Source organism: Gouania willdenowi, chromosome 17 (assembly GCF_900634775.1).
Source record: "Gouania willdenowi chromosome 17, fGouWil2.1, whole genome shotgun sequence".
Lineage (NCBI taxonomy): Eukaryota > Metazoa > Chordata > Actinopteri > Blenniiformes > Gobiesocidae > Gouania > Gouania willdenowi.
In genome coordinates, this window is record NC_041060.1 from 2,299,186 (window position 1) to 2,371,274 (window position 72,089).

At 34.8% G+C, this 72,089-nt stretch overlaps 3 protein-coding genes and 1 long non-coding RNA gene across 5 annotated transcripts in view; 2 read left to right on the plus strand and 2 right to left on the minus strand.

The window, feature by feature from the left end:
- Positions 1 to 3,828, plus strand: part of cmpk (cytidylate kinase) — a 10,958-nt gene extending 7,130 nt beyond the window's left edge. The window contains exons 5-6 of the mRNA XM_028473760.1: positions 936 to 1,032; positions 3,155 to 3,828. Coding sequence (XP_028329561.1) covers positions 936 to 1,032; positions 3,155 to 3,196 — 139 coding nt within the window. The 3' untranslated portion in view covers positions 3,197 to 3,828. The remainder of the gene's footprint in view (positions 1 to 935; positions 1,033 to 3,154) is intronic.
- Positions 3,829 to 6,301: 2,473 nt separating this feature from the next.
- On the minus strand, positions 6,302 to 18,631 carry bcl6ab (BCL6A transcription repressor b). The gene is made up of 9 exons (XM_028472766.1): positions 18,572 to 18,631; positions 15,829 to 16,000; positions 12,613 to 12,834; positions 11,087 to 11,785; positions 10,908 to 11,011; positions 9,209 to 9,376; positions 8,545 to 8,675; positions 8,321 to 8,458; positions 6,302 to 7,466 (listed from the first exon to the last, which is right to left on the minus strand). Exons 1-9 carry the CDS (start codon positions 18,600 to 18,602, stop codon positions 7,317 to 7,319), a joined length of 1,815 nt encoding a protein of 604 aa, XP_028328567.1. The 5' UTR covers positions 18,603 to 18,631; the 3' UTR covers positions 6,302 to 7,316.
- A 7,780-nt stretch (positions 18,632 to 26,411) lies between these two features.
- LOC114479397 (uncharacterized) lies at positions 26,412 to 34,934 on the plus strand. Of its 2 annotated transcripts, none has more exons than XR_003675989.1 (3): positions 26,412 to 26,846; positions 30,361 to 30,500; positions 33,154 to 34,934. It is a non-coding gene; the product is annotated as an uncharacterized LOC114479397 (long non-coding RNA). The 2 variants fall into 2 exon arrangements; XR_003675990.1 differs by lacking the exon at positions 26,412 to 26,846 and adding an exon at positions 29,446 to 29,657.
- A 29,631-nt stretch (positions 34,935 to 64,565) lies between these two features.
- Positions 64,566 to 70,155, minus strand: cldn1 (claudin 1). The gene is made up of 4 exons (XM_028473080.1): positions 69,828 to 70,155; positions 67,775 to 67,939; positions 65,724 to 65,808; positions 64,566 to 64,941 (listed from the first exon to the last, which is right to left on the minus strand). Exons 1-4 carry the CDS (start codon positions 70,048 to 70,050, stop codon positions 64,776 to 64,778), a joined length of 639 nt encoding a protein of 212 aa, XP_028328881.1. The 5' UTR covers positions 70,051 to 70,155; the 3' UTR covers positions 64,566 to 64,775.
- Positions 70,156 to 72,089: the final 1,934 nt, after the last annotated feature.

Consider the following 72,089-nt stretch of genomic DNA (forward strand, 5'->3'; position numbering starts at 1 on the left):
GTTCAATTACAACTCACTTATGATTACAGTGACCAGCATTTTTTACAATTACAATTATTATTTTCCCCTGATTGCGAGTGATTTACAATTACACTCGCAAATACTAAACTTCAATTACAATTACATTTTTAATTACTACAGTTCAAATACAACTAATCACATTTACTGAGCGTCAGTCAGAAAAAAAACAACATAAAATGTGACATTCTTCTTGTAAAATACAGTAAAAATATTATTGATCATCTAATTTGTTTCTCATCTATTGATTCTTTTGTTATGGTTATTTATTCATGACAATATTGGTATTAATATATTTTGTGTCAGTAAAGCCCTCGATTTATTCTAATATAATTTTTTTCATGGTAAAATGATCCTTAAGAGAATTGACAGATGGTGGGAAAACTTATGTTATTGATTATATAACTATGTATGTGTGTAAGCAATAGAACTGTAGCATGGTTCCACAGGTTTACATTTAATTAAATTGACAGTTTTTATAGAATTTCCATTCCAATTACAATTAAAAACTCAATTATCTGAACTCATGTAGTCAATTACACGATTACACGTATAATTGATCCCAACCCTCCTTTTAACATTTGAATCCAGTCATAATATTATGAACCAACACATTAAAAACACAGGATAACATGATCACTACCCGATCCGTTACACGCAGCGACAGATATTAAACAGGATTATCGGTGGAATTGAACATATTTGTTGTTTTTCACACTTTCTGCACATTTAAAATAGCGTGTAAATGTCCTAAAACATGCGTGTGAAGCGTTTTTGTGTCATTTTGGAGCCAGAATTTAAATAAAAAATAAGAAAACCTGTCGTTCGCTGGTGATTCCTGAGTCGTCGTTTCAGTCCCTTTTGTTATTTTCACCTCGATTTAATTCAGAGACGTTTTTCCTTTTTTGTTATTGCAGAATCCAAACGTACCAGCAGTCCACACGACCAATCATCGACCTGTACGAGAAACAAGGAAAGGTTCGCACGGTGGACGCTTCCCGCAGTGTAGAGGAGGTGAGTGGAGATAAGTTTAATTAGTCAGTTAATTAAGTTTTATTACCTACTGTTTGTTATCCTGACACAAGCTAATTTACAGATTTAACCAATCGTTTAAATATTTATTTATGATTTTTTAATAAAATCAGGCATGGGTGCAAGGCAAGGTGCATCCTGCAGAGGGAGCTCTACTCAGATATTACAACATCACTTCTACTGTTCCATTTATGTATAACAAATATACACAATAACTACAGACACTAAATGAGGGAAAAACACACAGGATGATTAGAAATAAAAAATGAGGGAAATATGTTTCCAAAACACAAGATTACTACAAAAATGACAGAAACATGTGCAGAATGACTACAACACACACACAAAATAAGAGAACAATACACATGATGTCTCCAAAAACACACTACTACAAATACAGGGCAAACAAAAAAAATCAGAATATTTCCCCAAAAACACACAAGATGACACATATACACAAAAATAAAATAAACAAAAGTCTCCAAAACACACAAAATAACAGAAAAATATACACAGTGACTACAAACACACAACAAATGAGAGAAAAACGTAATAGACAACTACAAATATACACAAACTAATAGAAAACCAATTAAAATGATTAAAAAATATACAACATGTCTCCAAAACGCACAAGATGACCACAAAAATTACAGACATATACTGTATAACAAAATAACAAACATATACACACAGTGACTGCAAACACACACTAAATGAGAGAAAAACATAAAAGACAACTACAAATATACACAAAATAATAGATAAATTAAAATGAGGGAAAAATACACAAAAGATGACTACAAAAATTATAGAAAATTAATGCAGAATTACAACAAACACACATTAAATGACAAAAAAATACACAAAATGTCTCCAAAACACACTAGTGGACATTAAGATGCACCGATCGATCCATCGCTGCCGATTTCCCTGATTTTGGTGGATCAGCGATCGGCCGATCTTTTCTACCTACGCATAAGTCTGACTGACAGGCCCCGCCCACCAGGTCATGTGTGCATGTGCGTGCTGCATGCCTCTGCTACTCAGAATAACAACAACAAGGAGACATGGTTAGCTTAGCATGTCTGCAGTATTACACTAAAAAAGATCGTAATTTGTAATTCCTGTAACGCGGAAATAAGTCTTGATGGAGCAGCAAATAAAACGCTACGTCGTTCACTATAAGACACCACCACACCGCTGAGTGTGGAGCATGTGAAGCTAGAAATCAAGCTAATGCTAAAGCTAACAGAGCAAACAGCCAGTGGAGTGCTGTGTCATGTTAAATCTGTCATTACACGTTAACTTATTACAATGTTACACATGATGCACTTTATTAATTAGAATGTTTGACTTTTCATAGCTTTTATCTTGTAAACTGTTGTAGATTATTTTTAGAACAATATTTTTACATTGAAATATCCACAAATATGCTGCATATTGACTTTTTTTTCAAATTGATTTTTCCACTACAATGAAACTCTGGACACTTTATTTTAGTTTAATATGTTCTGTTATTTTGTCCTGTAGATTATTTTTATTAATCCTGTGATTTTCTTTATTTGTTAAACCAAAATAATGCTGACTGTGCACTTTAGACAGGTCTACAGTGTAACCTGATGGAAACGTTTAGTTTGTTTTTAAAATGTGAAAAATTAAAGCGTAAAAAAAGTGATATAATTTAGTATTTTGAACAGTAACTTTTCATTTATATTTAACTAACTAACTATAACTACTGTACCTCATGTGCAGTTAAAACAACAAGCTTGTATTGTTCAGTGTTTTACAATAAAAGATTGGAATATTTAAGGTGTATGATCTATAAAATAAAAAAAAAAATTGGAATTGGCAGGTCAGGTTTTTAAAAAAATTGGTGATCGGCCAGAAAATTGCGGTACTCAAAAATAATACAAAAATATCCAAAATCATGACAAAAAATACAGAATTTTTCTCCAAAACAAACAAGACCACAACGAGAATTACAAATATAGACAATGAATACAAACAGACACTAAAAAAAACATAAAAAGATTATAGTTAAAATGTAGACAAAAATAATAGAAAACAAATAAATGTGTGTGTGTGTGTGTGTGTGTTCCAGGTGTTTGCAGATGTCAAATCCATCCTGGACAAAGAAGGCTGATTTTTTTTTTTTTTTTTTCACTGCCAACATTTCTTTCTTTTTTTTTCTTAAATCCCCAGCAGTTCCTCTAGAACAATGTTATTGATTATTCTGATGAATTTCTACATTTGGAGACTTTTTGACTTGTTCATTGTTTTGTAAAATGCTCCTGTCTGTCTGTCTGTGTGTGTGTGTGTCTGTCTGTCTGTGTCTGTCTGTGTCTGTGTGTGTCTGTGTGTGTCTGTCTGTGTGTCTGTGTGTTGAGCATTAGCGTTAGCAGGACGGTAGCGACGCTGAGCAACACTCACTGAACTAAACCAAGCTTTTCATTCTGCGTGTCATCACTTTAGCCTTTAGCCGCTGCAGAACCAAATGAACCTGATGACATCATCACAACGTAAGGAAAAGGGATTTGTGCTGAGTCATGGCTTTGTAAACATGAATGGAAAGAATGAAAGTTGAATAAATAAGTACTGTATATGTAGGAAGGTCTTCTTTTTTTAACTGTAAGCACTTGGTCTCATATTATTATTATTATTATTATTATTATTATTATGATGCATTAAAGCATCTGTAATATTTATCAGTTTTCACGTGGAGTCACTGACACGTTTGTTTCTACTTTAAAATGCAAATAAATTCATCCAAATCTCCCTGATTCATCTTTGAAACTCCAATAAATAAATGTTTGATCTTTAATTCACACATTAGTAAAATAAACACCAAAGCTTTGTTTTCTTATTGATTCTCTTTTGTAAAAACGATACTTATGCTTATAAAATAAAATAAAGTTCTTGTTCATTAATGGTGGGATTGCAAATATTTAACAAGAATATGTCGTTTGTGTATTTTTGTTGTTTTATGTATTTTTTAGAGTCGTTTTGTGTTTTTGGAGGGTTTGTAGGTTTATTTTTTTGTTATTTTGTTTGTTTCAGGAGTTATTTTGAATATTTTTGTCATTTCGTACATTTTTACCTCGTTTTGTGTTTTTGAATGTTATGTAGTGTTTTCTCTTTCATTCAGTCGTTTTTTTGTCATTTTGTATTTTCTTTGCTCATTTTGTGTAGTTTATTTTGGGTGTCTGTGTATATTTCTTGTCAATGTGTGTGTGTGTGTTTTTGTCATTTAGTGTGTATTTATACAAAAGTTTGTACATTGTTTTTGCTCATTCTGTGTAACGTTTGTTTTGGGAGTCTTTGTGTATTTCTTTGTCATTTTGTGTATTTATTGTGTGTGTATTTGGCATCATTTTATATATTTTTTTTTGTATATTTTAGTTTTTGGACTAATTTTGTGTTTTTATTGTCAATTTGTATATTTTGTTTGTGTTTGTAATCATTTTTGTGTGTTGTATATATTTTTTGTGTTGTGTGTTCTTGGAGGGTTTGTTGCTGTTTTTTTTAATTCATGTTTGTTTTGTGTATTTTTGTTGTCATTTCGTAAATTTTTTGCTCATTTTGTGTTTGAGTTTTATTTTGTGTGTTTTTTTTACGCTCATCTGTATTTCTGTATTTCGGAAGTAAATTTTGTCATTTTGTTGATTTTTTTTTTTTTTTTTCCATTTTGTGTAGTTTTAGAATCATTTTGTGTATTTGTTTTGGGAGTCTTTTTGCATGTATTTGGCGTCATATTGTATATTTTTAGTTATTTTATTTTGGTTTTTGGAGTTATTTTGTATATTTTTGTGTATTTGTTCGGCATTTTGTGTCTGTGGAGTTTTGTGTGTGTTCTATATACGTTTTTAGGTGTATTTTGTGTTTCTTTCTCCTTTTTCTGTGTACACTGGTATTCATGTTATATATATATATTTTAGCTCATTTTGTGTGGTTTTAGAATCATTTTGTACATTGTTTTTGCTCATTCTGTGTAATGTGTGTTTTTGTGTATATCTTTGTCATTTTGTAATTCTGCCATATTGTTTATTGTCGTGTGTATATTTGGCATCATTTTGTATATTTTAGTTTTTGGAGAAATTTGTGTTTGTATTGTCAACTTGTGTATTTTGTTGCCATTTTGTGTGTTAGTAATAATTCTTTGTGTTGCATATATTTTGGGAGTTATTTTGAGTTTTTGGTTTTTTTTTCTAATTGTGAACACATGCATTTGTGTATTTTTGGAGTCATTTTGTGTGCATTTGATGTCCTTTTGAGTGTTTATTTCTTATTTTTGTGTACACTTGTGGTCGTGTTGTGTTTTTGTTTGTTTAATTTGCGTTGCACAGACGACAGTAGCACAGACACAGACGCTGCATAAACAAGCTTTTTATTGTTGTTTGCGTACATGTAACTGACGTTCCTGAGTGTTTTTTTTTTTTTTTTTTTTTAGCTTAAGCCTGATGCGTCCGCAGCTCCCCACAGCAGAACCACAGCTTGTAAACCAATTGTACCTTAACATGCATATAAATAACAGCAGGGAGGAGAGTTACATGGAAATGGCAGATTGAGTATGTAGCCCACTGAACGGTGAATGTAAGGCACTGAAACACATGAGGATGCTTAACGCAGGGGTTCTCAACCTTTTTCAGCCCGCGACCCCAAAAAATAAAGGTACCAGAGGTTGAACACAGACATGAACAGTCATGTGGAGACAGGACCATCTATAAGGGGGAATAAAGGGGAGAGATTTTTGGGGTCCATCCATAAAGTCAGCAAAATGATGGTCCATTGTTCTATGAATCTGTGATAACCACATTTATTTATTCATCTGAATAATATCCACTGTTATCCAGGAACATTTATTATTGTTATAGTCATCTTAAAGATGGAAATCCTTGTTAAAATCACAAATAAAATGAGTTCAAATTGACTGAAAATGTGGTGAAATGGGATTTTAAACAGACAGAAAAAGTGATAAAAAGATTTCAGTGTCAATGTCTTAAAAGTGGGAAAACTGGTGTAATGTAATTTAAAAAGTAGGAACAATTAAAACTGGAAAATAAAGGGCATGAGAAATTATGAATGTGGTTAAATTGGCAAAAATAAGCATGTATTATGATGAAAAGAGGTTAAAAGTGACAATAATGGGTCAACATACGTGACTTTAGGTGGAAAAGTGGTGGAAAGGGTTTATAAGTGCTGAAGATGGTTTGAAAGTGGTAAAAATGTGGAGAAAAGGTGTTGAAATGTGATGTAGAAGTGTCAGAATTGGGAGTAATGTTGCAAAAAATGCATTTAATGGAGCAAGAAAAAGTGACTAAAATGGGTCAAAATATGGCAAGTTTGGTGTAGTTGCAGAAAAATGGTAAAAATAACTCGTAGTTTCTTGATGTTGAGTAAAATAAGTGGTGTTGCAAAAATGCATTAAAAGGAGCAAAAATATGGCAAGAAAAGGTGATAAAATTGGTGTAGTCGCTAAGTGTAAAAATGCGCTTAAAATTATTAAAAAAGAATATGTTCCTAGTTTCTTGAAGGCATCCCCCAAAATGGGGGTCCTGAGCCCAAGGTTGAGAACCATTAAAGGTAAACATCCCACATGTGGTCAAACAGATCAAACACTGCAGCATCGAACGGAAGCAAAGTATTTAAAACAAAAAAAAAAACCATAAATAAAACAATGACAAGTGCTGCAAACTGAAACTTTAGCGATTGGTTTTTTACACGCCGACGACAGTCCAAGTAAAAATATTTTGTAAGACACAGATATGAAAATATATGGATATGAATATGTGCAAAAATATCAAACAAACAAAAAAAAAAGAAAATATGTACCATTTTTTTTTTAAATGTTATTCCGTGAAGTGACAAAATTTTTTTTACACAATCTTTACAAATTCAAAGCTCTAGTCAGCGAGGCTTCACTGCGTGTTAAACGTGTGCGTCGTCCGCCCGCAGATGGCATCCAGAAAATATATATATTTATATATTATCTTATATACAAAATAGAGGCTGATTTAAAAGCACGTAAGACTGAACGAGAGGCTGAAGTCTGAAGCAAAGTGAGTAATACCTTTGTTTTTCTCTTTTTGTTTTTTTTTTTAAATTCACATTCACGATGAAAGCAGAAACTTCCACAAGTCAAAAAAAAAAACAAAAGAAGAGCTCACGTACGTACGTACAGTCTCATGTGCATCGTCTGCAAAATCCATCCACGGCTAATCAGCGTTACTAGATTTGTTCATGTAGATTAATAATAATAAAGCAGCTCAGCAGGGGTGCAGTGAGCCTGTGATGGGGGTGGGGGTGGAGGGGGGGCGGCGGTACGTAGCCTTGGTGTTGGTGATGGCTCCGTGCTTCTGTCTCAGGTGGAGCCTCAGCTGGCTCTTATGTCTGAAGTGGAGGTCACATTTTTCACACTGAGGAGAGAAAACAGCAGAATTCTCACAACGCTGTCAACAACGCTTTGATCTGTGAGATCAAATTAAAACGATCAATATTTATCAGAGTGTAGGCCTTGGATCAATACATCAACCATCCTTTTAAAAGGTTGAAACTCCACTCTAAACACTCTCTTATTGACATTATTGGAAAAGTCTGGTGCATTGCATTATGGGATGTGGAGTCCTGTAGACCAGATGCCTTCAAGCAACTAAAATTATATTTTTTTAAACAATTTGAGCCAAATTTTGCTTATTTTTATCCTTTTTCTGCAACTACACCAAACTTGTTATATTTTTACATATTTTCATCACTTTTCCATGTCATATTTTTGCTCCTTTAAATGTATTTTTGTTTCATTACTTTTAAGACATGTTCAGCACTTATAAACCCTTTCCACCACTTTTCCACCTAATGTCATATATATTGACCCATTCTCACTTTTAACCTTTTTTCACCAGATTTAATGCTTATTTTTTGCCAATTTCAAGAAACTAAAAATATTTTTGCTTATTTTTACCTTTTTTCTGCAACTACACCAAACTTTCCATATTTTAACTTATTTTCATCACTTTTCTTGCCATATTTTTGCTACATTACTCCCATTTCTGACACCTCTCCATCAAATTTCAATGTCTTTTCTGCACATTTTTTCAATTTTTAAGACAACAATGCAATGCACTAAACTTTGTCATTAATCTATGAGACCTACACTGTCTTCATTTGATTAAAAAAATGATTGTCTCCAGCAGCTTCTAAAGAATTTAAAGATAAAAATGTTTTTATGTTATTTTATTTTATATAAACTAAATATATTGAGTCTCATTCTTACGTGATAAGGTTTTTCTCCCGTGTGGATTCTCATGTGGCTCTTGAGCGTCTGAAGGTGGCGGAAGTGTGTCCCACAGATCTCACAGGGGTACGGTTTCTCTCCTGTGTGGATCAACACGTGCGCTCTCAGATGGGCCACCTGGAGGGAAACAAGACGACACGTCAGCACTTAAGTTTCAGAAACAATACGCTGCAGTAGCAGCCAGGTGGTCTCATAACGCATACCTGAACGAAGCGGGAGTCGCACGTCTCACACTTGTACGGCTTTTCTCCAGAATGGATGCGTGTGTGTGTCTTTAAGTTAGCGGGTCGGTTGAACTGGGCTCCGCAGATGTCGCAGTGGTACGGTTTGGCACCTGGAAGCAGGAGTGGACAATCACTGGTTAGTGACACAGTTCACTGGTGGATTTTGGTTTTTGGAGTCATTTGGTGTATTTTTGCTCATTTTGTGTTTATTTTTGGGTCTTTGTGTATTTATTTTGTCTTTTTGTGTTTGTTTTTTTTAATTTGTGTTTATTTTGGGGTCTTTGTGTATTTATTTTGTCTTTTTGTGTTTGTTTTTTTTAATTTGTGTTTATTGTCATCGTGTATTTTTTTAGTCTTATTATTTTGTCATTGTGTGTTTTTGAAGTCTGTGTTTTTTTTTAAATCTTTTTGTTTTTGTTCTTTTTAATTTTGTGTTTTTTAAGTCTTTTTGTGTATTTTTTATTTTGGGAATTTTTGTGAGTCTTTTTATGTATTTTTTGTCATTTTGTGTGTTTTTATGTATGTTTTTGTCAATTTGTGTGTTTTTTGAGTCTTTTTATTTTTTTTTTTTTTTTTTTTTGCTCATTTAGTGAACAAACAAATCCCACAGAGCAGATCTATAGAGCTGTGTGTGTAGTCTCACCTGTGTGAACGGTTTTATGGCTGGCCAGGTTTCCTTTGTAGCGGAACGCTGCCTGGCAACAGTCACACTTGTACGGTTTGTCGCTGTGAACCTGCACCATGTGCTCCTTCAGAGAGTCTTCATCAGAGAACTTTGACTCACAACCGTTACAGAAATAAGAACTTTTATCTGCAGAGGAAGAAAACAACAGGGATTATTAGAGATGTCCATGTACGGATATATATAATATATATTTATCATTGGATTTGTTAAGGCCATTTTCAGGTTTTTGTAATTTTTTTATTCATTTAATTAAATTGTAATATATTAAATTGTTTAAGGTTAAAATGTTGGTTAATAATAAAACTAATAACCTACTGTTGCTGACCATTGTTCTCAAAATCTTTTTTTAATTATGTTTTTTAATGAATAAACATTTAATCGCGCTAACTAGGGATGTAACGATTAATCGTAAGGTAGTTAAAAATCGATTCATAGGTATCACGATTCATATCGATACTCTGAAAATTGAAGTACTTTTTTTAAACAGCAGAGGGCGCAATATATATTTATTCTCTTGTCCAGAAGTGTCCAGGCGGAATCTGCTACTACTTTCTTTTTGGCCGCCTTCTACTCTTAAACATGTTCATAAATGATTCCTTACCCCTTTAGCACCGAAAGAATATCTGTAATAGTACGTGAATATCTGTAAAAGTCACGTTTTTCTATTAGCTCTGTCTGCTAGCATAGCATCTCTTCTTCACTGCAAGAATATCTGCATAGCAACCGACCACTGGGTTACCAGCGCCCTCTGCTGCCTATCTGACGTAAATACAGTGCAATGACTGGTTTTTTGTTAAGGGACAAACTACATTTTCAGTTGCACTTCTAAAAAGAAAAAGAACTATTATGCAGTTTTGCATTGTTTACTATAGAACCAGAATTTAAATTAATAGGCTTCTTCTTCATTTGTATTATTCCACTATTTATTTCATTCAAGATTTGTTTTTTGTTAAATTGCATTGTTTTGAATAGTTTATCAAGGGATTCTTTTGACAATGAAAAATAAAAGGAAAATAGTACAGCAATTTCTATTTCTTTCCCCCAAAAAATAAAGGAATATTTTTCAGTCATCATATGTCTACAGTCACACTTTGTAAAATTAATTGTGAGAGAATCGTATCGTGAACCCAGTATCGTGAATCGAATCGTATCGGGAGTTGAGTGAATCGTTACATCACGTAAACGTCCGATCACTAGGTGTCCATGAACGCACCATCAGACCTTGTTAAACTACCTCACACCTCAATGACTTTTAGATTTATTTTCATTAAACATACTGGACACTTTTATAGAAAAAATTATAATTTAAAAACTTAACAGAATGAAAATCTGTTGTAGAAGCAAAAGTTAAACTTATTTAAAACAATGTAATTTGACAGTTTGATAAACATTCCACTTGTTTTTGATATCGGTGCTTGAGTTAACGTTTAATTGTTCTCGCAAGTTTAAAAAAAATGAAATAAATTGTATTTCATACCAATGTACTTGTAAAGGTGAAATTTTTATCGTATATTGTATTGTTTATTATCGTGATATATCGTATCGTGACATGAAAATTGTGAATCGTATCGTATCGTCAGATTCATGGAAATACACAGCCCTACAGTTTTGACTTGAATTTTGGAGGTGTGTGTGTGTGTGTGTGTGAGAGACGTACCACAGGGGGAGGAGCAGTAATCCTGGTGCATCTTGGTGGTTTCAGACGAGGTCATGTGATGCACGTCCACACACTGAGGACTGTCACAGCCACAGGACGAACATCTGTGCGAGGACAAAACGGTCACATGTGAATAAAAGAAGGAAGTGACGAGGTCATGTGATTGATCCTCGTTCTACCTGATGCTGCTGCACATCTGCTCCTCGTTCGCCCCTCCCGTTCTCTCCTCTCGCTGCTCATTGGTTCCCTCGTCGCTCTGGACGTCCAACTGTCCCGACGTGGCTCCGCCCCCAAAGGAGCTCAGTGATGAGGGGGGGCTGTTCTCCTCGGGGCTGCGGTTCATCTCAATGAACTTGTATTTCTTCCAGTTGCGAGCCTTGGAGTCCTGGTGGCGGTCCGAGGGCAGCTTGGAGCCCATGTTGGCGTTCCTGCTGCAGCTGGACTCAGTGGGGGAGTTGGGCTGACAGTCGGACCTCAGGGGGCTCTGGGGGCTGCAGATGACCCCTCTGGTGAAGGCTGGGGGGGGCTGCGGGTGCTGGATGGAGTCTTCCTCCATGGTGGGACCTTGGTGCGTTTCGTGGTTGATGTTGGAGATGACGGTGGAGGTCTGGTGGTGGACCGTGTTGGTGCTGGTTGTGTTCAGTGGCTCCGCCCCCCCAGGGAAGATGGGCATGTCCCCGTAGACGTGATACGATCCCGACGTGTTGATGCCCCTGAACACGTTAGGGATGAACCCTTTACACTCATGTAGCGGTAAGGATGATGATGATGATGTGACGCCGTTTCCAAAGCTCAGATCTCTGGAAGCTGATTGGTTCTCAGCCTGGTCCAATGAGCTCTTCTTCACCTCCTCACTTTGGATTTTCAGAGACAGATTCCTGTGTAAACGACAAAGAGGATCAGATCCAGCAGTGGTTTTCAACCTAAGGTTCATCTTTTCATTGAAATAAATCCCCAGACACACAACCAACGAAAAATATTACAAAATGAAACTTTTATGTTAAGATTAAGATATTAAAGTGGATCAGGGCCACGTTTTATGGAGAAAATCATTTTCTGTATATTAAGGATAAAGTCGAAATGTCAAGATTTTTCAGGGTCTTTTATTTAAAAAAAATAATTTTATTCAATTGTAGTATATTAATATATATTTATTGTATTTATTGACATTTAAACTAGTGGTTATTTTACACTTAAAAAATTAAAAAACATTTTTTTAATTATTTGATTTGATTTTTTTCCCAGGGTTTTGTAATTAATTAATTTTGTTCAATTGTATAATATATGCTTATGTTTAAGTTAATATCACAGCAGCACAATGGCATATTTGCAGACAATAATTAATTTGTTTTCAAAAATGTTTCTTAAACCAATTACGTGAAGTTGAATAATTTCCATGGTTTACATTTTGGGAAGGCCTCAGGCTTCAAAATAAAAGTCATAATAACAGGCCGTAAAACACAACATGACGTTGTAGTTTGAAGAAACTGGAAATACACACGACACATTTTATGGCGTGAGGTCGTTGAGTCGAATGACTTTTATTTTGAAGCCTGAGGCCGTTTCATCTGACGAAGGATTTGCTGAGTCATGAGTCTGGTCTGATAAATGACAGCGGTTTTCCTGATACCTCACTCTGAGACATGAGGATGTCCTAAAACGTACACAAGTGTGGTGGTTTACAACCCCTGGTCTGGTCCCTTACCGGGAGCAGATGAACCTGCTGCAGGTGTCGGCCACGTGCTCCATCTGCAGGTAGATGGCGGCGTTCATGGTGGCCAGGGCCAGGCTGTCGTTGAGGTTCAGACACGACGTGTACATGAAGTCCAGCAGGAGGGAGAAACCCTTGGGGTCCACTTTAGGGTCCAGGTTTATGGCACTGAGGTTTGTGTTCTTAGGGTCCATGAACACCGAGTAGAAGAAGCCACTGCACGAGCAACAAGAGAGGTCGTTATCAAACCAAGAAGTGGGCGGGGCCAAATCAGTTGCACTTGTTTTTGTTTGAAATAATATGTTAAGGTTTCATTTATTCAGACGACTTTTTCAGGAAATCGACTTTGATCTCCTGACGTGTTTCAACTGCCAAATGTCAGTCTTCCTCAGAGGTGTCTGCTGATCGCTTTGATGGGATGAGGGAACATTTTTTACTCTCCCACACCTGGGAGTCTCTTCAGGTGACAGGGGGGCGTGGCCAGCCCTGACAGAACTGTCAAGTTGGCCACGCCCCCAGAAAGAACTCATAAGGACACATCAAAGCGATACGCAGACGCCTCTGAGAAAGACTGACAGTTGGCAGTCAAAACATGTCAGGAAATCAAAGGAAATTTAAAATTAAATTTGAAAGAAAGTTTAAAATTAAATTTCAAAGAAAATTTCAATTTCAAGGTAAGTGTCAAATTAAATTTCAAAGTAAGTTTCAAAGTGAATTTCAAATTACATTTTTAAGTACATTTCCATCTAAATTTCAAAGTAAATTTCAAATTAAAATTAAAAAATAATTTGAAATAAAATGTCAAAATTAATTTCAAAGTAAATTTAAATTTTTATTTCAAATTAAATTTCAAAGTAAATTTCCTGAAAAAAGTTGACTAAATAAATGAAACTTTAACATAATACAGCAGCTGTTAGCGTTTAAAAGCAAATTTCAAATTATTAGGACAAAAATACACATACTGCATCTAGACAGTAGCATGGAGATGTTAGTCATTTGTGTTTGAGCTGAAACTTAGAAATATATCAGAACTCCACTTCCCAGAATGCACCTGCTCGTCACCTGATCAGTGTTGATCACTGAGTTTGATCACCTGAGAGGGACTGAGAGACGCTGAGTCATTCAAACAAACAGACGCTCTAAGTTAATCAATGGATTGAGTCCAAAGACGCCAACGGTCAGTGAAATGTTTATTTATTTTCATGGTTTTACAATGAAAACATTTAACTAAACAGCACATTAGAAAAGAAATATTGCAGCATTTATTTCATTGATTTGTGTTACATAAGCTTGCACTAAACCAACATTTAATTTAGAGTTTAGAAAATTAAAAGTATAAAATACACTATGATAATCCAAAGTTCAAAATAACAATTTTGTGAAAAACTAATGTTTAAAAATGACATATTTCCATTGACTCCAATTGTTTGCATGAGAGCAAAATTCAAAATACTGTAAAAAATTAGTTTTTGAGATGAAAATTATAATATTTTCCAAACATCATCTACAGTGAATCCAAAATGTTGTTGTTTTCAAAGTATATAATTGAAAATGTATTAAACAGGCTCTATAAAGGAAAAACTGATGTTTAAAATTGTTCAAGTGAGAGCGGAACTCAAAATGTTGCATTTAAAAAAAAAAAAATGCAACATTTTTTTAAACATCATCTACAATTACTACAAATACTTGTCATTTATTTTCATGAACATTGAAAATGCATTGAGCAAGAATTAGCAGGTATATGTTTACATTACTGCAGTGGTTCCCGCTTTTTTCGGGTCGTGACCCCATTTTTATATGACAAGTGCACCGCCATTTTTATACTGCATTTTATTTGAACCAGATTTGTTGAAGTTGAAGTATAGAATACAGTTATTTGATATTTATTGTGCGTAATGTGCATTTGAAAAAACATTTTGATGCACTTTAGGCTCAATTTAAAAAAAAAAATCAAATGTGTGTGGATGGTTTTTGTGGGACAGTCTGAAGCTGTAACAAGAGTGATGGACTTGATCATTTACAAAAGGTGAAGTTGTACCAACGTTTCTGCAGTGTCGGGGCCACATTTTGATGTACGTTGTAAATCTGTAGCACATGTGGTTGATTTGTTGTGAATTTTCAAAATGTTGAAGAGCAATGGTTCCCAAACTGTTCCCTGTCCCGTACCCCTTCAGACTTTTACCCTGAAGCCATGTACCCCCTAATCCTGCACACTTAAAAACATGATAATGTAATGTGATACACAATGTAGCTCTACAGGGAAAATAGTCCCTGGATTTTACCTATCCTGTTGAGGAATAATATATATTTCATATTTGCATTAGCCTAGTGTTAGCATTAGCCTATCATTAACATTAGCTAGCATTAATCAACAATAGCATTTGCTAGCAATAGCATAACATTAACCTAGTATAACCATTAACATAACATTAGCAATAGCTTAACATTAACCTAGCATCTGCATTTGTCTAATGTTAGCATTAGCCAGAATTAACTAGCATTAGCTTCCCATCAACATAACATTAGCATTAGCTAGCATTAACTTAACATTACCATTAGCCTAACATTAATATAGCATTTGCATTTGTCTAATGTTAGCAGTAGCTAGTATTAACATAACAATAGCATAACATTAACATAACATTAGCATTAGCTACCATTAGCTTAACATTAACCTAGCATTAACATGAACATACCATTTGCGTTCGTTTAATATTAACATTAGCTAGCATTAGCAATAACATAAACCTAGCATTAGCAAAACATTAGCTTAGCATTAACATGACATTAGCATTAGCTCACATTAATATTAGCCTAGCATTAATATTAACATAACATTTGCATTTGTCTAATGTTAGCATTAGCTAGCATTAACATTAATATAGCATTTGCATTTGTCTAATGTGAGCATTAGCTAGCATTAACTAGCATGAGCCAAGCATTAGTACTAGTACCCCCCATGACAATTAGCGTACCCTTGGGGGTACCCGTACCCCACTTTGGGAACCTAGGCTTTAGCGGTGTACTGTAGCGCCCCCTTTAGGACGATTGGTCTGTTTTTGTAGCTGAGATAATCTGGGATGGAACTGGAGCTTTGTGCACAATTTGGTGATTTTTCATGCACAGGAAGTATGATTATTTACCACAGAAGAAGAAGTAGAACATGCAGGGTAACCATAGTTACACAGTGGATGTGAGGCCAGGACCCACCTGCAGGCCACCAGGATGGCCTTGTGTGCGTGGAACAGTTGCTCGTCCACTCGTATGGTGACGTCCGTCAGGATGTTTCTGCTGCGGAGGCAGTTGAAGTTGAGCAACACGTCACCGGCGTGGCGCGTGAACTGAATGCAGCCATCAGCAGCCGTGGCCATGCTGTCACAATCTGAGAGGGAAATATTACCATTTATAACATTTTTACAACATATTTAATCGTGCTGGACAAAAAATTGTTGCTTCCAAAGACATCCCTTTGCATCAAAACAATATTAGATTAAATATGATGTGTAGTGAAAAACAAGTGTGCATAAAAAACCCTTTATTATTATTACTATTACTTGCAGAAATCCAACTTGATTTTCCCCTTATTGTTAAATAAAAATATATTTACAGTCAAGTTCCACAAATATTCAGGTTTTTTTCTTAAATTTATATAAAAACAAAGTAGTTTCTTTTTTTTTTTGTTTCAATCCAACTAAACTTTCCCCTAGAATTACGCAAGAATATTTTATATTATAAATTATATCATGATTATATTATCCTAATAGAATGACACAATATCCGCTAAAAAATAAATATTTTAAAATTGAACGTGGTTCAAAATGACCAAATAAACCCTTTTATTTATTTTTTTTCTTGATTTTCCACCTATTGTTAATTAAAAATATACATATTCTCAAGTACCACAAATATTCAGGCTATATCCTTATGATTATCTAAAAACAAACTTTTAATATTACACAAGTTTTTTTCTTCAGAAATCCAACTTAATTTTCCCCTTAAATTACACAAGAATATTTACTTATAAATGATAATATCCTTATAGTATAACACAAGATTATTTTAAAATTAAACATTGTTCACAATGACCAAAAAATAAATAAAAAAATTATCTTCACAATGAATCACATTTGTTCTTTGTTTTTAATCTTCTCATATCTGACATTTATAATTTTCAATTATCGTTAATAACTTCAAAAATAATTTTAGATAACAGATGAGTCATGCAGAAGTGATTTATAATATATAATGTGTTGCAGTGCAAAACAAGTGTGACATTATGACTAACTAGCTTAATAGAATAACAATATCTGCTAACCCCCCCCCCCCCCCCCCCCCCCAAAAAAAACCACCAACAACAACTTGATTATTATTTCTGATTTAATAATAATCAGTGGCTAACAATTATTTTTTATATTAAACAAGAGGATATTTTTGCGCTTTCGAAAATGTTTATTTTGGAATTTATTTAGTTCATTTTTCAGGGTCTTGCAATTTTTTTTGTATAATATTCTTATGTTTAAGTTAAACTAGTGGTTATTTTGCAAATAAAAATACAGTGTTATGTTTTTTTTTTCTGCTTTCAGTGTGTGTTGTTTTTTTGTCATTTTGTGTATTTTTTTGTTGTACTTTTGTGTGTATTTCGCATAATTTTGTATAATTTGGTTTTTGGAGTCTTTTTTGGTCATTTAGTGTGTATTTGACATCATTTTGTATGTTTTTTATTTTATTTTTTATTGTCACAAAAAATGACTTATTTTTCTTTCGTGATTAAATGGCTGTATCTCAGGGATTTAATAAACTGATTAATAACTTTTTTTTTAGTAGAAAAACAACCTTGAAGTCCAGTGTTGTGACAGTGTTTGATCGATAGGGGGCAGCATTGTGACGACAACAAAAGAGAACTCAACCAGGCTAATAATAAATCTAACCTCGTTTTATTTCCTACGGAAACATCAGAAGGTATTTACATAAATTACAATAACTTCAAAGAGTTGCAACAAAACAGTAACGTTGGTTTAACAAATTTAAATAAAAAAAAAAAACACAATTTGAAGGTGATACATTAAAAGTGAAAGGAACAGAGTTAGAAAAGCTACATGCAGGCGATTATGAGTAAATCATAAATGTGCTGTTGTTGTTTTAGGGGTTTTTTATGTTTGGGGAAAAAAAGCAGCCAGTATTTGGCCTGCAGCTGCGCATGCGCAGTAAGCACACAGAATACAGTGTGCTTGGCAGCCGCTGAGCAGCACATTCCGTCCTGGCAGCTCAGATTAAGGTTGCCAGTTTAGCACCGCGATGTTTCCTCTTCCTCTAATAATTAAAAAAAAAAAAAAAAAAAAAAAACGTCAAACATTTGCGTGTCTTTCCCGCCACACACGATTCATCTGAGCGTCTTCTTTTTAAAACAATAAAATAAAATAAATAAATAAATAATTCCCAGACAAGGATTTAATAAACCTGAATTATTTCTAGGGTAGTGACACTTATTTTTAAGGAGTGGTTTTGGATCAAATTTTGCTGCATTACTTTAATCCAACAACACACGTCGTGTTAAGTTTATACACAGAGGAGATCCTATTAAAATTAATGGTATTTTAAAACCTAATTAACTACTTTTAATGAATGAGGGGACATGTAAAGCAAACAACACAGTAACAGGCGGTGTACTACATTATTCCAACTCTTCTAAAACTACTATAGCATGACAGAATAACAGTTAGCAGCCTGGCTAATGAAGCTCAAGCTCAAGTTGCCACCATTAGCTTTTAAAAACAGTCCAAAAAGGCAACACCAGTGCAGCTGCTCGGACCAACTTTACACAGTTAAAAAAGACACATAAAATAAAAGCTGATAGAGCTTCACGCTTCCAGCCACATGAGCTTCTACCACTGAGTATTACTGCTGCTACTACTGACACAATGCTGAGGAAAAAGAAGTAGGAGAAAAAAGTCACCTTGTACAAGTTTCCTCGAAACTCTGCGCATCACCACTTCTGAGAATCCAGTTCTAAGAAACCAACAGGCTCAATTCTCGGAATTTCAACAGCGGGCTGTACCATCTCAGCCAGCGCGGGGGTGGTCACCTCACAACGGCGGGTTTCAACTCCTCCTCGGTGTACATTAATTACACATTACATCTAAATATGTCACTACAGAAGTGAGTTAAACATAAATAACTGATTAACAGTGGGAATCAAGCGTTGAAAGTGTGTGTTTTGTCATTTGAGTCGCGGCGTAACTACACTGTTTAGTGGACGCGTCCAAGTGCAAGGTCAGCTGACAGATTTATAAATACCGAGCAGAACATGAACGCAACACGAAAAACACTCACAGTCCGAGGAAAACAGCACAAAAAACACCACAATTTATCCCATATTTCTGTTAACTTTTCATCCATATTTACTTATGTCACTTTTAATGCTCCAAACATGACTTAGTGACGTATGTATTTAAGTCACTGTTACAAGAAAATGTGTTATTACAAATAAGGTTGGAGAAGTTGATTTCAAAATACTTCATAGATGCTAAAATATAAGTTAAATATTGACAAACTTTGCTCTTTTTGTGGTATTATAGATAAAACAATATCTCAACTATTTTGGGAATGTACTTACACACATACAGAAGCATAGAGCTTCCACAGGAGAAATATAAATTGGATCACTATATTGTATTAACAGCATAATTATATTTTACAAATATATTATATGATACAAACAATGTAATTATGTTGTACCAACAATATGATTATAATGTACAAATGTGATATTATATTGTTTGTGCAATATAGAATCATGTTTGATTTTAAAATATTTATAATCAACCTTCTCCTACTTATAGCCAGGTTTCATATTCCTTATTTGTATTTCTATTGTTTTGTTTTCAGTCATTTTTGAGTATTTTTATAGTTTTGTAAATTATTTTCATTTTTGTGTATTTTTGTGGAAGCTTTGTGTATTTGTTTGTCATTTATGTGTATTTTTGGTGCCATTTTGTGAATATCTGTTTTTTTTTGTGGATGTTTTGTATTATTTTCTGGTATATATGTGTATATTTGCAGTCATTTTGTATATTTTTCCTCCATTTATGTATTTTTGCAGTTATTTGTGTATTTCTGTTGTCGTTTTGTATCTTTTTAGTTTGGTTTGGTGTGTTTTTGAAGTCCTTCTGTGTATTTTTTCTTAAATATGCTGTGTGTGTTGTGAGTCATTTTTGTGTTTTGTAAATTCTTCATTGTTGTGGTCAGTTTTTAGATTTTTCTACTACTGATGTGTATTTTTGTGTAATTTTTTTTCCTGCTATTAATGTTTTCTAGTCATTTTGTGTACATTTTCAGTGTGTGTGGTTTTTATGGAGTTATTTTATGCTTTTACTTTGGGGCTGCAAACAAATTGATCAAAAGGCTATTACTAGAACATGTCTGCACAACACTAACAGTTAAATTCAAATATGTATTTAGAAAAACAACAAAAAAACCACAAAAAAAAAACCGCTCCTGGCAGGAAAAGTGACAGGATTCCTGTGTAAAACATCATGTCAATAATACCAACAAACTAGTAGGTAAACAGTATAACAGTTTACACTTAAGATAAACACTTTACTGCTGGAGAGTAAACAGTTTATTGTGGACAAAGTTACATCAGAGCAGTTTTCCTAAAGCAGCTCAGCTTGTTCACAAACTGGAATGCACCGTAATCATCTATAAGAAGAGTTATCTGTAATGTACATTATTTACCAGCCTTTCAGTGGTTTTTACAGGTCTACTGAGAGGAACGTGTGACGATATGAGTGAGTGAAAGTGTTTATTGTAATGATGATAACGATAAAAACCCCTGTAGATTCCCTGACCGTCAGTGACACGTTTCAGCTTGGTGTGTTTGAGGAATGTTGTTTTTCTCTTTCAATTCTTTTTTTTTTTTTTTTTTTACTGCCTCACGGTTGCATCACGTTTCACTCCATAGTTTACTCGCTCACAAAGCATGCACATGCACACATACGGGTTCTCATAACGGAGGCCTCGCCACAATCAAAACTTCACTGTCGTCTCCTCGTTGCTTCTCTTTTTCACTGATTTTATGTTACTAGTGCCGTACGCGTAGGAAGTTTGTCTCGCTATAGAAAAGTGGGAGATTCAGTAGCTTTTTTATGGATGGTTTATATGGGAGCTTTATTTCCTCTTTAATTCAGAATAAAAGTTAAATCCTCTTTAAACTGACCTTGTAAACACTCAATTCCCAATGCAAATTTAATTCTGAATTGCACACACACACACACACACACACACACACACACACGGCCACTCCAGCAAAGTGTTGGCGCTTTGCCGGCCACGGGGCGGCCATGAACCACCGTTCCTCGAGCTCCCCGTCTCAGCTCTGGTACCCCAACACGCTGCCTCTAACCCGACCAACTGTGCCGCGTGATCAACGCCAGCAAAGGCTCAATCCACACTGATGATGTCATCAGTTCTAAAATTTCACAAAATTGTCCGCTACCGGTGGACAATTTTATGAAATAATTCATTAACGGTGTTGTTGCAGTCCAAAGAAATCCGACTTTGCAGACTTTTGAACCAAGCAGCAGCCATGTTGAAAGTCTCAGGTCAGTCTGATCCTGATCCGCAGAGATATTTATGGAACACACACACAGACAGACAGACATTCCTTGCTTTTATAGAGATGATTAATATATTTTTAAGAATGACATGATTGTTTAGAAACCTACAACACATGCCACATTAAATAAATGCTTTAAAATTATGATGTTATTGACAAATTTTGTCAAAATATTTTGTTTTAGAAAAAGAAATTTGAGCATGTCTAATATTTTGTTTTTTGAGAAAAAAATAAGTAGAGTTGCATTACACAAATACTGTACATTTGACGTATTAACTAACTATTTTTTATTTTATATATATATACATATATAGAAACGGCTTGCCATAAATATATATGTCTGAATATGTATAAGAAAAGTCTGAATATATATATACTGTATATGTTTTATTGGAACAAAGTTACTTAATCAAATTATGTCGTTTGTTTAAGTGTCGCACTTAATTATACTGAACTCTATCCCTCCTGCTTACAGGAGCTGGTGTGTGTGTGTGCGTGCGTGTGTGTTTTTGTGCCTGTGCGTGTGCGTGTGTGTGTGTGTGTGTGAAACATAGAAAGGACAAACAAAGTGGAAAGTGAAAGTAGTACTACTGGAACACATAATAGATCGACTAAAGAACAAAGTGTTCCTAGAATAGTGAGACGTGTATCATGTGATCACCTGTTCCTAAACGTCTGTGTACCTTTGTGACTCATTCCTAAATAACCTGCACCGACCTGCTTATCCATTATTAATAATTACCTTAATACCACTGAGTCTAATGCTACTGATCCGTCTCAACACAGGACATTTACTCATTGATTATATAATGCACATAAACAATAGTAAAAAATAGTCATAGTACAAATAATATTAATGGTTGCATTAAAAAAATGTATTGTATGAAAAAAACAACTCACTCTTAAAATGCAGTCAATTTAGTAATAGTAATAGTAAAAATAAAAATAATATAAAAATATAGTATAAATGTTGTATTTTTTCTATTGACAAGGGTTTGAGAAAAAAAACCCCCTCAGAATAAAGCGAATTAATTCATGGTTTTTATCATGTATAATAATAATAATTAAAAAAAACAAACAACAGTAATAGTAATAGAAATAATATTGAACAGCATTGATAATATCAATAGTAGGTTTATTATTATAATGTTATTAATACACAAAAACAACAACAGTAATAGTTGTAGTAATAGTAATCATAATGAACAGCTTTGATAATATTAATAATTATGTTCACTATAATTATGGTATTAATAATAACAAAAGTAATAATAATAATAATAATAATAATAATAATAATAATAATAATAAACAGCTTTGAGAAAATGCATTAGATTTATTCATGAATTTCATCATGTATATTGATAACAAAAATCAAAATGTTAATAATAATAATAATAATAATAATAATAATAATAATAATAATAATAATAATAATAAAAGTTATTGTTTCTATTGATGTGGTTTGAAAAAATAAAACTGACTTGAAATGAAATTTAAAAAAATGTGCAGGTTGTTGTTTTTGTACTTTTAAACTTTTATGGGTCAGCTCTGCACAAACAAAGGTCGCCATCTTTGTCTCTAGAGGCTGGGCTCAGTGTGTGAGGCAGAAACAGCTGGAGCAGATGTGCAACAGATTACTGAGGAATCTTGTCTTTACTTGTTTTTTAAACCAACTTTATCTCTAAAGCCTCTTTTTAAGAAAACATTTTGGTTAATGCATTTATTAATTTATTCATCCATTAATTTGTTCAGGTTGGACTTGTTTTGTAGGAATGTTGTTTAGAGCATCTGTGATATTTTCAGTCTGTAAACCTTAATAATTAACTATAACAATGCAGTTGAACTGGCTCACAGAAGCATTTAACATAGTGGTTCTCAACCTTTTCAGCCCACAAACCCCAAAATAAAGGTTCCAGAGACTAGGGACCCCAACTGGTGGTTGAATAATATCCACTGTTCTCCAGGAGGGTTAAAATCAGAATGAGAAAATATTGCAAATAAAAAATATTGCAAATAAAAAAATGTTGCAAATAAAAAAATTAAAAAAACAAAGAAAGAAATAAAAATGTACATAATTAAGTAAAAGACTGTTAAATAAGAAGTAACTGAAGAAAAACAATTTAAAACGAGTTAAAAGTTGAAAAGTAAGAAAAGAGCAGGAGCGACTGTAACAGGAAGCATGCACGGTGGCACATGCGCAATATTAAGCGACAGTAATGGGTCAACATGTGTAACATTAGGTGCATGGGAAAAGTGGTGGAAAGGGTTTATAGATGCTGAAAATGTCTTTAAAGTGGGAAAAATGTGCAGAAAAGGCATTGGAGTTTGATGGAGAAGTGGCAGAAATGGGAGTAATGTAACAAAAAAATGCATTAAAAGGAGCAAAAATATGGTGAGAAAAATGTATGAAATAGATTAAAATATGGCAAGTTTGGTGTAGTTGCAGAAAAAAGGTTAAAAAAAAAAAAAGAAAAAATGGGCCTAAATTGTTAGAAAAAAAAAACATTTAGTTTCTTGAAGTTGGCAAAAATATGCATGAAATATGGTGAAAAGAGGTTAAAAGTGACAATAATGGGTCAACATGTATGACATTAGCTGCATAGGAAAAGTGGTGGAAAGGGTTTATATGCTGAAAATGTCTTAAAAGTGGAAAAAATGTGCAGAAAAGGCATTGAAATCTGATGGAGAAGTGTCAGAAATTGGAGTAATGTTGCAAAAATGCATTAAAAGGAGCAAAAATATGGCAAGAAAAAGTGATGAAAATATGGAGAGTTTGGTGGAGTTGCAGAAAAAGGGTTTAAAAAATGCAAAAATGGGCTCAAATTGTTCAGAAAATATTCTTTGTTTCCTAAAGGCATCTGGCGATACCCCAAGGTAGGGAACCCCTGCTTTAATATAGCACTTTGCTGCTTCTCTCTCCTAGCGCGGCCGTGGCTACGTGTTAGCTGGTAATCGTACTCTTCCTCCTCCCCTCAGTGAACCCTCCTGAACCCAGGGAGCCACACAGATGCATATCATCGCGCCTGTCCCAAAACATGATCCAGGCACATGGTTGCCTGACAGGGTTCAAAGGTCAAGTCAGTAAAATATGACTTTGAAACCAACGCGGTCGCTCGTCACAGACACGAGGCCTGAGGGAGAAAAAACCAAACACGCTGGTTTTCACTCAAACGCAGACGCATGCACTTGAATTTGAAGATTAGAGGACGAGGACAGATGCAAAACCTCCAAAAGAAAACAGATTACAGAGTTTATTCACTGTTACTGGCCTAGAAATGTTCTACAGGAAGAATCATTTTCTGCTTTCATGTTTATTTACTCCTTAGTTGTTGTTATTATTAAAAAACAACATATTTGATTCCATAACCTGGTCCAACGGGTCGAGGCAGATCTGTATATCTAAGTCTGGTTCTACTGGAACTTTATTCCTGTCAAAACAGGCTTTTTTTCTCCCTTTTGTGGAAACATTATTTCTCTTTTATGTGTAAACACAATAAGAGCCATGCTGTCTTGTATTTAGAACAACTTTAGTAAAATATCATTGATTTGGTATGACATGTCATAAAAGCAGCAAAATGTTTGTAGTTTCTGCTTTTAGTGGCATCCGATTGAACAAAATATTAAATTAAAATTAGCACAACACACTAAAATATTTATTAGCATGTTTTTAACATGCATGTTTGGATCGTTGTAGGGCCGCCAATTCTATGTGATCATGGAAAACAGATGAGAAATTCACAATTCATAATAATTCCAGCAAGATTATTTTTGTGTTCTTTTTGATTAATAGGTTTCATTTATTTAGCAAGAAATCTTGCTAGAAATATAATGCGGAAGTCAAGGAAACATCAAAGGGAACATCAAAGGGATCAGCAGTTAAATCTAAATGTAACATTTAGATTTAACAATAATATTTAAATTTAACATTTCGATTCAATATTTACCATTTCGATTTAATATTTAGATTTAACATTGACATTATTTTTTACGAGAAAAGTTGTTTTATGTGTTTTATTTTGTAGACATGTAGCTGAAATATTTACAATTTCAAATTCGTTGGTAATTTACACAATCAGATGGTCTAAAGGGCCAGATTTGGCCCCCGGGCCTTGAGTTTGACACGTGTATTGTTTAAATGATGCTAAAATATATTTAACATCCTGTCCTAACTTACAATTTTGAAAAATTCCTGCTAATTCCCATGGAAAGTGTCTATAATCCTAACCCCTTTTAACCCTGGTTGAAATGTTTAATTTTTTTATGATACAGTTCAAATTCAAATGTATAAATCGCATTAAAAGTTTCAATGGAAATTTACTGGAAATTTTCAGCCTGCTTTGCAACCCTCGGTGGCGTGCTATGATCCGTTTGCATGTTGCTCTTCAGTTTGCGTGGGTTCACTTTGGGTTTCCTGTCACTGTCACTGTGTGTCACATCACATGTCGCTCAGAGAAGAGTTTAGAAATCAAAGAGGTTCTTCAGGTTATTTCAGTAAAATGCATTTTCCAGTTTTAGATGATTTTTTTCCCAGTGTTCCAGCCTTTCATAGATGAAGTCATTTTAAAATGTGTAATCAAAACTGACTTTAAGTGTAACTGTGTAGATTTTAAAGCCAATAAACACTGAGGACAGTCTGACATATTGAACCTTAAGAATTTTATATTTTGATGGTGCTTGGAGATGACTATTGTATTATTGCATAGATTACTAAATATTTAGGTTGTTGCTATATTTTTCCCTCCAAATACACACATTTAACAAAATGACACAATGTTTGTAGGCTAAACATTGTTGTTTTGTGTCTATGTTGCTTGACTGCAGTGTTATTTATAGTAAATTGTGGAAATTTCTTCTGAATTCCATTATTTTCCCACAAAACTCCTCTAAATTACAAAAAAATGGTCACAAAATCAAGGATTTTTAAAGTGTTGATCTTGCAGGGACTGATATCCGTCTCTTATTGCTTGAATATCGTCATCACTTTTCAAACTGTAGATATCAGAAACCTAGGGTTCAACAGTGGTAAAATTGCACTTTATTTCTAACTAATCTGTGGCCCACTTGAGCTCAAACTGCACTGGAGTTTGACTCCTCTGGTTTATGAGTCAAGGGAATCATTATTGTCATTCATAATGTTATAAACAACGTGTCTGTTTTACACGGGGGTTGACTCAGAGTGAGGAAATGTGTCGTTTGCACCTCCAACACATCAAACATGAACTCTGCTGCTGCTGCTGCTGCTGCTGCTGTCGTTTCTTTTACACTGAGCGTCACTGCAGTTCACTGAGTTCCTTTCACTGTTCATTAAATCTTCCACATGTTCTTCCATTGTTGCTTCATAACGAGTGTGTTCTTTCTGCTGGTGTCTTTCTTTCTTGTTACAGGTGCCTCTAAAAAGAACACGAGCGCTGAAAGGAACTCAAAGCATGGCCTGTCCATTTTGGTTCAGCTGAGCCGACGTGTCCTCATACAGCCCTGCAGCTCATTCCCAGGACGTCAAAATGTGCTGTTATGTCAAAGCAGCTGCAGGCGTCACGGTGATATGCTCAGTGGAGACAGTGGAGGCCCTTTGGCCATGCAGGGAGGGGGCAAAGGAGGTGTAAACGCTGAGGTTTGAACTTACACACACACACACACACACACACACACACACGCACAAACAGCCAAAAGAACTGGTTTGTTATTCAGTGCCAACTGTAAAGTATTCAAAAATGTAAAGAACAAATCAAGTCATTAGGGCTGAGACGATTCAATTCTATTTGACATTTATTTACACGTCATGTGAAATTTAACCTGTGGCCACATGTGCACACATTATAAAAATACATAAATAAATTAAAGCTGCATGGAAGACTGAACAGGCCCTCGCAACCACACGCATGTCGGGAAGTAAGTAAGTAATTTATTTATAAAGCGCTTTTCGCAGATAAAATCACAAAGTGCTGTACAGAGCTGTGGGGGAATAATACAAGTGCAACATAATAAAACATGGGTGCATATACATCATAGGAGCAGCAAAAAATAATGTAAATTCCAGTTAACTAAAAGCTTTTCTGAAAAGTGAAATCTTAAACAGTTTTTTTTAAAAGTGACCACACAGTTGAGCTCCCTGAGAGACTGGTGCAGGTTATTCCAGAGTCTGGGGGCCACAGCCTGGAACGCCAGGTCTCCTCGGGTTTTAAATTTAGTTCTTGGGATCTTTGGGAGACCCTGACCTGTAGACCGAAGACTGCGCCCCGAAGTGAAGGGGAACAACAAGTCTGAGATATATTGAGGGGCCTGGCCATGTAACGCTCAGAAAGTCAGAACTAAGATTTTATGTTCTATTCAAAACTTAACTGGAAGCCAGTGCAGAGTAGCAAGAATGGGGGTGATGTGGGATGTTCTGGAAGCACCAGTTAAAAGTCTGGCAGCAGCGTTCTGTACGATCTGGAGTCTGTTTAGAGTCGACTTATTAAAACAAATAAAAACAGAATTACAGTAGTCAATGAGTGATGATATAAATGTGTGTATGACCAGTTCCAGATCTGATTTTGATAATGGATTCCTCACTTTAGAGATATTTCTCAGGTGTTAAAAACTGTTTTTAGTCAGTGACCCTCCAAAGACATTGATCAAACACAACCCCAAGGTTTCTGAGGCCAGCGCACGTTGAGGTGTGTTGCATGTCGGGGTGTGGAAGAAATGTTGAGACGTAGCTGACGTGCATTCCGTAATTCCGAATGATTTAATTCGGAATGACTAATTCCGAATTGATAAACATCATGTAACCGTGGCCATTGGATCATTGGTCCTACCTCTACAGTGATGATGTCATCAGTTGCTAGGTTACAGGGTGTGCGACGTCGGATTTGTTTGGACTGCAATGATCCCGTTAATAAATTGTCTCTGTAAAAGCAAGGAATTTCATAAATGCTTTACAAATTCCGTGTGCATCTAAACTGACTGTTATGAGTGTTGTTGCTAAAATAAATGACAACACAATAGTTTTCACTCTACACATTTCACAACAAACCTAAATGTCCCTAATGCCCCGCCTTCAAACACAACCTCATTGAACCATCCATGAAAACACTACTGGCCCCTCCCACTTTTCTATAGCGATGCATACATACTACGGGCACTGACCTAGTGTTTAAAAGTCAACATCATTCTCTGTCATAACATTACAAGGCTTCATTTATTCTCTTTTTTTTTTGTTTGTTGTTTTTCTAAAAATCCTGAAATCTGTTGTGAATTATTTCAAAAAGCCTTTCGCAACCATGTTCTGAATGCATGAACGCAGATGTTATTGTCACTTAAAAAATGTAGTTGACAAAAACTATGAAGAAAATTTTCAGTCGACAAAATTAACACTGCTTGACAGCAAGTTTTGAGTCAGTTTTAGTCATAGTCTGTGGACTAAAATGTAGTCATCAGGACTATTTTGGTTATAGTCGACTACTAAATGACATTAAGGTTTTAGTCGACTAAAATACAAAGCATAAGAATTTATGCATGTGTTTTAAGTTTTCATTCCCACTGATTCCCTGATATTGGATGTTATTAATGATGTGAAGTAATTGTAGTTCTGCTTTTATTAGTCAATATTTTTGTTGATATATAAATATATATATTTATATACAGTATGGTTTTCGTCCACATGTATTTTTTAAAAATAGTCATAGTCTAGTTATTGTCACTGAAAAAATGTTTTCATCTTCTTAACGTGAAACCTTTGTGTCACGTCATCTAAAGTAATTATAAAACTGCAGATGAATGTTTACTATAGCTGAGTTGGACCAACATCACTCTCTCTCTGTCATAACATTACAAGGGTTGTTTTATTCTCTTTTTTTGTTTGTTGTTTTTCTAAAAATCCTGAAATCTGTTTTGAATTATTTCCAAAAACCTTTCGCAACCGTGTTCTGAATGCATGAACGCAGATGTTATCGAGAATAGAAAAACTCCCTGTTGATCAGTGGCCAGTTCCTATGGAAAATGGCTGAATGATTGCACAAATGGGGGGGGGGGGGGGGTTAGTTATACGTTAAACTACGTTGACTCTTTGGAATGTAAAGAGCAATAAATGCACAAAGTCAATGTAAACACGTGTTGCATCATTCGTCCTCTGGCTCTGTGTTATCTGTGGAAAATTACCAGGGTACGTGGTGTCGCTGCGGCAGATTCCCCCTGTTGTTTTACGGCTCGGCCTGGGTGTGTGTGCGTGCGTGTGTGTGTGTGTGTGTGTGGTATTAATGTGATCCTGGTGCTTTCACTTTGGAAATGTCTCTTCCTTACGGTTCCTCACATGCAGGATGAGACGAGCGAACGGAAGGAGATGTTTTTGTTTTTAGTTTTTTGTTTTATCTCTAAAACTGTTTTTAAGCAACAGGAAGAGCCGCACTGAGCCTCCCACAGGAACCATTAAACACCAGCACATGTAAACCTCATCATCCACTTTATATCAGCTTTAAAAACACTCGTCGTCTGCAGCGCTCATCTTCACCTCAAGCTCAGTTTTAGTTTTTGTCATAGTCATGACTAAAATGCAGCTTAGTTTGCAGGACTATTTCAGTCATAGTCTAGTTTTAGTCCACTAAATGACAAGATTTTAGTCGACTAAAATATAAAGCATGTGATATAGTTTTTGTTCTCGTTATTGTCACTTAAAGGGCCCATGTTACGCTAAATTAACTTTCCTATGCTTTAAACCAGGGGTTCTCAACTGGTCTCACCCTGGGACCCACATTTTTCCACGCTCATTAAATCGCGACCCATTTTTTTTTTTTTTGAGAATTCAACCAACTAAATTTTGTTTTTCAAAAAAAGCTGTTGAAAACACACACATATAATTTTTATTTTAATAAATGTACATATTTTCCCATGCTACATGCATTTCACAGCATGCCTTTCAAAATAAAAGACCAACATGAGAGACATTAAGTATTTATTTATTTTTGACCAGCTGTCCACGACCCACCGAGTACAGCTCTGCAACCCACTTTTGGGTCCCGACCCACCAGTTGAGAATCACTGCAACATGATAAAGTGTTATTAGGGCTTCATACACATGTCTAAAGTGTGTTTTTCATTGATTCCATCAGTCGTTAGTTAGAGGGTGATTTGCTCCTTTCTTGCTGCAGGGTGACCACAAACACCTCGCTACAATTTGATGACGCGTTCCCACTTTGATGACTAATTTGACAAGGCACTGAGCTGGAGAAGCCACGCCTCCTGGAAGCTCTCTGCCGTGATTGACATATAAACAAACACGCCCATGAAGGTGAGTATTTCAGCGTCCTTCGTGCTGTGCTATGTTTGTATTTTCTACAGTCTATGTATGTACTGGCGAACGCCCCGCCCCCACGCCCCGCCCCCACGCGCCCTCATGTTCATGACGACAAAATTACCACTGCTTGACAGCAAGTTCTAATTTAGTTTTAGTCATAGTCTTTTGACTAAAATACAACTTTGTCAAAATTTTGTCATCAAGACTATTTCAGCTATAGTCCAGGTTTGGTCAACTAAATGACATTCAGATTTTAGTTGATGAAATCTGTTAAAGAAATAGGACTAAAACAAAAACATCAATATATTTTTGTATAGTTTTTGTTCAAATGTATTTTTTTAATTAAACTCTTTAGTCAACAAATGTAAATAAATGTTTATTGTTATTTGGTGAAATTCATGTGAATGTGACTTTAGGTATAAAAGCAAAGCCGCAAACTTGATCGTTTCCATTTTTGTTTCTTGCTGCTGTCGCTAAAAACAAACGGAGCTCGTATTACAGTCATGAGGTTTTTTTTCATGTACTTTTCAAACTATCTCCTGTTTTCCCATCAATAAAACTGGAATGGAGCCGCTTTGGTTTGTCGTTACTGGACTTCCCCCAGTTACAGATGATCAGTGTGAAGAGTTGAGGGAACATGAGGGTCACAGACAGCGTTTGTGTATAATTATTATGGCTCAATGTGTTTACGCTTCATGTGAGACACTAATGATGGAAAACAAGGGGAAAGGGCTTTGTTTGTGAGTGTGTCAGCAGCAGGTAAACAGGAAAACATTTTTAGATGCTTTAATCAACGCTAACAAGCATTGGATACGGGGACTTCTTTAAATATCCTGAACTAATGTTTATACGTGTACAAAAAAATCTAAATCAGAATGTGTGAATTCATTCAGGGTTAGGGAAAATTAGAATATAAAATTATTCATATCACATGTAGCCCTCAGTTTAATTTTGCGCAGCCTCCAAAGTGAAAATGATGCCAAAAACATCCAAAATTATTGAAAAATACTCAAAGAAGACAACAAAAATTTATTAAAAAGGACAACAGAAATTAATAAAAAGAACAAATATACTCCAAAAAATACACAATTAAAAGAACAAAAATACACAAAACAGACAAAAATACATGACTGCGAAAATACACGAGCAAAAAGTACAAAAACACAAAAATACATAAAGACAAAATACGTATATATTAAAAAAAATATACAAAAGACAACAAAAAACACAAAAAATACACCTAAAATATATTGAAAAAAAGACAACAGAAATACACACAAAAAACCCAAAACTAAAATACATAAAAGACAATGAAAATGTATTTTAAAAAAAAACCCAACAAAATACATAAAAAATATATGAAAAAAGTCAAAGAATACAACAAAATACATAAAAAGACAACAAATATATATAAAAAGACAACAAAAATATATAAAAAAACAACAAAATACACAAAAAAGCCCAAAATCTGTAAATATGTAACATAATATAAAGATGATTCATCCAAACAACATTAGATTTCACAAGAGAGGAGAAGACGTTCCATTACCTACTAAAGTCATCCTGATGATACAATAAACATGCTTTAAACGTGCATTCTTAAATAACTGCCTGTACTTTGTGTCCAAGCTTTTTACGATCGTAAGACAGCACCATCCATCATAGTTAAAGTCAAGTCAGTGGTTTCCAACTAGAGGTACGTGTTCCCCTTGGTAGTACTTGAGCACACTACAGGGGGCACTTGGAAACATTTATGAATTCAATTTCAACATATTGAGTCATTTTATAAGCAGAAACATTTCCCAGCTGTCGACAATAAACGGCATCAGTGGAATAAGATAAGATGAGAAGTCCGTTATTTGTCCCACAAAGGGGAAATTTGCAAAGTTAAACAACAATGTGACTCTTCAAACATATACAATACAATACAAAGAATAAACATTCATTTATCCATCCATCCATCCATCCATCCATCCATCCATCCATCCATCCATCATGTGATTTAATAACCAAAGGAAGGCTTTTATTTCTTACTCATAATAAAATCACTTTTAAAAACACTTTTAACCTTACTTTATCAATAAGTTTTATTGGAATTCCACTTTATGTATTACATTATGTATATATAAATTGGTAAATTGGAGGAAAGGTTGGGAAACGCTTTAGTTCCAGCCATTGTGTTTGAGAAACATGTAAAGCTCCGTTCATGTAGCCGAGACGCAGCGTCACTGACCATGCTTTATGTACCACACACACACACACACACACACACACACACACACGCACACACACACACACACACACACACACACACACACACACACACACACACACACACACACACACACACACAGAGAGAGAGAGAGAGACGTGGACTTGTGATTTGTACGGTCAATTTAGATGCTTCAGTGTTGCGTGGAATGCTGACTGTAAGAGGAACTCAGGGGAGAAGCAAAGCACTCAAACAGAAGCTAGTAAGCCTGTTTCCTTGTTTTTTCTTGCGATGAACATTGTTGTACACTCAGATCTCACACACACATGCACAGGAATCATCAACGTTGTCATCATCGATGAAGCTTTTCCTTTGATCTGATCGAGGGAAATTGGTTTCTGACGTTTTCACTTGTGTGTGATTCTTTGTGTTCAGATCTCTGCAAAGCCAAAGCATCTCCTTACGTTACGCGTTCCTGCTTCTGACACGCCAAGGAGCTGCTTACACAACTGCTAAACCACAACGCTCTGATGCCCACAAGGAGATCAAGTGACTTTGATCAAATAACTGGCCTACAAACTGGTTAGGAGAGTCATAAGACAGTCTGCATTACTGAGGAAATTAACTTCTCTTTAAACCACAACAAAGATAAATAGTGAAGTGGTCTGATTCTTTCAGCTCCAAACCGTACAATTAGCACCAGTAAATGAAACCTTAACATAGAATTAAAAAAGAATTACACGGAAGTCAAAGACGCATCAAAGTGATCAGCAGACGCCCCTGAAGAAGACGGGCAGTTGACAAGTTGAAACATGTCAGGAGATCAAAGTACATTTCATGAAAAATAAAAAGTTGTCTGAATAAATGAAACCTTAACATATTATTCAAAAAGAACTTGCTGGAATTATTGTGTGGAAGTCAGACACATCAAAGCGATCAGTAGACGCCTCTGAAGAAGACTGGCTGTTGATAGTCAAAAAATGTCAGGAGATCAAAGCAAATTTCCTGAAAAACTGTTGTCTGAGTAAATAAAACCATGACATGTTATTCAAAAAGAAGACATAAAGAACTTGCTGGAATTAATGCGCGGAAGTCAAGGAAACATCAACGCATTCAGCAGACACCTCTGAAGAAGACTGGCACTTGACATTCGAAAAATGTCAGGAGATCAAAGTAAATTTCCTGAGGGAAAAAAAAGTTGTCTGAATAAATTCAACCTTAGCATATTATTAAAAAAATAAGACAAAAAAAACTTTTTGGAATTATTCATTTTGATATTTTCAGTTTACCACAAACAAAACCAGATAAAATACAATATCTGCCCTTTACATGTCGGTTAATGTGTGACACATGATAACAGTAAACAGATGGGAGTTGTTCAGAACACACAATATTCCCTCTCGGTGCACGTAGGCTCCTCTCTGCAGGGTGAAACGGGGATTCGAGAGGCTCGGTTTATGTCTGACAGCTAAAATTGATGAGCTTGCCAGGCTGAGGAATGCTGGTCCATCGCTGGGCGAGAGAGAGAGAGAGGGAGAGGGAGTGTCGCTCCTTCACAGCAGATGTTGTGCTTTCAATCATCTACATTGCAGTGCAAGCTTTTGATGTTTTAGTGCGTGGATTCCTACTTACATACCAACCATCATTGTATTCACCTTTCTTCTTTAGGTTCAGGAGACAGAGACAACTGTTTGGTTTCTCTGTAAAAAAAAAACAGTTGTTTTTTCCTCTGAAATCTTTTGTTTTTTAATAACCAATGTTAGTCATAGTTTAGGTTAAAATCAGACATAATAAGAATCAAAACCATCAATTAAACTTATTAATTTATGTTAAAAAGGTTTCATTTTTCCCTTTATATTTTTGTGTTGACTTTCACTGCATTGAAGTGGAATTTCTACGCCAGTGGCCCAAATCACTAATAAAGTGAATAACTAAAATTAAAATGAAATTTGATAAGCGCTTCGAAATGACTGTTGTAATTTGTGCTATATAAAAAACGTTTAATTTAATTGAATTGAAAAGCTTATTTGTTCCTAATTAAAGAGAACATTTACTTGTCTTTCCCTTGATATCTGATATTAGATTAAACTATTAAATTATGGGAAGTTTATGATTTAAAATAATTACAAAGATTAGTAGCACAAAATCACCCACTAGTAGAACATTTTGCTTTACTAGTAAGGTCTACAAGGTCTTTTATGCACATACCATTGTATATATCACCTCTCCTCTGTATAGCTAATATATTTGTATTTTTAATTGTACAGGTGTTTTGTATTTAATGTTCAGGTTTTGTTGAATAACAGTGTTGCATGCCACTGTATTTATTATAGTTCTTTTATCTCGATTTATTCCTTTATTATTTATTCCTTTATTACGTAGGCATTCACTGGCGGTCGGCAAAGCAAGAATTTCATTGTACAGGGAAACGTGTTTCTAACTGTACAGATGACAATAAACACTTTGACTTTGACTTGACTTTGACTTGACTACAAGTGTGCCAAAGTGCGCTTTGGTTACCAGTACTATTATACTAGTACACTCATTACCACTCACTAGTAGTAGTAAAGCCTAAAGATTCACTAGTAGTACTAGTAGATCTAATGCAAGTAGGAGGGATTAAAACCAAATCCAGCTCCCGGATTGGTTAGAAAATTTGCCGCCTTCGAAAACAGCAGAGTTGGAACTGTCGCCTCCTGCGGTCACAGATTTTTTTGACTCATAGATTTTGTTCATTAAATTTAGTTTTCCCTGATTTTTAGTTGTCATTTTGACTGAAAAAGCTGCTAAATGATCCTAAATGCTTCACTTCCTATAGAACTCAATGAACTAAAAGGGGACGTCATTTCAACATGGCGGTGCACAGGGTAAAGTATAATATAAATAAAACAAATATGGTGCAAAATAATGTGTTTTGTTCAGCATAGCTCTTTTAATGAAGACATTTCAAAGGTTTTAGGCCTTTGTAAAAACAGTGGAGGATCCCTTTAACATTAGCCTAGTATTAGCATTAGTATTAGCATTAGCCTAGCATTATATAACCCACGTCCTAAAATGTAGTATCATAGTAATCATTCCCAACTCACACTTTAACCTTGATACTCAAGCACAGCTCACAATATCAGTTTAAAGCCATATTTTGGTTAGAATTAGCATTAGCATAGCAATAGCATTAGCCTAACATTAGCCTAGCAATAGCATTAGCACTAACCTAGCATTAACATTAATCTTACATTAGCACAAACCTAGCATTAGACTAGACATAGCATTAGCAACACATTAGCACTAACCTAGCATTAGCACCAACCTAGCATTAGCCTAGCAATATTATAAAAAGTCCTCTGTTTTAAGCTCGCACTAAAGTTATTGTCCCGCGTTAGACCAAAAACTGTCTCCAGCGCCTGAGGAGGGATTCCACAAAACCCTCCAGAGACACTTAAAGCTGCCCCGAAGAACCCAGCAACACATCCACTGGAGTACGAGCCTCCCTGCCATACGTGAGAAAATAAGGTGTGAACCCAGTGTTTGAGTGCACACTGGTTTTGTAGGCAAAAGCCACCTCCGACAGGAAACAGTCCCACTCCCCCTCACATGACAAGAGAGTCTTAGCAAGCTGATCAATAAGGGTCTTATTGAACCTCTCCACCATCCCATCAGACTTCGGATGGTAAGGCGTGGTGTGTGTTTTTTTTCATGCCCATAACACAAATGTTTTATGACCTCTGACTCTAATTGTCTGCCCATGTCCATGTGTAGTGTCTCCATAACCCCATGCTCCAAGACATAATCTTTAAAGAGACACTCAGCAACAGTGGTGGCCTTCTGATCAGGAATAGCGTAAAGATTGTGAAATAGTCTTCAACTACCAAATCATAGCTGTTACCACTGGATTTCACAGGTAACTCCAGAATGTCAACAGCAACACGCTGAAACGGTGGGGGCCTGATGATGGGGCACAGCGGACTTCCTCCTCTGACAGGCATAACACTGTCCACACCACGCGAGTATGTCAGTCTGCATGTAGGGCCAATAACACACAGCTCTCACGCGTGATAAAACATGTTCATGAGCATTATGAGCCATGAGAGGGGTGCCATGAAGATGTTGCAGGACCTCAGGAACCAAGATGGAAGGGACCACCACCTGGGTGGCCAGGCCAGCGCAGAATAATAATAATAATGCATCAATTTTATATAGTGCTTTATCATAGACACTCAAAGCGCTTTACACAATTAAGGCATTCATCTTTCACTCCACACTTAGTGGTGATAAACTACTATTGTAGCCACAGCTGCAGACTGACGGAAGCGAGGCTGTCAAAGTGCGCCACCACCAACACTCACTCACACTAGGCAATGTAGGTGAAGTGCCTTGCCCAAGGACACAATGACAGATACCACTGGGGTGACTGCCACCCCACTGTGGCACCTGGAATTCTCAGTGGTCTCCCATCCAACTACTAACCAGGCCTAGACCTTCTTAGCTTACATGATCTAACGGGATCGGGCAATGACAGGCTGGTATGACCATCAACCAACTTCAACCGAGGAAACTCGTGCCACAGCTTCTTCAAGCCCCAGCTAGCACATCTCCACCGAGGGGGTCTCTGATCATCTTCCAGCCAGGCCAAACCTTTGCCAATGTCAGCATCTTGTTGTTGGAGTTCTCTAATACTGGAGCCGTCATGTGACAGGGTGTAGATCAAAGCTTGATCCGGATCAGCAGCACAGCTACCAGAGTAAGGTGTTGAATCCGAGGCTGAGGCAGAACCTGGTTAAGGGGACTCAACCGAACACACAACGATTGAATCACCGTCCATGGCTGTTTGTGTGCCGGTGCTTCTGAGAGTGGTGGAGGCACATGGGGCATCATTGTCCAGAGCAAAACCCTTGACAAATCTTCGATAACAAGAGCAGAGACCCAGGAACGCAAGCAATTCTGTAGCTGACTGGGGTACTGGCCAGGTCTTTACCTTGAGTGTGTTCCAAGGGTCAGGGCAAAGTTCCTCAGCCGAAAAGACGTGACCCAGGAAGACAACACTGTCACAGGCAAGATGGCACTTCCTGGCATTTAGTCTCAGTCCAGCTTCCCCAAGGCCTCAAGATGATCCTCAAATGTTTTGCTACACCAGTATGCCGTCGAGATGAACCATGCAGATGTGCCATGGCAGCCCCTTCAATACTAGCTCCATGACCCGCTGGAATGTTGCTGGTGCATTGGTGAGACCCATGGGCATTGACCTGAATTGTTAAAGGCCCTGGCCAGTGTGATCCTGCTCCACCACTTCCTTCTACCAGTAGCCGTCAGAGAAGTCCAGGGTGCTGAACCAGGCAATCCCCGCCAGGGTGTCCAACAATCGTCCTTAATCTCCTGCCTCTTTTCTGGAGAGGTCCGATAAGCTCGTCATTTAACTGGCTGGTTGTCACCTGCTGTTATGATGCTTGATCATATTAGTCTTAACTGCGTGATTTCTACCAGGGAGGAACACGCCCTGATGCACCTCCTGCAAAGCTTGTAGCTGCTGCCTCTGCACATCCATTGCAGCGCATTCAAATAAATCTGGTAGAGGATCAGTTACCTGTTGAGAACTAACAAGCTCCGTGGAGGTAAATACTTGCACACTTGTTAACATGGTGTAAAACCCCAAAATTTGAGCCAGGGTGTAGGCCCAGTTCATGGTCAGTAGGGTCCAATAGCCGTACGGCAGTGTGCCCATTAATAACCAGCACCACAGTACATGCAACCACCAGACCCATGCTCCAAATAGCCTGAGCTTCGAGACAGTAAAAGACAATGGGGGGCCCAACATGTTTATAAGAATCTACCTGGACAGGCACAATCATCTCTCTGAAAGGTGGAATGGTAACATCAGCAGACACGTAAATACTACAACACATAGGAATGAAGTCCACAGACAACATAAGAGAAACATCAGTGTCACTGAGGCGGAGAAAGCCCCGACCCACATCTAAAATAACTTGAGTTTGTAGCATAAAGTCAAAACCTAACAGGACAGTCTGTGTGGCTCCCCGCACAACATGAGCAACCTGTTCTTAACATTTTCCACCTAACTGTATAGAGTCACAGTGCCCAAGGTGTACAGTAAATTGCCATTAACGGCTCGACCAAATGTGTACTGAGTCTGTAACTCATGTTTACATAAGGATGGGACATACATCTTAAATTCCTCAGAAATCAATGAAACAGTAAACCCAAAGTCAATTAGCATAGTTACATCCATACATTCCACCAAACCTTCAACGTATGCTGTAAACTTAGACTTGCTCTCCATACACGAGTCCATCACTGGGTCAGGAGCCGAAGCAGTTGAACACTCACGTCGACCCTGTGGCAATGAAACTGGTATCTGGGTCTCAATGCCAGCTACTGGAAGTTTTCCCGCTCCGGCCGGCGCAGGGAAAGAGATGGAGTGCGCAGAGAAGAAGACGAGAACCTCACCTACCTCCGTCTGTCATGACGAGAAGCCCGCAGCGGTGCATCCTCTCCTGAGGCGACCAGTTGCTCATCTTGTATCCACTCCGATATCCACATTGTGGAGAACGACCCCTTGGCTGATCATCCCCTCTGTCGACAGACCTGCAGCCAATTCTGCCACAGTCACAGTGATAGACAGGCTGCTAGTCCCTGATGTGTCCGTGGGTCGCTCAGGGATGATGGACCTCGACCACCACGCTCATCCATATCGCTGTGTCTTCAGGCCTTTCACCTCCGTCTGTAAGCTGTCATTCACAGCATGGAAGAGTTTCTCTGCAGCATCAGAATTAGCGCCCACAACACCATCGAGAGAGGATTCCTCGGCTACATGAGATGGAGAAAAAGATGCAGAAGGTACGGCCGCTTTTAGGGCCAGCCTGTCCTGCTATTATCAGTGCCTCCTACATGTCAGTCGCTCCCTGCTCATGGCATTTAGCTTGGAGAGCAGGATCAAGTCCAACAAGAAAACGCCTGAATTTCTCATCATCCAGTGCAGCTTTGTCATCGTTTGGAAATGCGTCTGCCACAAGCTTGGAGATGTCAGCAGCATAAACCTCCAAACTCTCATCCACCTGGGGAGGTCTTGCAGATACACACGTCTGAAAGTAAAACAGGAACTGCTTTTGTCCAAAAGCCTCCTTTAATCTTTCTTAAATCCGTTCAAAGTCACACTGTACATCCGGGGGAAAGCTATCAACCGTCTCGTCTGGGCACGCACGGTGGCTTCAAACTGCTCAACCCACGTGCTAATGGCTTCTGACCGTACCCACGAAATGGCGGCAGGAGCTCCACTTTAACACCACAGCAGCCCATGAAGCGGCAGGTTTGGAATAGTCTTCATCCATGTCACAGTCCACCATTCCAAGCTTCCGCGTCAAAAACATGTTGTCACCCAGGCAAGCACGAGTCCTGCTAGTCAGAAAAAAAAAGTCTGACAAGAAAAGTTCAGTAAAAGAAACAGTCAAAACCAGCAGACTCCAGTTACCACTGCCACCAATGTAGCGTCCGAGTGATAGGGGCTCTAACATGCTGCTTGTAGACAAAAACACGTCCTATGCTGTTGGAGCACCAGGACGAACGCCTCTGTTCATTTACCTTTCACACACAACTTCCGGTCTCACACATCGATGCATACCTATTATGTCACTCACATGCGTGGTGCATCATAACAGCACAACGCCAACTGCAGCCCTCACATCATCATAAGTGTAGTTGTGTACTAGTGTACCAAATGTACTTGTTGTTTAACGAAGAATACTTTCAATCTAAAATGATCTGTTTTTGATGTTCGATGGTGTGTTTTTATTTTACTTTATTTGTGTAGTGCAGATGTCAGTCAGGTGTGAAACCAAACATGACATGGATCAACTGTAGTGGAGCAATAGTTTCTCTTAACGAAAGCACTTTACTGTATGACTCCTTTAATTCACTGATTGATCACTAGCCTGCAGCTCCTCTTTTTCGCTCTGAACACCAAATTTTGTCTATCTTTTGAAGGGCTCTAGTGTCGATGAGGCTCACAAGATCCAGGGAAATCACAACATTTTGATGACATGGATCTCATTAAACTGTGAAGCTCATGGTCCAACAGTGTGACTCAGGAGCTCGTCTTCCTTTCCTTTAGAATGCAGACTACCGTACGTCTCCGGGTTGTAAAAATATTTGTTTAAAAATAGAAAAAGGACATAAATTGTAAAAAAAATAATGCTACAATTTCTGGCTTTTATTTACTCCTGTTATTTTTGTAGTCGTCTTGTGTGTTTCTGGAGTAATTATGTGTGTTTTTGTTGTGGTTGTAATTTTGTTGTCAATTCATTGTTTTTGTGTGTTTTTGTTCTCCTTTTGTGTATTTTTCTGTAACTTTGTAAACTTATTTTGTCCTTTTGTGTATTTTTGTTGTCATTTTGTAAATGTGTTTGATTATTTTGTGTATTTTTAGTCATCTTGTGCAACTTTTGGTCATTTGCATGTTTTCATTTTAATATTTTTGTGTATTTTCCTGGAAATGTGTAAGTTTTTTTTTGTCCTTTTGTGTATTTTTATTTTCTCAATAATTTTTGTTAATTTGGTGTATTTTTTGTGGTGTTGTGCAACTTTTGATTTTTTTGTGTTTTAACCATTTGCCAGGAGGTTGTTGATTTTCCGATGACATGCCCTCTGTTAGCCTCGTGTCAACTTTAGCGTTAACATTCCCACCAACCGAGGTCGACCTCCTCCCTCAGATGGTAAATCCAGAATGAACAGAATGATCTGAAACGTGATGCCATGTGTGACATGCAGCCATGTTTTACCTTGTCAACATAGACATTCATAATGTTCATATCAGGGATGGCCAACTTTTATCACAAACATGTAAGAATATCTGGTCTGAAAGTCACATGATCAACATTCATATCAGCATTAGAATAATGAGCAATCTGAGCATTAGTACAGGAAACAAAGAGTTTGTGTTGTTTTGTACATTAGTCTGTAATTTAGTGTGTTTTTGGAGTCATTTTGAAAGTTTTGCTTTTTTGTTGCTGTTTTGTGTTTTTTTATTTGGAGTAATTTTTTTGTATTTTTGTTGTCTTGTGTATTTTTGTTGTCGTCTTGTGTATATTTGTTGTACTTTTGTGTAAAAGTACAACAAATATAGTAAATCAGTGTAATTTTTTCTAATTTTTTTGTGTTTTTGTTGTCGTGTTATGTGTTTTTGTTGTCATTTTGTGGGGTTTTAAAGTCATTCTGTGTATTTTTAAAATTTTCTATATCTGGAGTTATTTTGTGTGTTTTTTTTTAAATATATTTGTAGTTGTCATGGTTTTGTTGTAAATGTGTGTATTTTTCCGTTTGTTTTTGGACTAAATTTTTTAATTTTGTCTTTTTTTTTGAGTAATTTTGTCTATTTTTCTCCCATTTTGTGTATTTTTGTTCTTGTTTTGTGTGATTTTGGAGTCATTTTGTTTTTTCTAAGAGTCATTTTGTAAGTTTTTCTCAAAATTTTGTGCGTTTTTTTGTTGCTGTCTTGTGTGTTTTTTCAAGTAAATTTGTCTCTATTTTTAATGCTGTGTATTTTGTGTTTTTGTTGTCCTCTTGAGTGATTTTGGAGTCATTTTGTCTGTTTTTCGAAGTCTTTTTGTAAGTTTTTCTTTGTACAATTGTCAGTTTTTTGTAGTCGTCTTGTGTGTCTTTGTTGTAGAGTAAATTTGTATATTTTTCTGTGTTTTTGGTGGAGTCATTTTGTCTGTTCATATCTGATTCCTACTATGAATTAAAGACTGGTGACAAGTTGTTTTCATCCTATCTTGTGGGGAAACTTGGCGAAAGAAGAAAGAAGTGAAGGCCATCGGTGCTGCTTCTCTCACACGGGGGTCAAAGGATTGAATTCCACGTCGTCTTTTTGGTTTCACAAAACAAATTTAAACCACGGGTGTAACTTGAGCTGGAGGTAAACAAGTGCCCCACAAGGGATCAGCGGGGAAGTGTGAACCAGGGCAGTGCAGACCACAGGCGCACAGGTTATTTAGGACTACATTTGACACCTGTAGGTGACAGGATTCCACCACTGGATCAGTTTACAAAGCTACAAGTTAGCATGAAAAAAAAAAAGCAGACACACAGAAGCACAATAACATCCTTCATCTCAGTAGTTCTCAACATTTTCAGCCCGCAACCCCACGAAATAAAGGTTCCAGGGACCAGGGAGCCCCACTATAAGGGGGAATAAAGGGGAGAGATTTTCGGGGTCCAACCATAAAGTCACAAAAATGATGGTCCATTGTTCTATGAATCTGTGATAACCACATTTATTTATTCATCTGAATAATATCCACTGTTATCCTGGAAGTTTATTAAATATGTGAATCCTTGTTCTAATCAGAAATAAAAATGGGTTAAAATGGACCAAAAATTGTGGAAAAGGAGGTGAAATGAGATTTTAAAGATAAAATTGGTTAAAAGTTGCAAATTAGAGTGGGTAAAAACAGACAGGAAAAGTGGTAAAAAGGGTTCAAACTGTCAATATTGGCTTAAAAGTGGCAGAAAAAAGTCAGAACAATTAGTTTAAACTGGCAAATAATGGACATGAAAAATAGTGAATGTGGTTAAATTGGCAAGAATAAGCATGAAATATGGTGAAAAGAGGTTAAAAGTAACAATAATGGTCAACATATGTGACATTAGGTGGAAAAGTGGTGGAAAGGGTTTATGTGCTGACATTGTCTTGAAAGTGGGAAAAAATGTGTAGAAAAGGCATTAAAATTTGAGTAATGTAGCAAAAATGCATTAAAAGAAGCCAAAATATGGCAAGAAAAAGTGATGAAAATAGGTTAAAATATGGCAAGTTTGATGTAGCTGCAGAAAAAGCATAAAAATTAGCAAAAATGGGCTCAGAAAATATTCTTAGTTGCTTAACGACATTTGGCGACCCCCTCCCAGTGTCTCGCGACCCCAAATGGGGTCCTGACCCCAAGGTTGAGAACCCCTGCTTCATCTGCTGGAAACAAAGACCTGGACATAATCCGTACTGTTCACTGCTGTAAAGCATCAGCCAGACGTTCATTACTCTAACGTCTAACCATTAGCATTAATTAAGATTAGAAAAATCCATTTAGTGGTGGGCACAGGCAGCAGATAGGGCAACGTGTTTTATATCCACTTATCTTGTCTGGAGGCTTTTGTAGGTTTGAATCATCTATTTTGGAGCTATGAAGTAATTCAGGTTTTTTATTTATAGCGTCTCTATTAGTCTGACAATGCTGACACAATGTTGGCACGTCGAGACTTTCTCTCATTAATACTTAATAAACATATAATCATACACTATTATTTTATGCCACAAAAATGTGATTGTATCTGATCTAAAGGGTTACATTATTATAACATTAGAATAATGACAAATCTGAGCATTAACACAGGAAACAACAAAGAGTTTGTGTTTATTTGTTTTGTATAATTTCTGTTTGTGGGTGTTTTGGTGATCATTTTATGTTTAGCGAGTATAAATATATTTATGTGATTGTTTTGTGTGTTTTGAGACTTTTTGTCATTTTTTAAAAATATATATATATTTTGTGTCTTTTTGTTGTCAAATTTTTTTTGTCTTCATTATTGCTGTTGTGTGTTGAGTCATTTTATGTATATTTGTTGTTCATTTGTGTTGTTCTTTTGTGTATTTATGTGATTATTTTGTGTGTTTCAAGTCATTTTGTTAACTCTTGTTGTAAGTTTTTGGATATTTTTGTGTGTTTTTTTGTGTGTTTTTCTGTAGTAATTTTGTGTATTTTTGTTGTCAACTTCTGTGTTATGTCTTAATTTTATGTATTTTTGGAGCAATTTTTGTGTATTTTTGCATTTTTTGCTGTTTTGTGTGTTTTGAGTCTTTTTGTCTACTCTTGTAAATTTATACATTTTCTTGTTATTTTTGTGTTTTTCAGTGGTTATTTTGCGATTATTTGCTGCTGTTTTGTGTTATATGAGTCCTTTTATGTATTATGTCAACATTTTGTGTGTTTTTGGAGTAATTCTTTTGGAAGTAATTTTTTGTATCTTGGTTTGCTTTTGCTGTATTTATTATTTTTTTTATTTATTTTTGCTGTTATGTGTGTTGAGAGTCATTTTGTAGATATTTTTTGGGTCAATTTTGTGTATTTTTGTTGTCCTTTTATGTATGCATATGATTGTTTTGAGTCGTTCTGTTTCTTTTTTGTTTTTGGTCGTAATTGTTTTGTATTGTTGTTGTCCCTTTGTGTTTTTTTTGCTGTTGTTTTTATGTTTGTTGAGAGTCATTTTGTGTATTTTTGTACATTTACATTTGGGGGTATTATCATGAATTACTATTACTATCATTAATAATGTTGAGTTCACAAACTAGAGTTTTTAAAGGTTGTTTAGAGTTTTTCTGAGGCTTTTCACCTCATGAAAAAGTCTTTCCAGTCAGGAATAGCGTACTGCGTTTCTTTTGCTCCTGAAGGTGTCAGACCTGATCGTCCTCGCCCAGTTCAACCAGTTCACGCTGGGTTCACAGCCCCAGTCCACAGGAGATCTGGGTGGATTGAGAGATCACATTCCCGTGTTAGGACAGAAAAGAGGGTGGAGCCCGTCACATGGGCTCAAAACACTTTAGAGAGTTGTGGGCTAAAAGTGCCATTCATGCTAGCTCGGTATATATCGGTGGAAATTACGTGAAGGTCGTGTCACTACAAGACAAATATTCCAGTGTTGTGCTTGTCATTTTAACAACGTGCTTGAAAAGAGGAGGAGGAGGAGGAGGAGGAGGAGTCCTGGAAAAATAAACTTTTTACGACACCTCCCCAAAGACCTTTCCTCATCTCTGAACTGCTGTTAGTTTTCAGCTGAGAAAATTACTCTAATGCATTTCATTCAGGCAGCTGCGTCCATACTTTAAAAAAAAAAAGTACATCTGACAAGCTAAATTAGTGGTGGATTGATGATTAACAGGACGGTTACATTCAGTACCTTTGAGTAATTACTTTGATGAGCTACTTGAAGGTCACTGACGCGCACCACCATAAGAACACTTCACCTATTAGAGCGATTTATAGAAGCAGGGACTGCATTAGGGTTGTTTCTGCAGCTCCTCTCAGAGGGAACATCGGCCATTCTCTGATAAAAAAAACTAAACTAAACAAAACACCATTTAGTGGACATGAAGTTTCCACTTTGGATGGTGAAAGCAAAGCCTCCAATTAGACAAATATAACCATGCATTCACAGTAAATTCTGCTCTTTATCAACTCAACAACGTCATGTCAGAAGCAACAGCATAAGTGATGTAAGAAGTAGGGTTGTAGTTAAAGCAGCATAGGGCAGGGTTAGAGAAAGAAAATAAACATTCATTTTTTGTTAGTGAACAAAGCGCTGTATAAATCCAAGCCATTATTATTATTATTATTATTATTATTATTATTATTATTATTATTAAGTCTTTTAATGCTAATGAGTGATGAAGAGTTCTAAACCAAAGAGAACGTGTCCACACACATTTCAACCTCATGCCTTGAACAGATTGTGTGATACGTTTTGTTCTGCTGTTCTGGGCGTTAACTTCCAGCGCCGTTCTGCAGACGTGACGTCAAATGACGCTAGTGCGCGTTCTGGACGGCTTGGAAATAAACCGGAAATAAAGAAAAATGAGAAGAAGACGGCTTGGAGACTGGAAGAAGACAAGCAGAGTTGACTAAATTACTGTTTGGTTCCACAGAGGCATGTGCACAGGTCTTACAGTAAACGGTCACATGAACGGCGTGTAAATAAATAACACAGTCGGAGTGTGGATCTTATATTTTAAAAAATGAAATACAAGAGTATTAAGTGGGAAACTGGGTCCTGGGAAAACAACACCAGGGTAGAAGCAGAGCTGGGAACTCATTGCCCTGATGATTAGCGTGTCGTTCCCTGAGCGTGAGAAGCGCGGCTATGAGCTGCAATCAAAGCGAAGGCGGAGTTTACAGCACACAGAGAACGGAGCGAACCAATCGCGCAGCAATACAAGGCTGCTATTACGTTACGCTGTGTGAGAAAAGTCGGAATCAGAATAGTTTTATTGCCAATTGGAGTTTAATACAACAAAAAAATGTGACTTGGTGAATGGTGCGAAAAACCAAAAACAAACCAGAAACAATACAATACATCATAATAATAATAATTATTATTATTATCATCAGAGCGATTTGTTTTTGATTCAGGCTATGTCAATAGCCTTGCGTCTCTTGGCCTTTTTAACCTGCTAGCCGAGCACTCACCTTCTCCAAGTTGGTAAACAATTCAAAATAAGCTTCATCACATGAGTCTCTGTGTGGAGAGCCCTGCCTCATCCTTCAGAAATAACTGCCAGCCTTCCCAAAACAGTTGCCAACGTAATACAGACTGCAGTAGGTCAGAAAGCTGCCAGCTCCAATCAGCAGCATGCCTGCTACCATAATTCCAATCATGTAGATGTCCTCCACGAAAAGTATCGACAGATACACAACTCGTCACTTGTTCCAAGGGTCCAGTGCATATCCGGCCGCAAACATCTCACTTGGACACGTGGGCTCATCACTGCCCGATCTTTTTGTTCAAAAAATGTGATCGATTGCATTGAGAGACCAACTGATCAATTCCATAATTCCAGTTTTGGATGAGATGTAAAGAGAGGCTTCTTAACTCCTGTCTCTGTGTGTCAGGTATTCCTGCTCGTGGCTCCACCCCCTAGTGATGTCAGTGTGTTTGAGTTGTGACTGATTAGCTCTCGTGTAAAAAAATTAAAAATTTTAAAAAAAAGCTACATCCAGGTGTGGCCCATTCCCAACCAAGCCTCCCTCACTAGTGTCTGGTCACTGTTTGAATCCTGGATCATTGAATTGTGGACCATCCTCGTGTCCTGCTGCGTTTGTTCCCTGCTTCCTGGTGTTCCTTGTGCCCTGTTGGAACGCTACACCTGCATTGTGCCTCCTCCTCTCTCTGCATTTGGATTCACACCCCATCAACACTCCATGACGGAATATCTCTCCGTCCTCTCTGTTTCTGTCTTTTTAAGACACTTTTATGCTTTTTAAAAGTCCTCCTCACGACTCCTATCAGTTTTTATCTTTGGAGCTCTTTTAGGGTCTCAGATGCTTTGTGAATTACTTTTATCCTGACAAGGAAAAATTCTAAGAAAAATCTTAAAATTCGAGGAATTCTAAGATTTTTCTAAGAGTGACGTCACTAAGAGCTACTTTTAGCCTGAGGATGCTTTGTGAACACGGGCACTGGTTTGTTGCCGCTGACAGAAAAAAATACCCTGAAAGCGCATTTTGCTTAAAAAGGTGATATCTGAGGGCTCTGAGCTGTCAATTACAACAGTTGCAATATAAACCAATTAAAAAGCTCAAAAGTCTTCCACGCGTTTGCAACTCAAAGCTGATTGGTCGATGGCATTGACAATATTACCCGTTTGCTTCCTCTTCTGCTTCCTTCTCCAACATGCCATAAAAATTTGGTTCAGTCAAAGTTGCAATAATGCATTTCATCCAAAAGGAAGAAAAAAGAAACATCATTTATGTGAACTTTTTCCATTACAAATAAAGGAAATATGCAAATAGTTTATTTTGAAAATCTGTCATCTTCTTTGGTTAAGTTCCTGTCCCGGTTTTGAGTTTTGAAAGTCTGGTCACCCTACGTAAGTTCAGCAGACTTTACATGGATGTGTTTTAAAAACACTTAAATATATATCTATATATACTGTATATATATATACATATATATTAAAGATGTTACACAGGCCCTTCTGGCAGCGTTCACTGCAGCAGCAGCATATGTAGCATTAGCTCATTAGCATGAGCTCTGCAGAAAGTCTGAAGCTCACCATTAAAATGAAAAGTATCAGGTTCAACCACTGCTCATTTAACCTGAACAGACCTTGGTTGCACTTCATTTTTTCATATCAATATTGTATTATTTTTATGTTGAAAAAAAAACAATCCAAACAGTCAGTAAATCTAATGTGTATTTTTATTGAAAACATATTCAATCAATCAATCAATCTTTATTTGTATAGCGCCAAATCATAACCAATGGTATCTCAAGACACTTTATAGTACAGCAGTCTTAATGACGGACTCTTCATTTTATGGATACACACATATGCATATATACGTACAGTATATACACATACATATGTATCCCACACCCAACATGAATTCATCATGGAAAAGGAAAACCTTCTGTTAAGCAGCAGGAACCTTGTGTGGATCCCATTCCTATGATGAGAATTGAAAAGTTAACATCCTGTTGATTTAAACTGAAGTGTTGGTTGGACTTTATTCAAATAAAATGTGAATATATTTACCATTAAATGTTGATTACCTGTTTGTTTATGTCCATAATTAATTTATAGATGATTCCCTTACAAGAAACAACAGGAAGCTATTAAAGCTCACATTATTATTTTGGCTAAAAAGTTACTGAATTGATTTCAAGTAACTGATAAAAACTCTAGTGTGTAGTACAACATGGGGATTTTTGTTTTTAATCCAACCCAACTCTCTTGCGACACCACGTTTACCTTTGAAGATACATATTGTGTCTTTTTAATATCACGATATCTTGTTGCACGATGTATTGTCCATCTCTAATATCTAGTTTACCAAAATCACTAAAAAGTGAAAAGTTTCTGTTTTTCTAAGTGTTGATTCTATAGAATCCAAAGTAACACAACGGACTGACTTTGTGTCATGTTCTGTGTGTGTGTGTGTGTGTGTGTGTGTGTGTGTGTGTGTGTGTGTGTGTGTGTGTGTGTGTGTGTGTGTGTGTGTGTGTGTGTGTGTGTGTGTGTGTGTGTGTGTGTGTGTGTGTGTGTGTGTGTGTGTGTGTGTGTGTGTGTGTGTGCGTGTGTGTGTGTGTGTGTGTGTGTGTTAGCCCAGCAGCATCCACTTTGATTTTCCGTACAAGGATGATTCACTTTCCAACAACAATTAGCGACTAGCGTCTCACTGACAATAACCGTGGCAACGGCAGCTCACTGGGGTTCATTGATCGATAGCGAGGGCAGCACTTCCTGCTGTTTACGCCTCGCCACAATAAGACTCAAAAGGTACCAAGCACCCTCAGTGTGCATGTGTGTGTGTGTGTTTGTGTGTGTGTGGTTAGTACTCCATGAGGCCTCATATAAACTCTCTGTGACAGTTGTAGACCAACCCTTGTGTTAAATAAGAGTGTGTGTGTGTGTGTGTGTCCTCTGAATGACACTCACATGTTGCTTGTCAAATTGAATCAGATGGGAACATTGCGTACACACTGTGCTCTGCGATCAGCTTGCCATGACCATTTTAGAAACGCACCTGCAGAATAAAAGGGAAAGGACTGTTTTCTAATGTAAAGCTACTGTTAATAAACCTTTTCACACTCTGAAACTGCACATGCATGACCTGGGGTGGTGGTGGTGATGTGTGTGGGGGGGTCATAGGTCAGAGTGATATAAACGTAAACAAGCTTTTTCACTCTGTTGATATTTCCAACCTAACAGCGTTTTTAATTTTATTCTAGAGATCTTTAGTGTTTTAATAGTGTTTACATTATTAATATTACACATATTCAGACTCGAGGGGGGACCAGGGTTTTCCACTGACGCCACTTTCGGTCGATCCGAGCACTTTTAAAAACCAATGGGAGGAGCTCAGCAGCAGTATTAAAAAGGAAGGGCAGACCCTCGCTTCCACACTGGTGACCCCTGGTTGATGAAAACACTGACTATGGGTCTCCAGCGGCAGAATTCGGACTCCACCCGAGAATGATGCACATATCTGGGCACTTTTGTTAAACCAATGAGAGAAGCAGCATCAAAGTGACAGACGTCCTCTGTTTTCACTCCTTCTACAAGCTTTTAACTTGTGATTGTTATATATTTTTTTCTGTATTTACCTTTATTATTGTTAGTTTCTGTTTTTTTGACTTCTGTAGTTGTTTTGTAGTGTCTTTGAGTTTTTGAAAAGTGCCTATAAATCAAAAGTATCGTTATTATTATTGATGGGACAAGCGAGATTTTCGAGTGTGAAAAGTACAGTTTGAGTTCTGACTTTGAAAAGATACATTTACGAGGTCCACCATTCACTAACCAGGTCCATGATTATTTTTATTAACCTATTACTTTAATTCAATTTACAAATTTGAAGGAAGAGCACAAGATGGACACTAAACAGGCCGATAAGTCAAACCGCTGATTGTTCACTGTTTAAAGAGCCAGGGAAAACCTGAATTTTAAGCTTGTGTACAGCATTAGATTTAGCAGCATTAGCTTTAGCAGCATTAGCTTCAGCAGCATTAGCTTTAGCAGCACTAGCTTTAGCAGCATTAGATTTAGCAGCATTAGATTTAGCAGCATAAGCTTTAGCAGCATTAGCTTTAGCAGCATTAGCTTTAGCAGCAATAGCTTCAGCAGCATTAGCTTTAGCAGCATTAGCTTTAGCAGCCGACTCAGCAACAATGTTTCCGCAAAGAATCTTTCAACGCGTGAACGGGAAAAATAATCTTAATCTCTGTCAGACTCGCTGTTCGCCACCAAAGTCAAAGCACAAAATGAATCAAAAACACACAAAATTACACAAAAATGACAAAAAAAAAAATACATAGATTGACAAACAAAATACACAAAATAACTCCCAAGACACACTTAAATACACAAGTGGGCTCCAAAGATACCTGAAACCACATAAAAACACACAAAACAACAAAAATACACAATTGGTGGATCAAAAAACACACAAAAACACAACATAAATACTTTAAAGTGAGTCCCAAAACACATATGAAAACAGAAAATGGCTCCTAACGTGCACAAAATGATAGCAAAAATACACAAGATGACAGACAAATACACCAAACAAAACACAACGAGACAACAAAAATGCATAAAAATACAGGAGAATATCTAAAATTACAACCAAAGGTATGCAAAATGACTCAAAAAAAAGCAATAGGAAAACAAAAACACACAAAAATACAGAAAATTGCTCCAGAATTCATAAAACAAAAACCAAAATGCATAAACCAAGTCCATAAATACACAAAAGGACAACAAAAATACACAAAATGACAGAAAAATATACCAAACAATAACAAATAATCACAGAAGGACTTAAAAAACACAAAAGGACAACAAAAATACATATAATAAAATATACCAAACAATAACAAATAATCACAGAAGGACTTAAAAAACACAAAAGGACAACAAAAATGCTCAAAAAATATGTCAGAATATACAAAATCACAACCAAAAGTAAACAAAAACAACATAATATATAATAATGATGTCAAAAATATACAAGATGACAGAAAACTGCACAGAATGATTATTTTTCTGTTAAAACAGCAGGAAAAAAAATACAAAACCTGTCAAAAATCTCTTTGTTGTTTATGGTGTTAATCCTCAGATCGGTCATTATTTTATGAATGTTGATCATGTGATCAGATAAAATCACATTTCTCTGCAGCTCCTGCTGTGATAAAGGTTCTCATCCCTGTGGTAGATGTAGAAAGACGTCAAATCCCATCGTCTCACGGTCTTCTCACGTCACTCTTCATAGATGATAAGTGACGGCCATAGAGACACAGAATGAAACTACTGTAGCTATTAAATCTGTTCCACTGCAGCTATTCTGATCATAATAAATCCCCTGTTTGTAACAAAGAAAGAACTGATTTAAAATCATTATCTGTAAAAAGCTCATTTTCATGCTCTGCATCAGCTGAATGACAAGCATTGGATTTATTTAGTTTAGAGTTCACGTTTACACTGTTTGTCTATTAGTTGCTCTTCTTCAAAATTATACTCAATGACTCCAAAAAGAACAAAACACTAAAAAGGAAAATAAAAACACACAAAACAACAAAAGCACACAAAAATGATGTAGGAAAAATGCGTAGAATGACAACACAAATATATAGATATAATATCATATGTATTTAAACAATTTTATGTGTAAAAATGACATGAAAAGCATACAAGATGACATAAAAATACACAGAATGATGACATAAATATTCAAAATCACTTCCAAAACACACATTAATACAAAATTGGCTCATAAAATGTACAAAACGTCAACAAAAATACACAGAACGACTTATAACCACACAAAAGGACAACAATAATGCACACAAATATGGGAGAATAGAAAATTACAACCAAAATGATACAAAAATGACATGAAAAATATACATAATGACAGAAAAATACACCAATTGATGACACAAATAGTCAAAATTTCTTCCAAAACACACAAAAAATACTCTGGAAATCTCACATAATAGTTAATGCTAGTGAACTACAGATTACACCAGTATTTACTGTATCTATAGGGCGCTGATTGTGAAGTTGCACATGCTAAAATAAACAGCAACTTTTTGCAACATTTAGCAACAAAACTTTTGACCAGGTCATAGATAGATAGATATATATACAGATAGATAAATAGATAGACTTCACTGTCTGTCCTTTTTTGACATTGAAATGTTAAATCTAAATCTAAATCTAAATCTAAATGCTAAATCTACACGTTAAATTTAAATTTAAATGTTAAATCTAATTCTAAATGTTAAATCTAAATGCTAAATGCTAAATCTTAATGTTGAATTTTAATCTAAATATTAAATCTAAATACTAAAGCTAAATATGAAATCTAAATGCTAAATCTAAATGTTAAATCTAAATCTTAAATGTATATCTTAAATGTTAAATCTAAATGTTAAATCTAAATCTAAATTTTTGATCTAAATGTTTAATCTACATTTTAAATCTTAAATGTTAAATCTAAATGTTAAATCTAAATCTAAATTTTTGATCTAAATGTTAAATGTAAATCTTAAATGTTAAATCTAAATCTAAATTTTTGATCTAAATGTTTAATCTACATTTTAAATGTTAAATGTTAAATCTAATTGTCATGGGTTGAACTAAATATTTAACTAATATGTAAATTCACCGGAAGTACCAAAATAAAAGCTTATTGACAACACGAGTGCTATCCATGGAGTGGTTTGTTGCTAAATGTTGTGAAAAGTTTTTATTTTAGCTTGGAGAACTTTACCACATAATTACCAGCATCAGTAATGGCTCTAATCTCTGAACACTCATTAAAGGTTATTTAAAAACAACAACAGGCTTCTCTGCATGAGCTGAGATCAAATCTACGTAAACTGGATCATTTTGAAGAGCCTCTAATGGGAAGAATAAAGGTGACTAAGGGTCATGTGATCAGATTCATGTGTCCCCCATGTGGACTGTGATCTGTGTTTAATAACGCGATTGGAAAGCGATGATTGTTCCATCATCCAAATGTGCGTGCTTTGTGTGTGTGTGTTTTAATACTGATACCACATGCTGCCACTGCGGCATTTCAGAATTTATTGCACCATTTGTAAAGAAAAGCCAGAGACAGAACAGGCTGTTGTTTGTGTAACTGTTTGTGTAACTGTTTGTGTAACTGTTTGTGTAAATGTTTGTGTAACTGTTTGTGTAAATGTTTGTGTAACTGTGTAAATGTTTGTGTAACTGTTTGTGTAACTGTTGATAATTTTTAATTAGAAACTCTTGTGGATCATTTTGATATTAATGCTAATGTTATGCTAATATTAGGCTGATACAAATGATAAGCTATTGCTAGGCTAATGCTAGCAAATGCTAGGCTAAGGCTAATGCTAGGTTAGTGGTAATGCTAGGTTAGTGGTAATGCTAGGATAATGCTATTGTTAGGCTAATGCTAATGCGAGGCTAATGCTAATTCTAGGCTAATGCTAGATCAGTGCTAATGCTAGGCTAATGTTATTGCTAGGCTCATACTAATATTAGGCTAATGCTATTACTAGGATAGCGCTATTGCTAGGTCAGTGCTAATGCTAGATTAATACTTTTACTAGGTTAATGTGAATGCTAGGCTATTGCTATTGCAAGGTTAATGTTATTGCTAGATTTATGCTAATGCTAGATTAGTGTTAGTGCTAGGTTTGAGTTAATGTTAGATCATGTTTTTACTATGCTAATGCTAAGGTTAGGTTAATGCTAAGGTTAAGCTAATGCTGATGTTAGTGTTATTGCTAGGCTAATTATTGCTAGGCTAGTGCTAATGCTAGATTAATGCTATTGCTAGGCTAATGTTAAATTTGTGTTAATGCTAGGCTAATGGTAATGCTAGGTTAGTGTTATGCTCGGCTAATGCTATTGTTAGGTTAATGCGCGATTAGTGTTAATGCTCGGCTAATGCTAATGCTAAGCTAATGTGAGGTTAGTGGTAATGCTTGGGTAATGCTATGTTAGACTAATGCTAGGTCAGTGCTAATGCTAGGTTAATGCTTTTACTAGGTTAATTTTAATGATAGACTATTTCTATTGCTAGGTTAATGCTACTGTTAGGTTAATGCTAATGCTAGATTAGTGTTAAAGCTAGGTTAGTGTTAATGTTAGGATGATGTTTTTGCTACGCTAATGCTAACATTAGGCTAATGCTAATGTTAGGCTAATACTGATGTCAGTGCTAATGCTAGACTAATGTTATTGCTAGGCTAGTGTTAATGCTATTGCTAGGGTGTGTCATGTGACCCGCAGATCAGATACAGTGACAGTTTTGTGGCCCCGCCCCTGATATAAAAGTTGCCTGTCTCTGCTCTTCACTGTACATTTGCACAGCATTAACTCCTGCCTTTTATTCATTTACCACTTTATTTCCTTTCAGCAACTCTCCAACAGCAGAATGTTTTCTGACTCAAACTGGTTTATTCCCTGAGATTAAATCAGATTTTATTGTATAAATTTTAATATTTATTTTTACGGCTTCAGTTTAGACATTTTTTTCAACAACAGAAAACCTAAATATCAGATGCTAAATGTCACAGCTCTGCAGGTTAAATCCAGTATGTACTGTTACAGTTTTAGCACTGAGTGGATTAACAGATTAGTTCAAATTGATCTGAGAGGCAGATTATGCAGCCATTGGTTATTCACCTCCTGCTCAGATGCAGGTTACATACCTAAAATTATACATTTTGTTGTTCTTTTGTGAAATCTTTGTCTTTTTGTTGTCCTTTAGAGTATTTTTGGTATCATTTTGTGCATTTTGGTTGTCAATTTGGGTTTTTGGAGTCTTTTTGTGTGTTTTTGGTGTCATTTAGTGTGTTTTTATTGTCATTTTGTGTGCTTTTGTTGTCTTTTTTGTTTTTTGGTGTCATTTTGTGCATTTTTGTTGTCAATTTGGGTTTTTTGAGCAGTTTCATGTGTTTTAGGGGTTATTTGGTTTATTTTTGTTGTTTGTGTGTTTCTAGTGTCATTTTGTGTGTTTTTGTTCTCTTTTTGTGTTTTTCTAGTGTCATTTTGTGTGTTTTTGTTGTCTTTTTGTGTGTTTCTAGTGTGATTTTGTGTGTTTTTGTTGTCTTTTTGTGTGTTTCTAGTGTGATTTTGTGTGTTTTTGTTGTCTTTTTGTGTGTTTCTAGTGTGATTTTGTGTGTTTTTGTTGTCTTTTTGTGTGTTTCTAGTGTCATTTTGTGTGTTTTTGTTGTGTTTTTGTGTGTTTCTAATGTCATTTTGTGTGTTTTTGTTCTCTTTTTGTGTGTTTCTAGTGTCATTTTGTGTGTTTTTGTTGTCTTTTTGTGTGCATTTGGTGTCATTTTGTTGTCTTTTTGTGTGCATTTGGTGTCATTTTGTGTATTCTAGTTGTCATTTTGGTGTATTTTTCTGTAATTTTTGTGTTTATTTTAGTCATTTTGTGAATTTTAGTTATCATCTTGGGTTTCTTTTGGGAGTAATTTTTGTTGAATTTTTAATAACTTCTGCTATTTTGTGTGGTTTCTTTCTTTCTTCTTCTTTTTTGTCTATTTTAGTATTTTTCCTCATTCATTATATGGTGTATTTTTGCATTCATTTTGTATGTTTACTTTGGGAGCCACACAAAAATTGTAAGAGGGCCGACAGTTGCCTATTATTTGTGACATTTAGAGATTAATCTCACCTCCACAGATAAATGTGCATTGTGATTGGTTGACGTAGGAAAAATCCAAATAAGACTTGGATAATAAAGTTCAAAGTTAAAAAAAACACATAAATAGAAAATAGAAAACAAAGAGTGACACAAAAAGCTTTTATTTGAAATAAATGTTGTCTTTATGTTGAGTTTATCATTCAACAGTCTTGGGTTTTGGAGTCATTTTTGTGTATTTTTGCCGTGTTTTGGAGTCATTTTTGTGTATTTTTCTCTCATTATGGGTGTTTTCAGAGTTATTTTTGAATATTTTGTTGTCCTTTTTTTGTATTTTTCTATCACTTTTTGTGTTTCGGAATCTGTGCATTTTTGTTGTCATTTTGGAGTTTGAAGTCATTATTGTGGTGTATTTTTCTTGTCTTTTTGTGTTTATTTTTGTCATTTTTTTATTTATATTTTTATTTTAGACATTTTGAAAATTTTTGTCGTTACTTTGGGTTTTTGGAGTTAATAAAGTCCAAAATTACACACACACACACACACACACACACACACACACACACACACACACACACACACACACACACACACACACACACACAAAAAACATACCAATAGAAAATAGAAAACAAAGAGCGACACAGCTTTTATATTAATGTTGTCTTTGTGTTGATGCTGAAACATTCAACAGCCCGTATTTATGTGAGTGAAGCTGAGTGCTGATGTTACTGCAGGTTTAGCTTTAATTCTTTCTCTCTGTCTGGGTTTAGTGGGACGCTCGGTGGCTCATTCTGCTGATGTCAGCAGTTGTGAAGTGCAGCTTGGATCAGTTCCAGCTCTAATATTGGGTTTAAGAGGAGGAAAGCCCTGGAGTTAAGTGCTCCTCCAATAGTGCCCTTCATCAGCCTAAACAGTGACGGACCATAAAATATATCAGCCTGACGGGGGATTTTTACTTCCACGTTTCCTCCTACTCTAATACAGTCATAGGCAACAGGCGGCTCGGGGGCCACACGCGGGCCCTACTTCTATTTTTGTGTGTGCCCCACAAAGTAGATGCAGAAAATGATTCCAAAAACACACAAAAGGACATAAAAATACACAAAATTTAAGTAAACTATAAACCTACACAAACATAATTTTTAAAATATACAAATCGAAAACAAAAATGAGTCCAAAAACACAAAATTGCAGCATATAAATACAAAAGAAAAACTAAAATGCACAAAATAACCAAGAAACTAAATTAAAATACACATAATTTCTCCCAAAACCCACAAGACAACTGCAAAAGTACATACAAACAAATTAACAATACAAAAAAGAAATACTAAAATAACTCAAAAAACACAAAATGACAACAAAGATTTCAAAAGGAAAACTAAATACTAAACTAAACTATACAAAATGACAACAAAAACACACAAATGGGACTGCGAAATGCACAAAACGACCACTAAAATACACCAAATTTCTCCAAAAACCCACAAGATACACAAAAGTAAAAGCAAAAAACAACCAAAATGACTAACCATACAAAATGACAACAAAAATACACAAATGGGAAGCAGAACTCACAAAAGGAGAACCAAAATACATATAAATTATAACTACAAAATCACCAAAAAAAATTGACAAAATGACCAAAATTTTAAAAACAAATGACTCTAAAAAGAAAAATTTGACAACAAAGATCACAAGATGAAAATTAAAAACACAAAAACAAACTAAATTACACAAAATGTTAACAAAACCACACAAAGGGACCACAAAATGCCTAAAACGAAACCAAAAATACACAAAATTTCTCAAAAAAACAAAAATAGATAAAATAAAAATATATATACAAAACAAAAATCTCTTCAAAAACACAAAATGGCCATAAAAACATTAATGTTCAGATTATTCTATAATCATTCTAATTGCTATATATTTTTTTTCTTTCTTTTTCTTTGGCGTTCAGCTTTATCTACACTGTATGCTTATGTGTTCTTGTTTTTTTTACAGTCTTTTTTTGTTTTTATATCAGGGTTTTTACAGTGTTTTACGTGCGTTGAATGTATTTTATATATTTTCCATGTGATGTCACCATGTACGGCTCTTTGTCCCTCTGTGTTTTTTAAGATACGTGCTTTATAATTAAAGTAATAAATAAATATTGATTCTGTAGTAAATATTTTTACATTTTTCACCCTATATCTGTGTGTTTGTGGCACTGAGCCGACACCGAGTGTCTAATGTGTAGGAGAATCGGACCTTCCTCACATCCATGGAAGTAAAACTGTACAGGAGGTCAAAGGTCAAAGACTCATTGGCAGGCAGCTGTGTATTTATGGAGGCCCGTCGGCCTTTTTTCCTCCTTCATGAGATGCTTGGACTGTCTTCACACAGACGACAGGTTTATGTTTAACTGAAGCTGTGCAGAAATGAAGTAGAAACCCATGAAGAAGAAACACTGACACTGACAGTATGGAGCACCGTTTGGAAAGTCGGACATGCTCAAAGAAACAGCAACTTTTAGCAACTTTTAGCAACCAACCATGTTTAAAAAATGTAATGAATTTTTTTCATCTTACTTCTGACCAGATTTAGAGCAATATTTGTGAAATTTGTGATTTTTTTTCTTATAAATATATAAATCTAAATGGGAAATGATAAATACTAAATTTAAATCTAAATGTTAAATCTAAATGTTACATTTAGATATAACTGTTATATCTAAATCCTAAATGTTAAGTCTAAAATCTAAATGTTAAATGTAAATATTAAATGTTAAATGTAAATCTAAATGTTAAATGTTGAATCTAAATCTAATAGTTAAATCTAAATGATACATTTAAATCTAAATGTTAAATCTAAATCTAATAGTTAAATCTAAATGATACATTTAAATCTAAATGTTAAATCTAAATCCTAAATGTTAATTCTAAAATCTAAACGCTAAATGTAAATGTTAAGTGTTAAATCTAATTGTTAAATCTAAATCTAAATCCAAATCTAAATGTTAAATGTAAATGTTAAATCTAAATGTTGCATTTAAATATAAATGTTAAATGTTGAATCTAAATCTGATTGTTAAATCTAAATGATACATTTAAATATCAATGTTAAATCTAAATCCTAAATGTTAATTCTAAAATAAAATTTGTTAAATTTAAATGTTAAATGTAAGGTTTAAATCTAAGTGTTAAATCTAAATCGAAATGTATATATTAAATATAAGTGTTGCATTTAAATATAAATGTTGCATTTAAATATAAATGTTAAATGTTAAATTTAAATCCTAAATGTTAACTGTTAAATATAAAATATAAAATATAAAATATAAAATATAAATGTTAAATCTAAAAACTAAAATCTAAAACATAAAATCTAAATGTTAAAAGTTCTATCTAAATCTAAATTTTAATTATAAACATTAAATGTTAAATCTAAATTTAAATTTAAATGCTAAATCTAAATGTCACGGGTGAAACTAAATATTGAGCTATTAATCAAATTCAAGGAAGTACAAAAATAAAAGCTCATTGACACTGGTCAAATGTAACAACAAAAAAATTCACCTACGTATTTTAAACGTGGTTTGTTGCTAAAAGTTTCTTTTACAATGTGGGCTCCATACTGCAGCTCATTGGTTCATGTCCCACAGTGTGAGCTGGGCTTAGCAACACCTCATTATAGACTTAGCTGGTGTTAAGAGGTTAACAGAGACGTGCTACTTTGGTAGCATTAGCATCCACTAGGTGCTGTTGCTTTTTTATGTTTAATGCTTTACTTTAACATCTTTGTTTGTTTACATTTGACTTAGTTTATAATAAACATGGTTTACGTCACATGACCTGAACTAACCTCTGTGACTCACATCTCCCCCTCAGGCCCCTCCTCACAGTCCAGCCTGACGTCATAGCTGATGGTAAATAGAAAAATATAATCATCTGTCGCCCTCTAGTGGGCAAGACTAGTAACTGTGAGGAAGTGGGTTTTTTAGATTTCGAATATAAAGTTGTGATATTATGAGAATACAGTTATAATTATATGAGAAAAATAGGGTTATAATATTATTATAAAAAATAAAGTTGTGATATTATGAGAATACAGTTATAATTATATGAGAAAAATAGGGTTATAATATTATTATAAAAAATAAAGTTGTGATATTATGAGAATACAGTTATAATTATATGAGAAAAATAGGGTTATAATATTATTATAAAAAATAAAGTTGTGATGTTATGAGAATACAGTTATAATAATATGAGAAAAATAGGGTTATAATATTATTTTAAAAAATAAAGTTGTGATATTATGAGAATACAGTTATAATATTATGAGAAAAATAGGGTTATAATATTATTTTAAAAAATAAAGTTGTGATATTATGAGAATACAGTTATAATATTATGAGAAAAATAGGGTTATAATATTATTTTAAAAAATAAAGTTGTGATATTATGAGAATACAGTTATAATATTATGAGAAAAATAGGGTTATAATATTATTTTTAAAAATAAAGTTGTGATATTATGAGAATACAGTTATAATTATATAAGAAAAATAGGGTTATAATATTATTTAAAAAAATAAAGTTGTGATATTATGAGAATACAGTTATAATAATATGAGAAAAACAGGGTTATAATATTATTATAAAAAATAAAGTTGTGATATTATGAGAATACAGTTATAATAATATGAGAAAAATAGGGTTATAATATTATTTTTAAAAATAAAAGTGTGATATTATGAGAATACAGTTATAATAATATGAGAAAAATAGGGTTATAATATTATTTTAAAAAAATAAAAGTGTGATATTGTAAGAAAAAACAAAGCTATAATAACGTGAAAAAATATGAAGTTGTAATATTCTAAAAAATAAAGTTGTAATAATAGAAAAATATAAAGTTGTAATATTATGTAAAAACAACATTCTAATGCTATAGAAAATACTGTTGAAATATATAAAAAAATATTGTAATAGTATAAAAACAAAGGCTGTATTATTACTAATTTTATTTTATAAATGTGTCATATTATAAAAATAATGTTGTAATACTTTAAAAAAACAATATTGAAATATTAAAATAAAGTTGTAATAAGGTCGTATTATAATAAAGAATATAAAGTTCTGATATTCTAAAAATAAAGTTGTAATAATATCAAAAATACATAAAGCTGTAATATTATAAAATTAAAAAATTGAAATATTATTTGAAAAACTAATCCTGTAATATTTTTTTAGAAAAATATAAAATTGTCATATTGTAAAAAATAATAATGTATAAAATAAATATATAAATATTCTTGAAATATAAAAATAAAGTTTTAATATTTGTAAAAAAAAAAATAAGGTCGTAATATCAAGTTGTAAGGTTATTAAAAATGATGTTGTAACATTAAAAAAATATCTTTTTAATGTCATAAAAAATAAGATTGTAATATTACAGAAAAAAACAAAGTTCTAATATTATATAAAGTTTTAGTAATAAAAACATAAAGTTGTAACATTTAAAAAATAAGGTTGTAATATTATTTAAAAAAATAAAGTTGTAATGTTATAATACAAGAATAAAATTGTAATATGATGAGATGGACATGATGATTTTCTTTGATATGTCTCAGAATCTTTCATTTTTAAAATGAAACAATTTCATGAATAAAGAGAAAAAAGTGTTTTACTTTCGTCCTTCATTATTTTGCCTTTTATTAAAGTGAAACTGTAAAATTTAGGGACAAATTAAGTAGGAAATAATTGAGTGAGTGAAAAGCATCAAATAGTTTGTGATAAATATGAAACTGAACAACAGGAAGCTACAATTTATCATTAAAATGACCATTATTTAACTTTTATTCTGGTGTTTATTAGTTAACACACAAGCATGTGACCCTATTATTTCCTTCATTACAATAATAATTAAAAAAAAACACTATTAAACTGTCAGTTTTTTAAAAGAGTTAAAATTCAAACTCACAGGATGATGAAGAACTGCAGAAATATAAGAATATGTGACCTCCACTGTTTTGGAGTCATTTTGTGTATTTTTGTTGTTATTTTTTGTATTTTTTAGACTGCTTTCAAAAACATCATACTTTAAACTTCTGATCTGTTTAAAGTTTTTTTTTTTTTTTTTTTTGTTTTTTTAACTATACACAAATGATTATTATTTTATTTTTTTTAGAGTTTGTGTTTGTTTTGTGAAGTTTGAACAGAAGGTGGCGCACTTCTCTACTGGATTAAGCACAAATGAAGGTCCCATTACATATTTTTTTTGTGAATTTTTGGAGTCATTTTTTTGTATTTTCGTAGTCAATAAAGAGTAATTTTGCATATTTTTCTTGTCATTTTGCGTATTTTTGGAGTCTGTTTTGAAAGCATCATATTTTAAACTTCTGATCTGTTTAAAAAAGTTTTTTTCTTTTTTTTTAAATTATACACCAATGCTTTTTATTTAATTTTTTTGCACGTTTAACAGGATAGTTTGTGTTGTCAACCATTCCTGTGTTGTCACTGTGCAGGTTGGGACAGAACCAGCAGGTCTAAGGTATGCCATCCATAGGCTCCTCCCACTCCCTCTCTGTGGCCCTTCCTGTAGTTTATCCTCCCTGAGGGGACACATTTCTCCCACACACACATCCACCTGTATATACTTGATGTTATTCACAATTTTTGATTAAAATAAATAAATAAATAAATAAAATCCTACACATCTTTGGTTACCATGGCAACTATCGTTAAATTAAGTTCAGTGTACAGAGGAAGACAGAATCGCCGATTGATTTTCTTGAAAATGCAAATCATGTTATTTTCCTATTTCTATAATGTGTGTCATTAAATCTGCAAACATTTCAGCAGAGATGGACAACTTTTTATCACAGCGGGGCCACAAAAATATGTTTGTCTCTAACCTGAGGGTCACATGATCAACATCCATGTCACCATTTAGAATAATCACCAAACTGAGCATTAATACTGGAAACATCAAAGGCTTTGTTTGTTTTTGATGTCATTTTGTGTATTTTTCTGTTATTTTATGTGTATTTTTGTCGTCCTTTTGTTTATTTTATTATAATTTGGAATGCTTTTACCACTATTTTCTAGATATTTGTTTACTTTTTAAGTTTTTTCTGTTATTAATGTGTGTTTTTGTAGCCATTTTGTGAATTTTTGTTGTTTTTGTGTGTTTCTCTGCTATTTTTTTAATGTTTTTGCTGTCGTTTTGAGTGTTTTTTTTAATTCATTTTTGTGCATTTTTGTCATTGTTTTTGTGTATTTCTCTTGTCCTTTTATATATGTTCTGTTATTTATGTGTACTTTTGTTGTTGTTTTGTATATCTTCTTGTAATTGTGTATGCTTTTGGAGTCATTCTGTAGATTTCTGTTGTCCTTTAAGTCATTATCTGTTATGTATGTGTGTTTTTCATTCATTCATTTTGTGCATTTTTGCTGTTGTTCTTGTGTGTTATGTGTATTTTTGTTGTTATTTTGTATATTTTATTTTAATATTGATTGCTTTTGGCCTCATTCTATGGATTTTTGTAGTTTCTTTCATGGTTTTGTCATCATTTTGAGTATTTTGATCGTCATTTTGTGTATTTTTGGGGTTTTTTTGTATATTTAATTGTAATTCTGTATGTTTTTGGAGTCACTTTGTTGATTTTTTATTTTTTTATATGTTTTCTGGAGGATCATTTAGTACGTTTACTTTAGGGGCCACACAAAATTAGTTGCCAGTGACATAGAATAAATTCATTTTCACATTAATGAGTGTTTAGTTTCTTAAAAAGCTACATTTTGACTAAAAAAGTGACTGGAATTGAGTGAAAATGATCCTTTCTGTTTGATTTGTGGCAGAAATTTAAATTCAAAGCTTTAAAAAAAACTATCCACAGTTTACAATAAAAGACAAAAATTTTATCCCAAACATTCTTTATTAAAAACAGCTAAATTAACACAAAGTTTATACTTTCTAACACTAGTAAAATGACAGTTTATTGGTAAAAAAAACTTATGATCCTGTTCCATTTCACTTTCACTTTTTAAAGTACCAGCATCAGCATTATTAGATTCTAATGCTACTAAATGACACCAAACAATAAAAAAGTGTAAGTGTAAATGAATGGAGCATGTGGAGCTATACGTAGTCTTTTCCTGACTGGCCTGAGGAGTGGGATGCTGGGTAACGGGGCTGATGCTTTCCCAGGCCTTTGCTGTGGGAGCTGCAGCACAGGAAGGAGCCTCCGATGATGGTGAGGAAAGCTGCTGCCCACCCCACGTACAGAGCCATGCCAAACTCATACCTGGCAACCCAGCACACACTCAAGGTTATTATTAAATCACAAATTATTACCGTAAGTCACAGAAACAGAGATGATTTAGAGGAGAAAACATCGAGTTTCAGTTTGAAGCACTTTTATTGAAATGAGAGCCACAAAAATGTGATTATTTGGTCCAAGGGCCACAGAATGGAATAATAACCAGTCAGAGCATTAATACAGGAAATAAAAAAGGTTTCTGTGAATTTTTTGAGTCATTTTGTGCATTTTTGTTGTCTGTTATTATCTTTTATGATGACGGGTCATAATCAGCTGTAAAATACACTAAAAACAAATATCTATCATCTAATTTCTTTCCTATCTATTGGTTTCCTTGTTGTGCTTCCTAATCAATGACATTTTATTGTCATTTGTTGAATGTGGGAAAGCTTGATATGAAACATATTTTGATAACTGTTAACTACATATGTATAGAACTGTACATAGAACTGTAACATGGTTCCACAGTTTAGAGTTAAATTATAAATGGCAATTTTTATAGAATTTTTATGGGCAATTACAATTACAAAGTCAATTAATTAAATTAATCTAAAATCAATTACAATTTAATTACGATAAAGACAGCAACAGATTTTTTAAATAACAATTACAATTATAATTACGCCATAACTGTAATTAATGATCAGTTATGCTATTCCAGTTATAATTGACCTAAACCCTGGTTAATAGTAATACTAACATTCAGACACACACATTGGGGGGGCGTGTTAACCTCCCCTGACTGTGTCAGTGAGAAATGAACTCACCTGGCGTTAGTGGGAGTGAACGGGTTGTAGAAATCTTTTGCTATTCTGTGTCCGTACCAGGACGTTCCCACCAGAGCGATCACACCTGGAGAGTCAAAGGCAGTGTTTACACACTGAGGGCCTGTACGACGAAGTAGGGCTGAACGATTAATTGCATTTGCGATATATATTTTCTAATCGCAAAGGCTGCAATTTTGTTATTTTTTTCTCGTCCGGTCTTGAACTGTCCTGTTAAGTTCACAGTGTGTTTAAAAAGTACAGTCCACATGTTTACATGTTTCATGAAACGTGAAGTTATTTAGATTTGTTGAAGAGGCAAAGCCACAGATTTGTTTGCTTTATTGTAGTAATCTGCGCTTTAAAATGTATGTTGATTTATTTAAAGTTTAAATAAATCTGAAATTTTTTATTATGAAACAGATTGATTTATTGCTTGTGTTCAGTGAAAAATACATGACAAGAGGCCCTTGAAAAAAATAATTGCATATTAAATTTCAATCACAATATCGAGGAAAAAAATCACATTAGAAAATTTTTTTCAAAATTGTTCATCCCTACTACAAAGCTGGATGTCCTCTTATTACACTAACTTCCTGGATTCATTTGGAGCGTGCTGTACTACGACGCTGGCTAACTTCTTACCGGGCTAAATCACCATGGTAACTTAGGCTGAACGGCTAACCTGGTCTGGACCAGGTAATGAAGTGGATCAGATCTGAGCCAGTACTAAAGCCCCGCCCCCTGACCAATCAGTTTTCTTGTAAAATGAGCTGCCCATTGTCAGAAGATCCTGGTTGGTTCAAATCTGACAGCTGAGTTTAGGAAAGAAAGATTATTAATGGATAATTTAATCCTTTCATTTACCGATGACATCCTTTAAGAACAATATAGATCTATATCTGATGAACTGATTTACAGTAGCTGATGAAACCTGTGGAGAAATATTAATTATTTCATTCATTCATTCATTCATACAAACTGTTCCCAGTCCCGTACCCCTTCAGACCTTTAACCTGAACCCATGTAGCCCCTACTCCTCCACACTTAAAAAAACATAATCATTTATTGTCATATACAATGTAGCTCTACAGTGAAACTTGTCTCTGAATTTTAACCTATCCTGTTGAGGAATAATAATAATAATAATAATAATAATAATAATAATAATAATAATAATAATAATAATAATAATAATAATCTGTAAACACACAAAAATCATCTTATTCAGAATTATAACTTGATTTAATAAATTAATTAGCTTACTACCATTTTAAATAAATCAACCAAACGGTTGATCATACAGTAGTAATACAACATATTCATCACATGAAACAGTGAAATAAAACTCTACAGCTTTAAGCTGAGGTTGAGAGGATGAACAGAACTCTGCAACGTTTGCAGAAGTTGAGAGATTTTCAGTCTGAAAATCCACTTTCACACCAGTACGTGTTGAGAAAGGACATCATGAATGTTTGGCTAGCGCAAAGCAATGTAGCTTTTGCCATATTTGTGCTTTTTAGGCTGGGCTATCGGACTCAACGCCCCTCATTTGTTGTTGTTCTTTTTCTTGTTGTTGTTGTTGTTGTTGTGTACACAAGTTAAAATCACTATTCCTTTGTTATTCGTGGACTGATCGAGCTGAAATTTGGTAGCTATAATCTATGGATATGTACGCATCAACGCTCGGAGCCCGATTTTTGATTTGGGGCTCGGGGGGGCCCAAGGAGCCCCAAAAAAGAGTTATGGATTTTAATTATTTACATTTTTAAAGAATTATTTCTCAATTGTGATATGAATTGCTCTGCACAGCTTCTCTGTGATTGTAATTAGTCTGATGTTACAAGAACGCACATGTAGCCAGGCTGAAATCAGCTCGCTAAAGTGAACGTGTTTGTATCCTGCTTCGTTGTACAGCTGCTCTTTGATGGAGAATGTTTGATTGGGTGAAACCCGCTAACAGAGATAAATCCAGGATATAATTATCCAGCTTCGTAGTCCAGGCTCAAGACGCTGTATGGAAACCATCAGGAAGTGAGTGACGTCATCCTCACCTGCCAGGATGAAGATAACTCCTCCACTTAACGCCACCTTGTTCTTCTGAGTGGGAGCTTCTGCCATACAGGTGGTGAACTTCATCCCAACCACTGCCACCAGGATGGAAATAAAACTCAACAAGACGGACGAACACATCAGGCCTCGAGCCCCCTGGACCATCCCTGGAAACCAAGGAGGAACCAATGAGAAAGGCTTTTATTAACACGTTAAAGGCTCCTCTGTTTAATACGTTGATTTTTTTTAAATTTTAAATTTTAAATTTTAAATTTTAAATTGTAAATTGTAAATTTTAAATTGTAAATTGTAAATTGTAAATTGTAAATTGTAAATTGTAAATTTTAAATTTTAAATTTTTTACTTTATTTTTATTTATGTATTATTATTATTATTATTATTATTATTATTATTATTATTATTATTATTATTATTATTATTATTATTGTAAATAATTGAATATTGGAAACATTATAAAATTAATAGTTAGATTTTTAATGGAATTTTCAAGAGATATCCCAAATTGGAGAAGGAACGCATGATTAATTAAATTTTGTACTGATTTTAAAATTAATTAAAAATAAATAAATAAATAAATAAATCACTATTCCTCATCATTAATGAAATTTCAAAATAAAATGAATGCATGAAATTTGTCTAAAAAATGTAGGGTTGGTTCTGAATTGCGCATTTAATCATCGCGATGTTTCTACTTAAATAAAAAAAAAAAAGATATCAAACTTTCAAAACTTTTACATTTCAAAACTCACGTTACAATAAACAGTGTTGCCACAGTTACCTTAAAAAAGTAATCTGACTACTAATTACTCCTTTCAGTAACTTATTTTGCTTTACTGATTACTTAAATCTAAAAGTAACTCAACGAGATTACAAGTTACTTAGTTACATTCAGCAGCTGTTGACAACGCCTCCCACCGCCTCAACATGAAAACAACACACTCACTTTATTGGAAGTTAATTTTTAACGGTAACGTCAACAATGTATTTTGTGATAAACTATTACCTGAAAAAAAGATTTATAAAAAATAAAGACAGTTTTTTTAAACTTTTTTTTTTTATAAAATGTAAAATAAAGACGCATACTTGAGAAAAATAACATTAATAGTAACTCAAAGTGATTTGAATAAGTAACTGTAATAATCTGATTACTGGTTTACATTAGATTACTCTTTATTGAAAAAAAGTGACCATACTAGAGTAACATGTTACCAAGTAACTAAGTAACTCACATGAATGATAGTAAAACATATTGTTTCAAACCTTAACGCTTTTCAAAGACACATTAAATTTTGTACTTTTTAAGATAGCTGTGGGGGAAAAGGAACATGGGAGATGGAGTTAGGGTGGGACAGTGGAAGGAGTGGTTAAAAGTCAACTATTGTGTTTATGCTGAAAGTGTAATGTGGTACTACTATTGTGCACAGTGTGTTGTGGGGTGTAATATATTGAACCAGTACAGTGATAAAAACAGTTGTCCCACCCTAACTCCCTCTCCCCTGTTCCTTCCCCCCAAACCAGTAATCACATTGAAGTTACGTATTCCAAATCACTTTGAGTCACTTTTTATGTCATTTATTGTGATTAAAACTCCATTGTTTGCATACAGACAAAAACAAGCGTTCATTTTCATTCACTTTATGATATAACATCAAATCCATTTCTGTACTTGTTGTGTTTCAGGATGAAACTAAAAATTTGTGACCTCAGGCCTAATATTGTGCACGTTCTTGACTCTGGGTTTAAATTCTTCTCAGTTTTCAGAGTAAACCACTTCTCTTTCATTTGGCTGCTGCAGGTATTTGAGACATGTCTCTGCATGCAGGAGGAAGGAAAAAACAATCTCTGAGGCTGTCGATGGACACGGAGTGAAAAATAAATTCCTCTTTAATGGAACAGAATAAAAAAAAATCTAGAAATTCAACAAATAAAGTCATTTCTGAGCCTTTTGTTGCACACAATTGGATGAAAACTATGGAAATAAAGCTTGTTTTTGAATAAATTTGTTTTTTTAAAACAAAAAAAAGTAAAAAGTACCTGGGAGCTGAAGAAGTGAGTCGTAGACTTTACACTGGACCTGTCCAGTGCTCTGTGACACACAGCTCTTCCACAGCCCCTCATACATGGCCTGGGCTGTGATGATGTTGTCTCCAGCGTAGGACGAAGCCTTCCACTCCACCATGGCAGTGGATGCTATTGTTCCCAAAAAACCAGCGAAGGCCAGGGTGAAGCCGAGCAGCTGCAAACCTGCATTCGCCATTATTTACATCCAATAGAGTGTAAAAAAAAAAGACTTCACTGAAGATGGAAAATAGAACCTGGATGTTGCTTCTTGAGGGTTAAAAAAAATCAAATGGGTGTGGTTCTTTGCATCCTCAGGGAATGAGGTGAGAAAGAGGGAGGATCCAGGAATGTTTGAGGTGAGGTTGAGCAGGACGCCTCACGCTGGATGGAAACAGGAAACATTCTCCAGACCTCAGATCCTTCAAAGAAATATAGAATTCAGAGGGAGAACCTTTTCCCAAAGTGATGACAAACTTGTTATTTAGCTTTATTTGATGGAATTTTTTAAATTTTTAAATTTTTACATTGTACTTTCCCTGCATGCCCCTGTGTTCCCATACCTGTAAGCTGCTGGAACTGTGAATTTCTCTTGGAGATGAATAAAGTATCTATCTATCTATCCATCTATCTAGTTCTGTGTATTTTTCAATTGTATCTTGTTTTTTGGTTGTAGTTTTGAAATTATTTGTTTTTGCTTTGTGTATTTTTTATCTCTTTTGGTGTGTTTTGGTTGTTGTTTTATGGCTAATGGGGTCATTCTTTTTACCTCGTTTGTGTGTTTGGTTTTTTCGTGAATTTTTCTGTCATTCTGTGTATTTTTGTTGTTGTTCATTAGTTTTATGTGTTTTCGTTGAGATGTATATCTCTGTCATTTTTTGTGTTTTTATTGTCGTTTATTTATTTATTTTTTGTGATTTTGTGGGTTTTTTATTGTTGTTGCTTTGCATATTTTTTCGTGTTTTCGTATTTGTTTTCCAAATTAAGGGAGCAGTTTTTTATGTTGTTTTGTGTATTTTTCTGTATTTTTGTTATTTTTTAGTCGTTTTGTATATTTGCATGACATTATGCATACATTTCTATTATTGTTTTGTTCATTTACTGTGAGGGCAGCACAATATTAAACCAAGGGCCACGTGTGGCCCCCGGGCCGCGTGTTGCCTATGCAATACAGTGTGTTATGTAAACACACAGCAGACAGTGACCGCATTGACTCTCCAATGGGAGAACATGCTCTTTTGGATTTATTTGCTTTGTTTTGGTAAATAATGGCTAAAAGCTCAAACAGACTTTTTAAATATAACAAGAAATTTCAAAATAAAAGGCAGTTTCAGTGTGTCACTGCACAAAAGTTTTAGATTTTTACTTAATCTTTCTCTTTTTTTTTTTTTTTTTACAAAGCCATCCTTTATCTTCATCTGAGTTTTGATTTTTTTTTTTTTTTCCGTTGAGAGCATGTGAAAGCGTTGCACGAGTGCATTGCCGTCCAAAGGTTTTTGTCTTGCCTAATTCAAGCTTGTTGTCATTTGTACTTTGCAGCAACTGGTCTGTTGATCCACACGCGTCCCTGTTACACAGAGGTATGTTTCCTTTCATTCATTACTGTCACTAATGTTGTCATCCAGACAAATAAATCAAGTTAATCCTGTTGTTTTTTGAAAAGCAAATGTGAACTTTTTTGTAAACACATCAGCAGGGGAAGGGCAGCCTAAGCTTGAAAACAACAAATTAACTATATGTGCTACAGATTTGCAACTTTTGCCAAAATGTAGCCCCAATACTGTCAAAAATGTTTACATTTACACCTACTGCAAAAAGTAGTCCATCACTCTGTTTTTAACAAAAACTATAAAACTTATTAAACCTGACTCCTCCCACAATTTTTGCCCAATTGACACCAAACTGTCTCCAGCTCATCTTCAGACTGTCCTACACAAACCATTCATACAGATGTTTGATTTATAAAAAAAATGAGCCTGCAGTGCATCAAAATGTTTGACTGTAAACGCTAATGTAAACATACACTTGCAAATTCTGGCTAAATAAATTCTCAATGTTAATTTTAGAAAATGATAACATTTTGGAGTCATTGTAGATGATGTTTGGAAAATGTTAGAATTTCATCTCAAAAAGTGAATTTTTGACAGCCGTTTGAAATCTGCCTTTAAACGCTAACGGCTGCTGTCTTGCACACAGGTGACTGGTTTAGTCTTTTTTTTTTTTTTTTTTTTTCTGGTA

Bases quoted from the DNA above. Each gene is read 5' to 3' on its own strand.
- bcl6ab (XM_028472766.1), bottom strand. From the start codon at position 18,602: ATGCGCAGAGTTTCGAGGAAACTTGTACAAG. The intron at 11,012-11,086 runs GTAGAACGAGGA...GTCCTCGCACAG, and splicing joins CAGATGTGCAGCAGCATCAG to ATGTTCGTCCTGTGGCTGTG. The intron at 9,377-10,907 runs GTACGTCTCTCA...CTTCCTCTGCAG, and splicing joins TTACTGCTCCTCCCCCTGTG to ATAAAAGTTCTTATTTCTGT.
- cldn1 (XM_028473080.1), bottom strand. From the start codon at position 70,050: ATGGCGAATGCAGGTTTGCAGCTGCTCGGCTTCACCCTGGCCTTCGCT. The intron at 67,940-69,827 runs GTACTTTTTACT...CTTGGTTTCCAG, and splicing joins CTCACTTCTTCAGCTCCCAG to GGATGGTCCAGGGGGCTCGA. The intron at 65,809-67,774 runs GTGAGGATGACG...TTGACTCTCCAG, and splicing joins AGTTATCTTCATCCTGGCAG to GTGTGATCGCTCTGGTGGGA.